This window comes from Coffea eugenioides, chromosome 6 (genome assembly GCF_003713205.1).
Source record: "Coffea eugenioides isolate CCC68of chromosome 6, Ceug_1.0, whole genome shotgun sequence".
Lineage (NCBI taxonomy): Eukaryota > Viridiplantae > Streptophyta > Magnoliopsida > Gentianales > Rubiaceae > Coffea > Coffea eugenioides.
The window spans coordinates 29,145,911-29,217,999 of NC_040040.1; the positions used below are offsets into that span (position 1 = coordinate 29,145,911).

The following is a 72,089-nucleotide window of genomic DNA, read 5'->3' on the forward strand; positions in this document are numbered from 1 at the left end:
AAATTTTGGACAAAATTGATGCTAGACTTGGTGTGGACTTGCCAATTGAATTTCTTGGAGTTAAAACACTTACCAAATGTACCATGATTGTTCCTTAGGCTTTTCCTATACAAATGAACCATGTTTGAAGGATTTTCCCTGGTCAAATGTTTGGAATGGAAAACAAAAAGCTCAAGGCAGTTCTGCCTTAGGATTTTTCGAAACTTTGGATGTTTGGTTGACTACCTTCTTGAAGGTATTTTTCCATGAAATTTGGTAGAGGGACAACCCTTATATGGTGGTATTATACTCCTAATTTTGGTGTTATTCCGAGACCGTTTCATGGCTCAAATAAATTTCCAAAGTTCAAGACTTGATTTTGGAAAACCCTTGTTTAACAAGGAAATTTGGGTAAATTTGAGCTACCATATCTTAGTACTCAAAACTCCGTTTCTCGTTCCGCTTGTTTTTTTGTAAACTTGGATTACAACACTACTAGAGTTACAAATTTCAAAGGCTAGTTCCAATCAAGTGAATTTTGCCGAATTTTCAAAGTTGGCCAAAAACCAACTTAAATCTGCCTTATGAACCAAAACAGCGACTTTGAGCTCATTTTTGAATGTTTTCCATTTGGAATCTTAGAGAAGTGTATTCTAGGAACTTTTAGTACTTTGGAAGAGGTTTCCAACGGTACCAAGTTTTTCAATTTTGGACTTGTAAAGAATGAGATACGGTTTTTCAAAAATCTCGTACCAAAACTGAAATTTCCGAATCTTAAGGAAATGGAGATTTTTGAATTCTCCTTATTCCTTTGATGTTACTGGAATGTATTAAACTTGATTTCCAAGATGAAACCTCAATTGCTTTTGTGCTTTAAAATCCCATCTTTGAACCCCGATTTACGAGTGGTTGGGATTCGTTTTCTTTGGGATTTTCTTAGATTGTGCATTAAGTACAATCTTTGTAATAATTGGGGGTTTTGAGTGATAAATCCTTATTAATTGCTCAGGCACACAAGAGGAACTTCAAGAGGATCCCACGGTGGACGCTGGAATTTCGAGTGCCGTTTCTTGTTGTTTACTTGATGAATGTCAAGTGTGTGTTACTTGAACTACTGTGAACCAGATACATGTTTACTTGTTATTGATACTTGAGATTTTAAAATTTGAGACGGGGGTGTACTTTATCGCACCCGTTCTCGTTTGAAATAAATGACTCGCACTTGAAATACTCGAATGTCTTAATTGCTTGCACATGTTACTTGCTTGCTTAACTTGAAATAGTATGCTATGGCTGCATACGTTGTTGGAGTGAATCTCCTCGACACTCGAACATGCTTTGGGGGACGCCCACATCTCATTGGCGAACCTTGGACTCGAGCTAGCATGGGCCTGGTCGGGCTCCTTGGTAAACCATGGGAAAAATTGAAAAGCTTGATCTAGTAAGAGATCTTGCTTGGCATACTCGAGTAGTATTGCCTTAAACAAATGACAGGCAGGCCCGAAACAGGGGTATGTAAGGTGAAAGGGGACAGGTTAAGTGAAATTCTACGGACCAAACCTACCCAAGTGACGGAGTGTCAACTCGTGGAGGTTATTGATCGCGCAAGTGGAACATAGCTCCTGAGAGCTCCAGTATTCTTGAATTGTTTATGGTTACTTACCTCGTAAATTGTTAATCATTGGATATATTATTGCTCGACTTGTCAATCTGGGATTGTTACTTGAACAATGTGCTTGCATGTGTGTTCTTGGCCTCACGAGCGTTTTGCTCACCCTGTAGATTTGTTTTCTTTAACAGGTTTGGGCTTGAATGGGACTCGGAGGAAATTTCCATTTTGAGTATTTTTGTGGACTTTTGTAATAGGGTTCCAATTCTTTTGACTAGACATTTTGGCTATTGTATATTTTGGGATGTATTTGGAAACCCGTTATATGGATTTGGTAATTGTTAAATATTGTTAAGCTTGAACGCTTCCGCACTAATTGCATTTATATTATCTGGGTGTGATGTCTAGTACTATTATAAGTTTGAACGTAAATTGCTTGAGTCCTGACGAGAGTTGGGCAGGCGTCCCGCGGATACCCTTTGGTTCGCCTTAGGGAGAAGTGGGGGCGTCACACTAACAAAATGAGGACAAAGTCCGAATGGATTGATTGTTTTGGTTGGCACATGAAGAGATGTTAAAAATCAATTTAGCATGAAAGAACATATTTTTGAAAGGATTGTAATATCTCGACTAATTTCTTTAGTGGACAATAGATCGAAACTCTAAAAGAGAATAAACGGGTCAACTGGATCGTTTATTCAAAAATTGATGGTTTATTTAAAAATTAACTGGATTATTCTAAAAGTGAATAAACGGATCAAATGGATTGAATGAAATTGATGGTTTATTCAAAAATTGACTGGATTGTCCTAAAAGTGAATAAATGGATCAAATGGATTGAATGGAATTGACGGTTTACTCAAAAATCGACTGAATTGCCCATCTATTTGTAGTTTCAAATTTCACAAATTTCTATGCAATGCATTAGTCTATGAGCCTTCTAAAATCAAGATTTGGTCTCAATATATTTATTATCTCAACAATAAGGAATCATTTGTGAATTTCTTCAACTTAGCATCCTTTACACAAGGGATTTTATCAATTTTGACAAAATGACCAAAATGTGAATATTAGATACTCATATTCTACTATGCAAAAGCTGTTCCATCATTTTCGATGCCAATATCATGGAAAAGATCGGATCCTACCTTATTTCGTGTACTACCCCTTTGAATGAAATAAAAATATAAACATGCAAGTCTCCTTGGATCATATATCCAACACAAAAAAATAGTTTATTACTAATACTGGATTCCCTAAGTGGCATTTCCTCCCAAGTGAAAGCATGATGCCAGCTTATTAAAGTAAGTAAATATGCAATAATAGAAATTAAACACGACCTAAAGGGAACCACTTTTATATGCTTGTGGTAGGTCTAAAATGAAGTGCAATATTGAGATATTAAATGCAGTAAGTCCTAATTTAAACGTGTAATAACTTATCCAATTAGGTGAGCTCTTAAAAGAGTACTATGCCAGAACTCTCATTTTTAAAGTTTGTTAATGCCAAAGAAGAGAAAACAAAGAGAGATTAATCCAATAAATAACATATAACACGTTGGAGCAAGAAAATGATACAAAAAATGTGAAGAAAAGGGATAGAATCCTTCCCCTCGTGTCTAGTGTTCTTAATTGGGCAATGTTGACTCTATCCTAGGCAATTTATAATATGGATGCATGAGGTTAGACTTACTAATACATCTAGATTCGATAAGATTTCAGACTCCCAAACCTTCAGACTAAGAGGCTAAGGGTCATCAATTCCAAGGCCTTCAGTCGATGGTTCGAGTGATCCCTCAGATATTGCTACGCACATGTCGTGCCACGGCCACATGTCCACATGGATCGATCCTAATCCTAATAGGGAGGAGTTGTGTGACAACCACTAAAAAGAAAATAAGATAAAAGATTATAAAGAAATAGCATATGCACGTATAAAGTGCTCCTTTGAGGGAAGGGACTAATATTAAGCATGCGTGAAGACTCTAGGGTGACACTCCCCCACCCCAAATGCAAAGCGCAATCAAAATACATAAACATAAGTAAATGAAAGTAAATAAACAAATTGTTCATTGCATACACGGATGTCGAGAAACGATTACGTGTGCAAAATACAAAAAACCCTAAAAAGAATGAAAAAGAAAAAGAAAGATGCAACCTAAACATTCCAATATGATATATAAAAAGGTTAGAAAAAGAAAAGAATCAACTAAATCAAGTGTTTGGACTCTCTAAAAGTCCCCAGTGGAGTCGCCAGTTGTCGCGCTCCATTTTTAAAGAAAATTATTTAGGTGTTTAAAAATATATTTTTTGTTTTTATAAAATAAATAAATAAAGAGAAATGACCTAAAATGGGACTTAAAAAGTGTGACGATTTGGTTCCAAAATAATAATTTAAAAAGGATTTTAAAGGAAAAATAGGAGTTGCCACTTGATATCGAGTTTAGGTGTATCAGGTCACCTAAAAAAGTATTTTTAATAAAAAATAGATAAAACCCTTTTTAGATTATTATTTTGGACCTAAATCGTCGCACTTTTTAAGTCCCATTTTAGACCCTTTCTCTTTATTTATTTATTTTATAAAAATCAAAAAAATATTTTTTAACACCTAAATAATTTTCTTTAAAAAATGGGGCGCGACAATTAGAATACATGTTTTGTTCGTTTTACATATACGTACATTGATTATTTTGATAAAAGAATAATTTAGAATGCATTTTGAGAAATTGAGGTGAAGTGTGTAATTTTTGAAAGTTCACATTTCTGCAGAAAAATTGCAGAACAGAAAACACAGGCTTTGAAAGCATGGCTTAGTTCACGTTTTCATCAGATTACATTTTGTGTTTCGTAAAATTAACACAGAAAACGTGACCTTTTAAAATGTAGCTCAACTCACATTTTGTCTTCCGTAAAATTTACACAGAAAATGTAGGCTCGAAAACATGAGCTCATTTTCAGCTCATTTATTCATTTCTCTATTTAAAGACACAAAACGCAGACTGCATTTCACGTCCCCTTTCCTTCCCAAGCCTATGTTTTTTAGCCACACAAACACATACTTCACAAATCTTCTTTTATACACCATTTCCTTGCAAGAAATCATCAACCTAACATTATTAGATCTTCCTGAAACCTTTTTAATTGATTGAAATTCACATAAAACATCTCAAAATTCAGTTTTAAAGAAGATTGAGGCTAGGGTTTCTCATCTCTTATATCCAAGCAATTGGGGGTCAATTGGGATGATTTTCATAGGATTTTTTGCATCATTTGCATCACCAAACTGAGGTAAGTTATTAAACATGGCTTGGTAGATTGAAGTCTCATTTCTTGAATTACTTAAGAATTTTTAAATGAAAAATTGATGATGTTTGCTTATATTTCGAAGTTCCATTATGCTTATTTAACATCTCTAAACATGTTTATATGATCAAATATGGGAATATAACGATTTATGCAATGTTTTAGTTAATGCATATTCCTATTTTATGTTAATGTGATAATTGGTTTTGGAATGTTGTTAAGTATAATTAGAGGACTCGAATTGCCTAAATGTGACTTATTTATAATGCTTACATGTATCCATTCATTACATGGTGGCATTTTAGAAAATTTGAATTTGTAAGTTTTAGAGATTGGCTAGTTTATCTAGTTTTAAAAAATGAAGTATTTAAATGAAAGTTTATTGCTTAATCTTCATATAGAGCATGATTGGATGATGAATTTTGAATATGTGAAGAATTTAGCAATTTTTATGGAATTTTAGGAGTTGAAATTGCATATGTGCATAGTATATTATCCATGTTTTGACTTTGCTCCTAATGATTATGATATGGTGATCCTGTAAATATTTAGAGGAGGATGTATGCATTATAATTGAAAAGCAAGGTATTTAGACTAAAAGGACAAAAATGTGTGAAATGAAGTGTTTCATTGTACCTTGAGAAATTTCTTGTCAATTTTATATGGGTACATTACCAAGACAAAAGTGTACAGTTACGAATAGCCGTTTTATTTTTATTAATGCCTTTGTTATTACCTTTGCATTTTTTGAACCATAGCAGTTTGTTTCTCATTTTCATTTCTTAGATTTCTATTACTAATGGTTACAATTGGAACCCATGACGTTTCTTTTTTGTAGAATTGCGGCAAATAGATCATAAACTTCATGATGGATTGTGGAACTTCATATTTGCGTACTTCAATCACATCAATAGGGGAGTATTCTTTTGTTTATTTTGATTTTCCTTTTTACACATTGAGGACAATGTGTATCGTAAGTGTGGAGGGAAGGGAGAATTGAGATTATATGCATTGTATGTGATTGACTTGTTGGTTAAAAATATTGGACTTGTGTTTGGAAATGTTATTATGTTTAGAAAATTTTCAAACTTGAATTTGTTGGTAGGAGTTTCATCAATTTATAGGAGAAACGTTGTCACAAATTTTTCAACATCTTGTCCAAATTTGTAAAATTGACCCAAAATATTTTTAAATTTTCAATTTTATCCAAGAGCAACAGGTGTCATACTATTAATAATTCAAATTTCTTCTACTTTTGAGATAAATATATGTGACTTGAACTCATCATTTCTCATTTGACTTGGAAATAGCTCTTATGTGATTAGGATTTTAACCTATTTAGGAAAGTATATCGTGTAAAATGGAGAAAATTATTTCTAAAATTTTGTATGTTTGATGAAATTTTTTCTCTTTACTTGATTTTATATAATTAAGTGATAAATATGGTCAATAATTGCAATACTTTTCTCATGATTATTCTTTTGAGAGAAAGATTATTATCTTTTATTTAAAGAAAAAAAGGAAACAAAAAAGAAGAAAAATGTGGAAAACAACAAAAAAAAGAAAGAAGAAAAAAAGAAGAAGAAAAAAGAAAGAAAGAAAAAGAAGAGAACAAGAATTGTTCTACTCCAATGATTCTTGTGTAAGGACTCGCAAATTTTCTTATTTTAAATGCCTATTTCTAGCTCATTTAATTATTTATTTTTGCCATTTATCCCGAATATTTTATTTTAACTTTTATTACTTCAATTACATGGAATTATGGCTCAAGTGTATTTTTAAAATGACTTGATTTCAAAATTTATTTCTCGAGAGCTCGTTAAGTGAGAATAGTGAGTACGCGTTTGGAAACTGTAGCCGAACTGAGAGTACAATAACCTTAAAAAAATTGGAGACTTGTACATTAGTCTTAAAATAGGTATTTTAATGTTTAAGTGCTCAAGTATTAGTTAGTGATACTATCGTTATAAGAATTTCTTAAAGATTCCACTTTATTGCACACAATCGGTAATACGCGTTTTTACGCCCGCGATTAATTGAGGGATTTTAAATCATTATTTTTAGACCATTAAGAGTGAATAATAATAGTATGAGTGAAAGTGTACTAGAGTTTTAGTGTACTAGTGAAATAAACCCAAGAGGAATCGAGCACGAAGCGCGCGTACATTAGTTGACTTTTGGAGCATTTTGGGCCACACATTCTTAAGCTTTCATGAGAGCATCACACTAGATTAAAACCCTCAACACCTTTACCTCAATTGACGTCTCATAGCTCCATTTCCAGCGTGCAACTCCAAGGCCAAAACAACCAAGAGCTCTTCATTTTCCTTCATCAAATCTTCACTAATCCTCCACCAAATCACCTCAAATTTTACACAGAACTTGCTAATCACTTGGTGAACAACCTAAGCTAGGAAAGAGGCTTGATTCTCATGGTTTTCCCAGCTTTTAGAGGCCGAAAATTTCTGCTTAAGTCATCATCAAAGGTAATTAACGATCAACTACCTAAATCTTGATTTATGGAAGTTCTAGTGCACATTTAAGCTCTTACATGCATGTGGGTAGCTTGTTTATGATGGAAAAATTGTTGAGTGGGCTCTATGAACTCCCACCTTGGATGGATGAACTGATTTGTGATGTTTTAATGGTATTAATGTTGGTTTATTGCTTAAACTAGTGGATTAATGTCGTATAGTTGGTAGAAACTCAAAGGGAAGTGAAGATGAAAAATTTTCGATTCTGCCCTTATGTTGTCCGTGACCTTTAGGGTGATTTTTCATGGTTTTAATGGCTTATTTATGATGTATATATGTTTCTGGGATTGTGTAAAAAGTTTTATGGAAAAATAACATTATTTGGTTGGTCAAATGTGTTGATTTCCAAAGTTTAGTAAAACTGGAAAATTTTCCCGGATTTCCCAGGCAGTCATTTTGTATCGGCTATATCTCTTTACTCCGATGTCGAAATCGAGTGCCGTTTGTGGCACTGGAACTCGACATTCCCGGTTTTACATTGGCATAAAATTCACATTCTGGTTCCACGTGGGTGAGCCAAACCATTCGTTTGAAATTTGCTGTCCTGTTTCGTTGGTTTACCTGAGGGCAGAACATGAACTACGATTTGATGCTCCAATGTGAGCTAGTTGTGGACGGATTTTGAAAATGGTTTCTTCTGAGAAATTCTAGCTTTATGAAATTATTTTCCAACGCCACTAACCACGGTCAATTCTGAGTTGAATTGAGTGAGTTACGGCCAAAGTTTGGGACTGACTTAGTGATGGAATTCTTCATTTTGGACTAATCCTTAACAAATCTTGGTTTGGGGACTTGTACTCGAAATTTTTGGTGCAAATCACCTATCAAATATGCCTTGAGCCCTTACTAGATTTGATCATCATAAATGGAACATGTTTTAGGCATTTTCCTTGGTCAAAAGTTTAGAAAAGGAAATTTCCATGCACAAGGCAGCTTTGCCTTGAAATCTTGGGAAATTGAGTGATTTAGTTAAGTGACTTCCTGTACTTATTTCTCCATGAAATTTGGTAGATGAATAGCCCTTATATGGTACTATATTCATACCAAATTTGGTGCTATTCCGAAGCCGTTTCAATGCTCAACTGAACTTCCAAATTTCATGATTTAAGTTTTGAAAACCCTTGTTTAACAAGAAAATTTTGGCAACTTTGAGCTATCATATCTTGGTGCTCAAAACTCCGATTCTTGTTCCATTTGTTTTGTGTTAAACCTGGATTGCAACTCTGATAGAGTTCCAAATTTTAGAGGTTAGTTCAAATCAAGTGAATTTTGCCGAATTTTCAAAGTTGGCCAAAAACCAACTTAAACCTGTCTTGAGTGCCCAAAACAGTAAATTTGAGCCAATTTTTGAATACCTTCGGTTTGGAATCATGGAAAAGTGTCTTCTAAAAACTTTTAGTAATTTCAAAGAGATTTCCAACGGTATCAAATTTTTCATTTTTGGACTTTCTGGACTACCGGACCGATTTTTCAAATTTCCACGCGTAAAACTGAAATTTTTCCGATTTGAACCTACTTGCTCTTTTAAGAGCTTAGGTCACGCTTTTGAGACTCTTGGGATATTCCAAACTTATTTTTATGGTGAAAAGGTTCTCACTTATAATTTGGAACTTTATTTTGAATGTTGGTTTCGATAAACCGAAACACTTGGAAATTTGGCCTTGAGCATTTTAACTAGAGAAATTCTTGAGGAATTTCACTAAATTTCCTATTTGAAAGTTAGAACTTTAACTTCTATATTTATTATAAAAAAAAGGGTGATTGTAAGGAGACTTTGGCTTCGTAAGTTTAGAAAACATGATTTTTCACTTATATTCTTGCACTTGGGCTTTTATTGAAGATTTTATAGTACGAACACATTTTTCTCCTTTCTCGATTTCTGTGCCAAATTTAAGCATTTTACTCTTCTTTTGGAATTGATAGTCCTTGCCACGATTTAACTCGGAAATGGGACTTTAAATTCCTTTTAGTTATTATTCCAATGATTAAGTGAAAACTTCCTATTTCGATTTGTTTGAGCTTGAGGCTCTTGAGTGTGTGTATCTAAGAGGTTTTCTTTTATTCGCCTTGATCGAGCATCTAGGTAATTCGTGATTGTGATTAATCTCAGGTGATCTAGAGGACACCGAGAAGCTCTTTTAATTTCCTGCTGTTGCTCTTGCTTTGCTCCGGATTACGGTGAGGGATTCCAAACTGTTTTGCACAAAAAAAAAATTGCTTCTCGAACTTTTATAACCACTGTTTGTATAATTGCATATATATATATATACATGATGTGACTTGATAAGTTCTTCTTACATGCCTAAGTGGTCAAATACTTGATGAATCTTGTTCACTTGAATGATAAATAATTATTCCTAGGCGAATGTGTACTTTATCGCACTCGACCTAACTGTTGCTGTATCACTTAACTGTTCAATATTTCATTGTTTATGTGTTACTTGTGTATGCTGTAGGCCATGTGTACTTTATCACATCGGCTGAACAAGGCCTTTCCCCCTTCGTTATCACTATTCGAGCCAGAAGCGAACTCAGTCGGATAGATTGATAACCCTGGGCACTGTATTTTGGTATACTCGAGTATTACCGCTAGAGGGATAAGGTGATGGCCAGTCAACCAAAGGAGCTACCGATGGAAGTTATAAGGACAGGAAGTGGAAGGACAGGAAGTGGACCGAGTACTGTATCCTTTTGTGTTTGCTTTACTATTGCTACTGTTATTGCTCTCCTAGTTGACATTTCTTGGGTAAGACTCCTCATGAGCATTAAGCTCTGAGACGAAGCAATCCTTGTAATGTTCTTCTAGTCGGACGAGCCGCTATTTGTATGACTATAAAAATTCATGAAAATACATTTACATGGTCATTCATTCCAAATATACATTAGTGATTTTAAATGATTTATGAGCTGTACTCATAGTAAAGTTACTAGCAAAAGTCCTATTTGTCCACCTGATTTTAAAATAGCAATTACGCACTGATTTATAAATACTTGATTTTCCCTTTTGAAACCTCATTGAGTTTTAGCTCACCCCAAAAACATTTTAGTTCTATGCAGGGCTCGAGAAGGATAGTTACTCAAGCACAAGGCTTTCGAGTACCGTGGATTATCCTTTATCTGGGTTGTGATTGATTTTCTCTATGGAATGTAATGGTTATTTTGAAAGATTTGTGAACTTTATGGTATGATGTACTTGTGGTTGAAGTGAATGTAAACCTCATGATATTTTGGGGATTATACTTTTGTAAGAACGATTTGAATTGCAAACATAAGGATTGTACTTAAGTTATTATTATTATGAAAATTTAGATGAAGTATTGGACTTGTACTTTGGTATGTTGGATTGGTGGATATAATATACTCCGTTTGAGCTTTTAAGAACGATCGATTATATTTATGCTTGAGTTTTGTAGTGAGTCCTGGCGAGAGCTAGGCAGGCGTTCCGTTGATACCCTTGGGTTCGCCCTTGGGAGAAGTGGGGGCGTCACAGTTGGTATCAGAGCTTAAGCTCTAGATCTTTGTAGTGTATCCTAGGCTTTAAGCATAGGATGCCGGCCTGTGGAGTTTGATTGTTTAGTAAGTGGAATGTGATCTTAATACTTGATGATTGATTGAGTACTATTGAAGTGTTTGTTTTTAAGTGGGTTTGCACACTAGGGTTTCTTATATTGTAAGAAACTGAAGAGAATTGTGTGAGAATTGATTTGAAAAATGATAGTTGAGTTTCTTGAACATTGGTACTAGTTACTATCTATAAGATCGAATTTGACTGGGTAAATCGTAAGATTCGAGGTATCCTCTAGGCTTGTAATCTTCGTAAGTATATGTATGAAATTGAATGTGAATCTTGGATCGATTGCTTGAGTGAGGCCTTTTGTGAAATTTTCTTTGAGGAATAGTGGGGATTGAGTTGATTTGCATCTGGAGATGGCCAATCCTAGTGCAAATTGACTTGGTTCCCACTTGACGCTTAAGTGAGCCAGTTGTACATATTCTCTGAGTTTGAACATGGGACTTGAGGGTTTAACTAGAACTCCCAAGGTTGGTTATTCTTGGAGATGAATGTACTTTAGTTATTGGCTGGCTTGCTAAAGATTTTTAAACTTTGGATAAATGACCTTTGATTTCAACTTGTATTATGACTTGATTAGCTCTAATTTTGTAATGACATGCAACTTAATTGAGACTAGTTTAAATTCTATGTTAACTGTTAATGTGCTATTTGTGAAAATGTTATCTGTTGATATAGTTTTATGCTCATTTTAAAAATTGTTAAATATACGTGTGCATAGATAATTTTTAGTTTAGTGAGCCATTTACACATACTTGTATAGATTAGTTGTGAGAATGAAAGCTGGGAGACGACGACGTGGACGTCAACCCAGATGACCTCGAAATCAAGGAGGAGATAGAGAATCTACCGCCGACCGAAATGCTGAACCTAGGGTTGGGGTAGAAAACCAAATTGGGTTAGTTTTGACTCGCATGACAGACATATTAGAGCGATTGGTACCCTAACAAGGCCAGAAAATTGGACAAATGAACCAACTTGGAAACCGAGAAATAGGGGAGGATAGGGCTTTAGAGAGATTTCAAAAGTTTTTCCCTCCTAAATTTTCTGGGGGTCCAAACCCCGATATAGCTGAGAATTGGTTGGAGAATATAAGAAATATATTTGATGCACTAGATTATTCCAAGAAGAGAGAAGTAAATTTTGCTGTGTTCCAACTTGAAGGACCGGCTCGAGCATGGTGGAATGTTATAAGAAATAAGTGGGAAAGGGAACAAACTCCGAGAACTTGGATGAACTTTGTCCTAGAATTTAATGAAAAATTCCTTCCACTACTAGTCCAAGAAAAGAGAGAGGATGATTTTATAAAGCTTCGCCAAGGAACTTCAAGTGTGGTGGAATATGAAACTGAGTTCACGAAACTGTCTAGGTTTGCCCCGGAATTGGTAATTACAGAGCGAAAGAGAATAAGGCGGTTTATTCAGGGACTCAATCTAGAAATTCAAGATGGCCTCGCAGCGGCCCAAATCGAAACGTTTAGTGATGCCCTTGAGAAAGCCCAAAGGGTTGAGATTTCAAAAGCCAAATTGAGAGTTTTTCAAGTACGGAAAAGAGATGCACCTAGTAGTAGTAACCTTGAGGCATCTAGAAACACTGTACCACCACCTAAAGTTGGAAAAAGAGCTAGTGGGGTGAGACTACCACTTCCATCTTCTTGTCAAATGCAGCAACTAGAAGGAACTTCGTCACAAGGAACTTAGATTAAAAGGGGTCAATCAAGGGTGACGCCACAGGGAAGTCAAGCCACGAGTTTTCAACCAATCTGTGGATACTGTGGAAAGAAAACCACACCGAAAATAACTGCTGGGTGAAGGAGCGAAAGTGCTTGCATTGTGGGAGTGCAAACCATCAAGTTAGCAACTGCCCAAGAAAGCAACCATGAGAGAGTAATAATCGAAAAGGATATGGCACTACTTCTGAATGAGCTACTGAAGGAGGGAACCGACCACAAGTGCCAATTGGGACATATGCCTCTATTGGTCGACAGACTCTGCGGTCGACCGAGGTAGTTGAAGGTATGAATTTCGGGGACGAAATTCTCTTAAGGGGGAGAGGATGTAAGGACTCGCAAATTTTCTTATTTTAAATGCCTATTTCTAGCTCATTTAATTATTTATTTTTGCCATTTATCCCGAATATTTTATTTTGACTTTTATTACTTCAATTACATGGAATTATGGCTCAAGTGTATTTTTAAAATGACTTGATTTCAAAATTTATTTCTCGAGAGCTCGTTAAGTGAGAATAGTGAGTACGCGTTTGGAAACTGTAGCCGAACTGAGAGTACAATAACCTTAAAAAAATTGGAGACTTGTACATTAGTCTTAAAATAGGTATTTGAATGTTTAAGTGCTCAAGTATTAGTTAGTGATACTATTGTTATAAGAATTTCTTAGAGATTCCACTTTAACGCGCACAATCGGTAATACTCGTTTTTACGCGCGTGATTAATTGAGGGATTTTAAATCATTATTTTTAGACCATTAAGAGTGAATAATAATAGTATGAGTGAAAGTGTTAGAGGTTTAGTGTATTAGTGAAATAAACCCAAGAGGAATCGAGCACGAAGCGCGCGTACATTAGTTGACTTTTGGAGCATTTTGGGCCACACATTCTTAAGCTTTCATGAGAGCATCACACTAGATTAAAACCCTCCACACCTTTACCTCAATTGACGTCTCATAGCTCCATTTCCAGCGTGCAACTCCAAGGCAAAAACAACCAAGAGCTCTTCATTTTCCTTCATCAAATCTTCACTAATCCTCCACCAAATCACCTCAAATTTTACATGCAACTTGCTAATCACTTGGTAAACAACCTAAGTTAGGAAAGAGGCTTGATTCTCACGGTTTTTCTCAGCTTTTAGAGGCCGAAAATTTCTGCTTAAGTCATCATCAAAGGTAATTAACGATCAACTACCTAAATCTTGATTTATGGAAGTTCTAGTGCACATTTAAGCTCTTACATGCAAGTGGGTAGCTTGTTTATGATGGAAAAATTGTTGAGTGGGCTCTATGAACTCCCACCTTGGATGGATGAACTGATTTGTCATGTTTTAATGGTATTAATGTTGGTTTATTGCTTAAACTAGTGGATTAATGTCGTATAGTTGGTAGAAACTCAAAGGGAAGTGAAGATGAAAAATTTCAGATTCTGCCCTTATGTTGTCCGTGACATTTAGGGTAATTTTCATGGTTTTAATGGCTTATTTATGATGTATATATATTTTTGCGATTGTGTAAAAAGTTTTATGGAAAAATAACATGATTTGGTTGGTCAAATGTGTTGATTTCCAAAGTTTAGTAAAACTGGAAAATTTTCCCGGATTTCCCAGGCAGTCATTTTGTATCGGCTATATCTCTTTACTCCGATGTCGAAATCGAGTGCCGTTTATGGCACTGGAAACTAGACATTCCCAGTTTTCCATTGGTATAAAATTCACATTCTGGTTCCACGTGGGTGAGCCAAACCATTCATTTGAAATTTTCTGTCCTCTTTCGTTGGTTTACCAGAGGGCAGAACATGAACTACGATTTGATGCTCCAATGTGAGCTAGTTGTGGACAGATTTTGAAAATGGTTTCTTCTGAGAAATTCTAGCTTTATGAAATTATTTTCCAACGCCACTAACCATGCTCAATTCTAAGTTGAATTGAGTGAGTTGCGGCCAAAGTTTGGGACTGACTTAGTGATGGACTAATCCTTAACAAGACTAATCCTTAACAAATCTTGGTTTGGGGACTTGTACTCGAAATTTTTGGTGTAAATCACCTATCAAATATGCCTTGAACCCTTACTAGATTTGATCATCATAAATGGGACATGTTTTAGGCATTTTCCTTGGTCAAAAGTTTAGAAAAGGAAATTTCCATGCACAAGGCAGCTTTGCCTTGAAATCTTGGGAAATTGAGTGATTTAGTTAAGTGACTTCCTGTACTTATTTCTCCATGAAATTTGGTAGATGAATAGACCTTATATGGTACTATAATCATACCAAATTTGGTACTATTCCGAAGCCGTTTCAATGCTCAACTGAACTTCCAAATTTCATGATTTAAGTTTTGAAAACCCTTGTTTAACAAGAAACTTTTGGCAACTTTGAGCTATCATATCTTGGTGCTCAAAACTCTGATTCTTGTTCCGTTTATTTTGTGTTAAACCTGGATTGCAACTCTGATAGAGTTCCAAATTTTAGAGGTTAGTTCAAATCAAGTGAATTTTGCCGAATTTTCAAAGTTGGCCAAAAATCAACTTAAACCTGTCTTGAGTGCCCAAAACAGTAAATTTGAGCCAATTTTTGAATACCTTCGGTTTGGAATCATGGAAAAGTGTCTTCTAAGAACTTTTAGTAATTTCAAAGAGGTTTCCAACAGTATCAAGTTTTCCATTTTTGGACTTTCTGGACTTCCGGACTGATTTTTCAAATTTCCACGCGTAAAACTGAAATTTTTCCGATTTGAACCTACTTGCTCTTTTAAGAGCTTAGGTAACGCTTTTGAGACTCTTGGGATATTCCAAATTTATTTTTATGGTGAAAAGGTTCTCACTTATAATTTGGAACTTTATTTTGAATGTTGGTTTCGATAAACCGAAACACTTGAAAATTTGGCCTTGAGCATTTTAACTAGAGAAATCCTTGAGGAATTTCACTAAATTTCCAATTTGAAAGTTAGAACTTTAACTTCCATATTTATTATAAAAAAAAGGGTGATTGTAAGAAGACTTTGGCTTCGTAAGTTTAGAAAACATGATTTTTCACTTATATTCTTACACTTGGGCTTTTATTGAAGATTTTCTAGTACGAACACATTTTTCTCCTTTCTCGATTTTCGTGCCAAATTTAAGCATTTTACTCTTCTTTTGGAATTGATAGTCCTTGCCACGATTTAACTCGAAAATGGGACTTTAAATTCCTTTTAGTTATTATTCCAATGATTAAGTGAAAACTTCCTATTTCGATTTGTTTGAGCTTGAGGCTCTTGAGTGTGTGTATCTAAGAGGTTTTCTTTTATTCACCTTGATCGAACATCTAGGTAATTCGTGATTGTGATTAATCTCAGGTGATCTAGAGGACACCGAGAAGCTCTTTTAATTTCCTGCTGTTGCTCTTGCTTTGCTCCGGATTACGGTGAGGGATTCCAAACTGTTTTGCACAAAAAAAAAATTGCTTCTCGAACTTTTATAACCACTGTTTGTATAATTGCATATATATATATATATATACGTGATGTGACTTGATAAGTTCTTCTTACATGCCTAAGTGGTCAAATACTTGATGAATCTTGTTCACTTGAATGATAAATAATTATTCCTAGGCGAGTGTGTACTTTATCGCACTCGACCTAACTGTTGCTGTATCACTTAACTGTTCAATATTTCATTGTTTATGTGTTACTTGTGTATGCTGTAGGCCATGTGTACTTTATCACATCGGCAGAACAAGGACTTCCCCCCTTCGTTATCACCTATTCGAGCCAGAAGCGGACTCGGTCGGATAGGTTGATAACCCTGGGCACTGTATTTTGGTATACTTGAGTATTACCGCTGGAGGGATAAGGTGATGGCCAGTCAACCAAAGGAACTACCGATGGGAGTTATAAGGACGGGAAGTGGACCGAGTACTGTATCCTTTTGTGTTTGCTTTACTATTGCTACTGTTATTGCTCTCCTAGTTGACATTTGTCGGGTAAGACTCCTCATGAACATTAAGCTCTGAGACGAAGCAATCCTTGTAATGTTCTTCTAGTCGGACGAGCCGCTATTTGTTTGACTATAAAAATTCATGAAAATACATTTACATGGTCATTCATTCCAAATATACATTAGTAATTTTAAATGATTTATGAGCTGTACTCATAGTAAAGTTGCTAGCAAAAGTCCTATTTGTCCATGTGATTTTAAAATAGCAATTACGCACTGATTTATAAATACTTGATTTTCCCTTTTGAAACCTCATTGAGCTTTAGCTCACCCCAAAAATATTTTAGTTTTAGGCAGGGCTCGAGAATGATAGTTACTCAAGCACAAGGCTTTCGAGTACCGTGGATTATCCTTTATCTGGGTTGTGATTGATTTTCTCTGTGGAATGTAATGGTTATTTTGAAAGATTTGTGAACTTTATGGTATGATGTACTTGTGGTTAAAGTGAATGTAAACCTCATGATATTTTGGGAATTATACTTTTGTAAGAATGATTTGAATTGCAAACATAAGGATTGTATTTAAGTTATTATTATTATGAAAATTTAGATGAAGTATTGGACTTGTACTTTGGTATGTTGGATTGGTGGATATAATATACTCCGTTTGAGCTTTTAAGAACGATCGATTATATTTATGCTTGAGTTTTGTAGTGAGTCCTGGCGAGAGTTAGGCAGGCGTTCTGTTGATACCCTTGGGTTCGCCCTTGGGAGAAGTGGGGGCGTCACATCTTGTACTTAGTAACCGGGAGTTTTCATCTAGAAATGTTGACTTTTGCATAAAATAGTAGTTGAATTAAGAGTATGCAAAGCAACTTGAGAGTGTGAAATATTGACTAACCGGTGATTTTCATCTAAAAATATCAATTTTCACGTCAAAAGACACTTTCACAACTTAAGTAACTATTTAGATATGTTATACGAATAAATCCCTCTTGGAAAAAAGATTATCATGGGTTTAGAAAGCATTTTTATTGACCATAAAAATTACTTGCTTGGGCAATTGAGAAAGGATGAGGAATTGAATTGAACTAGTTAAAATTATGGTATAATTGCCTCTTCTTTCCTTGATATTATGAGTACTTGAAACTTCATTGAGTGATTGCATAATAGTTATTTACCTTATTTTTGAGGAAATGAATTTGACTTGCACATATATGATTAATTTCAAGGTTTTGGATCATTGTTGGTTTGTAGTTTTTAAATGCTCGAGAACGAGCAATGATTCAAGTATGGAGAAATTTGATAAGTGTGCATTTTTAAGTAATTTAAATGTGTTTTATTATTTAGTTTTGATGTGTTTTATTCACTTTTATAGCTAATTAACTAGGATTCTAGTGAAGTTCACATTTTGTGGTTCAGTGTAACAAATTGCATTTCTATGGATTAAATTGGTTAAAACTTCATGTTTTTGTGGGTTTCAATGATTCAATCATCAATTGGCGTGACTAGAGAAGATAATTGGATGACTGTTGATGATTTAAAATGATTTAAAGAGAATATGAAGTGCAAAATACTCAAAAGATGAAATGCAACTTAGTATAAAAGAAAGGGAATTTGATAGCTTCGACACCTGTTGGTATTTCAGCTATATCTTGAGATACAAGCATCGGATTGAGGTGATTCTTGAGTTATTTTGAAGCTAACACAGAGTATACAATTCTTATGGGGACATTGAAATCTATTTTATGAGGTTTCCTTGTCAAAATGTCGAAACGCTGTCAGCCATTTTTGTTGTCAAAAACTGAGAAAGAAGATTGACAGTCAAGGGTAGTTTGGTCATTTATTAGTCTCCAGAGCTTCAAATTTGGTTATTTTTGAAGCCTTGGAAAGCTAATTCAAAGGGTTACAACTTTCATGTTTTATACAATAGTTAGTTCAGCCTCCATCATCAATAAAATATTAGTTGAAATTGATGCAAAAATAGAGCAAGATTAAAAACTGGCCAGAATTAAGAAAACCTGCAAAAAAGGAAAACGTGGGGTAACACATGACCTCGTACCCGCATTTTCTATGGTCAAGTTTTCTTCAATTGTGGCTGTAACTTGTTCTGCAACTTGTATTATATTCACACAAGCTTTTTGATCAATTTTTCTACAGGAATTTTGACTAGATATAAGCAAGCAAGCATAGAGACTTCAAGAAGCAACCTTTGGTGATTTTAAGAGGTAAATTTGCCAATTAGAAACAACTCATTTTTAGTTTGAATTCTCTATAAATAGGGGCCTTTGGAGAGCTTATTTGATAACTTTGGAAGGCTAGAGACACTACCAAAAATGTAATCTCACTAGTTTTTGTTAGTTCATTAGTTTAATTTATTAGTATAGTATAGTTAGTGTAGTTTTTCCATCTTGTACTCGTAATTAGATTTGGATGAAGAATTAAGGAGCAAAGATAGAGAGTTGGAGCTCATGTGATAAGAGTGGCTTCTCTTGTATCATTTTCTCTTTTGTATTTGAGTTCATGTTTAATTATAATACAAGTATGGTCTTTTCTTTCATTCTTTTCATGTTTTACTAAAGTTTATGCCTAGAGTTATGGATGAACTTTCTATATTTTGCTTGTGATATTTACTTGGTTATTTGGTGATATTATTTTGATCAAGTTATTTATCACTTTTGCTTATCTAATCATAATTAATTGACCATTAATTATGATAATATTAAGGTGTTAAGTTTGCAATGAGAATTGAAATTTAACACTAGTTTAAGGAAGTGTTAAACCTAGGGAGTACACTCACGAGAGTAAATGTACACCTTTGTGACTTTAGTGACTTTTCATAGAAGAAATGAGCTTGTAGTTAATTTTATAACCATGAGAGTGGATATAACGTAGTTACAAGTATAGTTGATTCATTACGAGAGTATGTTTCACATACATTAAAAAATTATGCCATAATTAGCCAAGATAATAATGTTCAATTAACCGATAATTTCAATTGCAAGAGTAGTAAGAAATTCCATAGTTCTAGGATTTTTCTATTGTTATTTTATTACTTTTATCTTGTTTATAGTGTAGATTTAATTTTTTGCAGTTTGATAGTTTAAATAATAAATAAGTTCGAAAACTATCAGTAATTGACAATATTTCTTGTGGGATCTACTTCTAATTTCCCTGTACTCGATAAATGATCTGTATACTTGTAGAAAATGGGGTGTTTAGGTTTTATTAAAATTTGGTGCATGGTAGGACCTCATCACTAACACCTTGAGATTATCACAATTAATGGTCAGTTAATGATTATGAGAGTAATAGTGCTAAATAACTTAATCAAGATAATAGCCCAAAATAACTAAGAAATCAAAACATAGCAAGCAGAGATAGTTCAACCAAATAACCAACACAAACCTTAAAAAACAACATCACAAACATAATATCCAAAACTTGCATTAATAAAACTTGAAATCCAATACAAAGATAATGATGTAGAGAGAAGTAGAGCCTTGTCACTAGAGTTTCTTGAACCTTTCCATCTTCATCTCTCTCGACCTCCTTGTTAATCCAACACAAGAATGGATGAACAACTACATTATCCTACACTATTCTACACTAAACACGAAAAAGAATGAGAAGAGAGCTGCATTTGTTGAGAGTTTGTGTCTTGCACTCTGTGTCTTGCATCGATGGGTAAGACACAGCCTCTTTGTCTTCCTTCTTTGCTCCAAAGCTCTTTTCTCTCTCTAAATTAACTAGAACTAAAAGCTTCAACTAAACTAAAAGGCCCCTCCCTATTTATGGTCTTCAAATCTCTTGAATCTTCCACAAGAATCTTCTTTTGGCCTTGAAGAGACAAAAATTGAAATGGAATGGCATAAACTTGACAAAAAGGTGACAAAAGTTGATGTTTCGAACCCAAAAAGTGGTTGTCAGAACATCATAGTCACTGTAGAAAAGAAGGATGAAAAGTAGGCTGCAAGTTATGCAACTTGCAAAAGTTTCTTACTCAAGTATCTGACTTGGTATTCAACACGAATTTCACTATCCGGCATCATATATTATTGCTATGCACTTTCTTCTAAACTTTTTGGCAAGTATCTAGTGCAGTATCTAGCTTGATTCCCTCTATCAGGCACCATATACCTTGCCTTCCTGTCAAAAAAAAAATTAGCAAATAAATGTGCTCACTTTCACACAATTTTCCACACTTTACTTACTACATCAACTAATTATCCCCTAATCAACAAAATAGTCATTCTCATCATCATTTTAAACCCAATTCCACCACAATCCATCCAAAATATATACAAAATATTAGGCAAAATATATATTTGTTAGTAGACTTTTACATTTTGGTGTGATTTATATTTTATGTTTTATGTAAGTTTAAGTCTTTATGTCATATGAATATTGCTTAAAACAGTTGGAATGATTGGAATTGATGATAGAAATGTGGTTGTGGTTGGAAATGTTGAATTTTTGCAATTATTAGCAGCGAGTTTAGTCAATTTACAAGGGGAGAGCCTGCCAAATTTTTCTAGAATCTTGTCTAAGATTTTGATTTAGCCCAAATGTTTATTAAATCTTTCAATTTAATCCTTAGGGTAAAATTTTCAACCATTTATTTTGACTGAATGAGCCCTAAATGATTAAGTTAAATGCATGCACCTTGGTAGTTCATTTTTAATAGACATGAAAATTGCTATTATGTGATTAAGATTTTACACTTTAGGAAAGTATATCTTGTAAAATGGAGGGAAATATGTTGAAAAACTACATGTTTAATTCATTTCTTCTTTTTACTTGATTTTGCTAAGTTAAGTGATGAGGTTGGTCAATAATTGTAGTAATTGTCCTATGATTGTCAAGTCATGAATGTAATTAAGAGGAGAAATGTAACAAAAAAATTTTTTGTTAGATTCTACTCCAATGATTCTTGTACTGAATAACCGGAGATTGACATCTACAAATGTCAACATTCACATTAAAAAGTACTGAAATTATGATTATGCAAAGCAGCTTGAGTATGTGAAGTGTTGAGTAACCGGGGATTTGCAACTACAACTATAAATCTTCGTGTCAAAAGACATTTCCTAATGAATAAATTCCACTTTGAGATTGAAAAAAAGATAATCATGGGATTAAGAAGCTATTTATTGATTAAATGAGCCATTTGCCTACGAAGTTGAGTTAAGAGGGAAGTAAGCTTAATAAAATGGAAATGGTATGATGAACTCTCCTTTACTTGATCTTATGTGTACTTTTTGGTGAATGAATGATTGCATAATAATGATTTGTCTAAGTTTAGTGAGAGTAACCTTACCTAATAATGTTGCACGTGTTTCTTTTAAATTCATTGGATCATTGATGATTTGTATTTCTTTTTGTTTGAGGATAAACAATGATTCAAGTGTAGGAGAATTTGACAAATATTTGTTTTACATAAATTAGTAGGTCAATATGTACTTGTTTTTGTGTGATTTTGGATTATTTATAAGTGTTTCAACTAGGGTTTTGTGTATATTCATGAAACTAGGGTTTGTATTTACATTATTGCAAACTTTGCAAATTTATTGGCCAAATTATTCATGCATTATAGGGACTTGAAGCCTAAAGATCATTTGCAAGGAGAAGTTGAGGATACTTTCAAAGACTTTGAAATGTAAACAAAGGGAATCAGGTCCAAGTGCCAACAAAGTTAAATGATGCGAAAAAGAAACCAAGAAAGAAGGTTAGGGTCGACTTTATTTGTGCATGGCCTGTTGGAATTTAGTCATGGCCGGTTGGAGGATCGGCTAAGCTGCAAAGTAATTAAGCAAAAGCAGAGGAACCAAGGCTGGCTGCAACTCAACACTGTCAACTAGAATTAGGTCACCACTAATTCTAAGGCCTATTATGATGTCAACTGAATTTTGGATTGAAATTCCTAGGATTTCTTAATACCAAAGAAAGCTTTATTTTGTTTGCCTCCAACATTATCTGTACATACTCAATAATTCAGAACTTGGAAGACAACTTTGAGAGAAGAAAAAGAGAGGAAAACCTTAGCTTTTGTTTTAGTAAAACCCCAGTCGTCTAGCCTTGTTTTCAAGATGGCTGAGAGATCTCAAGAGGCAAGAGTTGAAGGTTGATTGAAGCTAAAATGGGTGGATCTACACAACCAATAAGCTTGTCATCCTTTGTGAAGAGCTCTTATCTTTGTCACTTGTAGAAACTTTCATGGAAACTCTTATTTGTAATGCTATTTTTGTTTGGTTGAATGTGATGCAAGGCTAAACTCTTGAATCTTAGGGTCATGTATGAATTTGTTATTGAGATTATGAATTGATTATGATATGTATATTAAATCTACTACTTGTTAGTTCGCCAATTTGATTTCATACTTGAATTTGTTTTTACTACAAATTACAAGACAAATTAGTTATTGTTGGTGATGAAAGTTAACTATCAATTAGCAGATCTGGATTCTTAAAACTTAGATATGAAAGCCACAAAAGTAGGTGATGTATCTAGGGGAATAATAGAATAATTTCATAGATTTTCATAAACATGTTCTAGTCCTTTAACCATGCAAATAGGAAAAGGCTAGAAAATGAATTTTGTTCATATATGAAAGCAATGTTCAAAACATAAGAAGATTAATCCTTAGCAGTAGTAGAAATTTAAATACTATATCCGGTTAATTCTTATCTTAATAGCAAGGGATTATTTCAACCCTAAGATCCTTAATTTCTCGACTTTTTTCATAAATCAAATCAATAATTGTATTTCAAATTTTTCTTTTTGATATTAATTTGTCTTCAATTGTTTTGCTAGTTGATCTATTCTTTTTTTGGCTAACCCGATACGCGGGGAGGGACGCCACCCCCTTTATTATTAAAAACCACAAAACAAAGTTACAAAGACATTTATTTGCGAACAACTCTAGTGCGTGTAACGGGGGTCCCTGATCTATCTAAACCCATGGCTCCCCTAGTGGGTCTTGGTAATTCCGACTATGAGGTATAAATGACAATAGCCGAAGAATGTGCCCTAACCTTGGACAAAACATCCGTCACCTGGTTCGCCTTGCAAAAACAATGCCCCACTGTCCATTCCAAACCATGTATTGCCTTTAGTGCATCTACCTCAGACCGAATCAACCACGGGCACCTCGAATTGTCTAGGAGGATGTTTACTAGCATTAGAGAATCCACCTCCACCTGTATCCGTGAGAAACCCCGTAAAAGGCAATGCTGCACCCCAAAAAGTAGTGACTTGGTCTTAGCTTGAATACATGTCAGCTCCTCAAATGGAATGGAGAACCCAGACAACAAAGCACCAGATGAATCCCTTACCACACCACCCCCACCACTAACTCCCGGGTTGCTTAGTGAACAGCCATCCGTGTTTAATTTGCAAAGCCCCTGGACTGGCAACTCCCAACAAACCACCTTATGGGAATACCGAGGCCTCTATCCATAAATACTGGAGAAGAATGTATGCCAGGACACAAACCCATCGGGCTTCCCCGCAACTTTCCCACGGACTACCCCAACTACATCCACCAGGATACGATCACAAATGGTCTGCCTATGCACGTACTGTCCTTCAAAGGTTGCTAGATTCCATGCCAACCAATGTGCCAGCAGATTATGCTGGGCAACACTGTATTTAGCGACTGCATATGAGAATGACATTTTGGTTGACACCACCAACCAGCGAGCAGAGAGCGAACACCTACCTCTCTGTATACCACACCCGCAGCATTCCCAAAAAATGCCCAAAGGAATTGACCTAGGCTTCTTTTTGAGAAAATATGCTCCAACGATTCGGATTGCGAGTCTGTACAACAAAAGCATTTTGATGGGCCATGAACATTCAACCTTCCTAATGATGACGCTAAAGGCAACCGATCTAGCAACATACGCACCATGAAAAGGATATTTTGACAGGTAGCAAAGGATGCCAAACCCTGTCAAACATGAACGAAGAAGGTGTCTGCCCACTAGATAACAGGCAAGACGAGGCAATTCAAAAATCCCCTGACTCCGTCAACCACCATACCGCACAATCTTGCCCGTTCCCCGTTGGGACTGACTTACTTACTATCTCTGCAACAATATAATTCGAGACCCATTGTCTCAGCAATTGTTGATTCCACCGTCCATTCGACACAAAATCCAATACCAAATGATCCGAGACACTTTGCAAGTGCTGGCACAATGGGCCGGACCCAAGCCAGTTATCAAACCAGAAGTTACATTGTCCTGACCGTACCAACCACCAAAGGTTTTGTTCCGCCACCTCATGTACTTGAAGCATTCGTTGCCAAACATATGAGCTGCCCTTTGTCACCCCCACCATGCATGGATGACTATGTCAACAATACTTGGCACGTATAAACATAGACCATAAACAATCACTCGTTTGAAACCACCACTATAATTTGAACGAGAACGCTGTATAAACCTCCAACAATGAATGAACACCTACTCCCCCATGTGACGTGTTGGCACATAAATCTTGCCACTTGATCCAATGATGGCTGAGGCCATTCTCCTACTCCCCCCAAAGGAAATTTGCCATGGCCCGTTTAGCCAAGGCAAGGACTCCCTTTGGAGGACTCGAGGCCTTAAGCAGGTGGGTCAATATCGCTGACAGGACATGTTTAATGAGAATGATACATCCCCCAATGGAAAGACATCTGGATCTCCAAGATAACATCTTATTAATGACTGACTACGCTAAATCCATGAAATACATACTTTTTCGTGGTCCATTAAATAGCGGGCAACCTAAGTATCGCACAGGGAATGACTTTGGAACAAAACCTGTAACGTGCCGCACCCTTGCCACACAATGGCTAGGAATTTTATCATGCACCAAGAAACCGCTCTTTTGTACATTAATCTGCTGGCCCGACACTGCCTCGTACCATCCAATCGTCTGCATGAGACAACATAGTGAGGTGGAACATGGACTTGAAAAAATAAGGACATCATTTGCATAGCTGAGGTGAGTGATCCTAGGATAGCCCCTTGGCACCGAAAAACACTTGAAATCCCGATTCTCCAGCATGAGACAACACCTCCGCACCAATAATGAATAAACCTGGAGACAACGGATCCCCTTGACGAACGCGTGGATTTAAAGAAACCCACACTTGCCCCATTAACCAAGATTGAAAACCAGACATTTGATACCAGTCTCCAAGTCATGTCAATCCATTGCTCACCAAATCCAAATCTTCTCAAAACCATAGTCAAAAACATCCATGAGACACAGTCATACTCTTTTGACATATCCAGCTTTAGAGCGACATTGGCATTCCTGGATGGCCTACCCATACTAGACAGAAGCTCTCGGACAAGCAAGAAATTGTCCGATATAAGACGCCCCCGCACAAATCCACTCTGCTGTGGAGAGATGATATTTGGAAGAACTTTAGCCAATCGATCAGCCAATATTCGCGAAAAAACTTTGTTAACAAAATTGCACAGGCTGATTGGCCTAAATTGTGAGAAATCCTAGGGGTGTGCTATCTTAGGTATGAGCACAATGGAAGTCGCCGGATTGCCCTTGGCAATTTAGATCCGCAAGAGAAATTACACACTGCCCTAACCACGTCATCTCCTATAATTGACCATGCAACCGTAAAAAATTTACTCGTGTAGTCATCCAGATCCAGCGCGCTCTCCCCATCCATCTCAAACACAACACGACGAATCTCCTCCTTGGAAGGGATTTTGTCCAGTAAAACATTATCCTCGTCTGTCAAGAGTTTTGGGATATGTTGGAGCAAACCAGGAGATGAAGTAGGCTGATGAGCCGTAAACAACTTTTCAAAAAATCGTACCGCCTCTTCCCCTATCTCCTCCTCAGATTCAACCCATTCCTCTCGTTCATTTTTTATCTTGTGAATAACCGATTGCACCCTCCGTTGTTTCACCACAGAGTGAAAAAACTTTGTATTTCGGTCTCCCTCTTGTAACTACTTAACACGAGTCTTCTGCTTCCAAAAGAGCTTCTCCACCCGCAAGGCAGCACGCAACTGGGCTTGAGCAAGATGTAAATTCGCCTGAGCTCCCTCTTACTCATCATTCTCCATACGGACCTCAGCAAGCCGCACCTCCTCTTCCTTCTGCTTAACTGCCTGAAAAATATTTCCAAACACTTCCTTAGTCCAAGCCTGGATAGCTCCCCTAAGCATTTTCAACTCGTGACAAAGGATTTGCATAGGGGGACCGAGACAAGGCTGCCCCCAAGACTCTCTAACGACTGGCAAGAAATCATCACGCACCATCCAAACATTTAGAAATCTAAATGGCTGTGACTTATTATCCAATAGTCGAGACAGAAATGAGGAGCTGAGCATGATCAGACGGCTCTCAGGCTAAGTGTGAAACCGACAATGATAGCCCCGAATCATAGCACCGCTCATTCACCAGGACTCGATTTAACCTTTTCCAAATCCTTGCCCCACCGTGTCTATTATTACACCATGTAAACCTTGCACCAGAGAAACCTATACTTGTGAGATTCGCTTCACTAATAAATTGCCCAAATTCCGTTGCTTTAGCAGGATTGAAAGGTTGTTCCTCTCTTTTTTCATCGGCATCCAAAATTACATTGAAATCACCACCAACAAGCCATGCATCAGGGGCTGGGTTATCCCTCAATAAACTAGCCTAAAGCTCATTTCTCTCGATAGAAGTACACCAAGCATGCACAAAAGATACAATGAATTGAGCCCTTGGTATGTGGTCGTGGGACAATCGAACAAACACATGTTGGGGGCTTTCTCCAATAACAATACCAGAAAAATTTTCTTGGAAGAAAAACCAGACAGAGCCCACAGAATTATGCACCAAACCATGAAAATTTAATTTACAGTGATAACGTTCAGCTCTTCCAACCTCCAGTCGAGGCTCGCATATAGCAAGGAATTGAATTCTATGCATTTGAATCAGTTTTTTAAGCTTTCTAACAGTCGAAACTTTAGAAATGCCCCAAACATTCTAGAACATACCCTTAATCATTAATAACACTTGGAAAGCATTCTGCGAATTAATTAATTTGGATCGCAACTGTCTATCATATGGGAATTTTGCATGAATACCTTTTTGTTTGGTGCCGTGGACTGCCACTGAGATATCAAGATCTCCAGCCGCTGAAGAAATCTGCTCGTCCTGTATGCGAGCCAGCCTCCTAGCATGTCGAGGAGAAAGGTTTCCTGCTGCAGTGTGGACATTCACTACCTGAAAATCCTCATTGCTAGACTCTGATTGCTGTTCATCCTCCCTCTGATGCACCATGCCACCAGCTGTCTTGACAACTGCCGCTTGCTCAACTGAAGGCCGTAGCACACAAGCATCAGCTGGAGCACCCCCCCAAGTCCCTCCATGTTTCCAGACCGGCTCGTCGTTACCTCCTACAGCCTCAGCGCCATCCTTCGCGGAAGAAATCTCCAACTCACCTCCTGAGCCAGCTGCACTACCGTGAGTCCCTTTCTCCACCTTTTCTTTTGTCCCCTTTTGTCCTACATCCTGAAGTTCCAACCCCCCCTGAGAGACTGCACTATCACCTCTCCCACAGCCCACGCCATGTGTAACCATCCCCACCCAGCCCTCTTGATGGGCACCACCCATGCCAAATGCACTCCCCTGATTAACCACCTCCACTTTTTCCTGTGTTCTCGTTTGTCTTGGTTCCTGAACATCCAAACCCCCCTGAGTGTCTGCACTCACGCTTTCTCCACCCCCCCGGCCAAGATCACCCACCTCCACAGAACCAACTTGTGGCACATACACTGTCTTCATAGCTTTGACGAGCCTCCTGTCTGCCGTCAATCCGTCCGTAACAACAGCTGGACACTCCTTACCCAACTGTTTCAGCTTGAATGCATGATCATCAGCTTTATAGTCCTCCTTCGCATGTCCCATGTGCCAGCAGTTGATACAGTATTGCGGTAGGTGTTCAGCCATGAGCCTTTCCAACCATTCCTACCCAAACACGTTGCGGAAGAGGGTGCAGGAGATCAACCTCTACACACACACGAGCCACACTAGGTCAAATCAACGAGGAAGTAGCCGCATCAACATATAGAGGCCGACCAACCACACCTGCAATTGAGAGCAGGCTATGTTTATCAAAGAAGTGAATTGGTAAACATGACAGCGCAATCCACACTAGAGCTAGAGAAGATTCCCAATGAACATGGAAGTCTGGCATCTAGTGAAACACCTGCATCGAAAACCTCACAATCTGCCAAAGCTCCCGAGTCCAAATATGCAAAAAATCTGATTCCTGGACGAAACGTAGCAGAACGTGATGGGCATCTAAGTGTCCAATTGTGACAGAATTTTTTAAGTCTAAAGTGGAGAAGACTCTGCGAATCTCTTCCAGTTTCAGCCTACCAGGAGAAAATTTACCAACTAAAGCGAATTTATATGGAGCAGCAAGTTTATCAATGTCCTCGCATGAGAAACAAACCGCAGGCTCCCCTTTGTGCATCGCCGACTGCTTGATATCAATCGGAGATGGGGATTCGTTGGAAAAGAGAGACGCGAAGGACTTTGTCGATGGCGAGGAGGGTGCCCTCTAGCCCTAGGCTGAAGGGCGTCCATGTTGGAGCGCTCTCATCCGTGCAAACATGCTGCCAAAGGCTGCTAGATCAACACCCTAGAGAGAAACCCCAGCAAAACCCTAGCAAAACCGCTTAGCAAAGAGATCTAATATTGACCATTTGTTTTCGCTAGTTGAACTATTTGTGATTTGTTTAGATAATAAAGCAAATAAGTAGCCTTGGTATTTGTAAACACTCCTTATGGGATCGATTCTAATTTAGTTTATATTGCTAATTGACCTGTATACTTGCAGTCAAATGGAGCAATCTTGAACCTGTAGAAATATGACATACCTCTAAAAGTAATCCACATGCACCTCCTTAGTTAGAATCTCCTAGGTTGAATTAGTTTAAACTAAATTAGTGCTAACTATTATCAAGCACCTTACACAATTTGGTTGAGAAAAATCTTAAGTTTTCACCATAAAAAACTTGCTCCAATGAGAGAAATAAGAGATATGATTTTTTCCTTATTTTCTTGGACAAATTCTTGGATATTTTATTCTCAAGATTTTTCTCAAAAATTTCACAAGATAAATTGTGTGTCGATTATCTTGTGAGTTGATTAGTCTTGCTAGCAAAAGTTTAGTGAGTATTTATAGGCAAATAAGTTGTCCATATCTTTATGGAAATGTGAAACTAGTTTCCAACAGGATTTTGCTTCCTCATTCTAATACAACTCTTGTATTTAGAAGACTTAAACTTATTTGTACCATAAGTCTCTCTCACAAATTAAACTATAAATTATAAAAAACTTATCTTTCAAGTTCCTTTATGAAATTCTTTTAATCCAACTAAAGAAGTTCTTAATGTGTGTGACCCATTAGATTATCATATACATTAGCAATAAATATAAGTTATAATTCTTAATAAATCAGAGTTAGATAAATTAAAAGGAATTTTAATTTATCATTGATTCCAATAATCAATCAACCCATTTTTATAGATTAATATTGGCATCTAGTAATGCATCATGATCACCCAAGTAATGAGAAAAGTGGATGACTTCACCTTTAATAAATGTTAACCATGTAATTAATATCCTTTTAGTAAACTTATCTCGCATTAATCTTGAAATAAGTTGTGCTTATTCTTTTTTATTTATTTAATGCATCAAATAAAAGAGCCAGAACTACAAAGTTTCCCCACCACGCCTTACTGTCACACTTGCCCTCTTATCCTCCTAACCGATGACATGCCCAACCTGCTTATTCTATTATGGGATTTCTTGTAACAAAATATAACTTCAATGAAGAAGTACTTAGAAACACTTTCTAAGACTTTTCCACTCAGTGCTACGAATACCGAATTATACTTTTACAAGTTGCCAAATATGAGATAACTCCCAAATATGAGATAACTCCTAAAAGATAGTAAATCCTTATAAGTTGTTCACCATCTTTCCATACTTTAAGTATATACCCATATACTAATGATGTGAGTGTTCCCTGTTACGATGCAATCATATATCAAATAAAATATAATTATTCATACTTAAGATACAATAATAATCTTAAGTCTAAGGATCAATTATACAAACATCATTTAGAGATTAATCCTTTGACACTTAAAGGATATCTCTATACTGATCAATCTAGTGAACTTGATCATCTTATTAAGTACTTATATACTAGTTTATGTATCTCACACACCATTGTAGATGAGATCTACTACTTCTTACCAAAAAGAAAAAAAACAACATAGTATATGCTAGTGTAACCATATTAATAATGCTCTATCTTGTTAATACTTTGACTAGATATATTTAAGAATAAACATTGTCTATAATTAAACGAATCTCGACATCATAATTCTTATAATTTCATCAATTAGATGTACTCTAAGGGATTTATCATACAAATATAAATATATTTGCAATTAATATGATAAAGATGTCTTTTGTAATAACATAAATAGTTTAGGTGCATATTAAACCTTAGAAATTGATTAACTTTGGGGTATACACACTTTCATTTACAACATCTATGGGGTGGCGGTAAGGATCTTTGCTTGAGAGAGCACAGATTTGTCATAGCAAATTGTTTTTAATCCTAAATCTATTAAATTTAGTTGTATCTGTGACCATGGTTCAAAGGAATGGTTGCAGTCCCAGTTGCGATTATAGCTGCTACTATCACCGTTCCATATCGATCATAGTAGAATTGCCACGATCTCAGTGAAATGCATAGTTTTTGTATAAATTATTCACTAAAAAGATATATAATTTATCTTAAAATTCATTATCTATCCTTCTTATAGAAATAATGTTATAACCTCACGATAAGTGGACCACCATTACCATGTGCAATTACCCACCTATTTTCTTTGTCTTCTCTCTGCTGTTAACATTCTTTCCACCATTCCTCTTCATAAGAGGGAGATCTTGGCCTCAAGTTAAGATCTCCCTTCCTTTTCATCTGTTTCTTTTTTAATTTTTAATAAAGTTTCCCCTAGGGTATTCTAGTGAGAGTTTTGTCCCTCCCAGTGTTTACTTGTAAAAGTTTTCTTCTCTCTTAAAGTATCCTAGTAGAAGTTTTGTTTAACTTTTTTTGTTATATTTTTCTCTAATCTAAAAGTTTTTTCACATCTATATGTTAGATTTGGAATTTCTAGGGTTGTCGTCAGATCTTAGTATTAGTTTTGAATTTGAATCAGTTAGATAGCAGATTTGAGAGAATAAATAGGCACAGATATTTATAGAGCAATTTGTACAATTGGTCAGATCTGTTGATTTGTGATTCACAGTGTAATCTTTATTATTTTGTAAATCTTCTAAATCTAAAGATTTTTCAAATGAGATATATCTGTGACATATTCTATGTATTTTCTACCATTATTGCAGCTTTCTTTATCCAGCAAATTGTACTAGATGATTTCTAGCTAGTTTATTAATAATATTAACTTCTGTTTTATCCAAAAAAAAACTCATGACAAAGTACATTTATATCACTGTAAGATTCTAAATTCAGAAAAAATAAAGATTCTTTGAAAAAAATGAGAAATTTGAGAAAATAATTCTATTCTTTAAATGTACATTTATGTACATTTATATCATTGTACATAATTTTATTCTTTAAAAAAATTGAGAAAATAATATGTGTTTGTATTTTTAAAAAATTTTCACCCTTATTGTTAACTGTAAAATTCTAAATTGATATTTCATTAATCATTATGTATTTCAAATCACAATAAACATTGATTATATATATTTTCAATGTGCTAATTATTCTTATGCATTTCTATTCAAAATTGTAAGAATCATATGTTGAAAAGCCTAACTGCATCATCCCGGCTATATCTCCTTGATATGAGCAGGAAGATCATCACTAGCTCGTGCCAAGATGTTTGAGAGCCTTTTCAACCCCAATCCATGATGTTCAAGATTCCATTGGAATATATGAAGTCGTGAAGAAGATGGAGTTAGAAGAAACTAAGTTTGTCAACGTTGTTTGGAGCTTGGAAGCAGATTCGTGTGGCAATCCGCTCATGGATCCCATCACGGATCCATCTCAGATCACTGTGGAGCAAAGTTTTCTTCTTGGTTTGTCTCTGCCTCGTATCTAGTTGCCAACCTGCATGCCAATCTGGCCACCTCCTCGCACATTCTTGTCTGACTAATCTTAGGGTTTCCGTCGGACTAATCTTAGGGTTTTTGATGTCTTTTGTTTTGCTTGATTTTTTTTTCTTTAATTGGTTAGTTAGTCATTATTGTGAATAAATATAGCCAGCTATGTGAACTATTTGAGCCATTTAAAAGTAGTTAGGGAAATAAATGACTAAATCCTTGTCCAAATTGGATTAGTCTTAGCAGTTTAGATTTTAGCTATAAATAAGTTTTTTTCTATTCCATTGTAAGACAATTTTGAGAGATGAATTAATAAAAGTAAGTTGTTCTTCTCTTATGGAGTTTCTTGATGGAATGTGGGTTCTTTTTTAACTGTATCAAATATTTAGTTTGGATACTTACGGTGTTCAAGACAAAATAGTCACATCATCTTGTTCTTTCAAACCAATAACCAATCTACTAGATTTCTATAGAGGGATTCTCTTTAGATTTAGCAAAGTAGTTATTGATTCATAATCTGATCAAAATAGATCATTTCATTGGCTGATCGACTTGGTTTTTTAAAATAGGTTTTTACTGGGTCGAGTTCGCACTCCTACCGATCAAGATAAAGCAACATAAGATGCTATAAACTTGCAAGAGAAATGGACATATCAGGTGAGCGGACATTTGGGGTGTTGATGAAGCTTGATTTGTTAGATAAAGGAACCGATGCATTGGATGTTAGTACTCTCTCCTACTTAACGCATGAATTAGAGCTAAAAAGACTTTGCAGTCATGAAACAGATTTTCTTATTCTAATTCAAAATTTGAAGATTGGAAAAAAAAAAGCCCATTGGTTGGATTTTAAAACATTTAAAAATCTAAAAAAATATATCTAAGAAGCTTTGGTTTTCAAAGTCAAATGATTAAAAATTAAGAAACATGGAATTACCTATGAAAATTTTAAATCTAGTCCAGAGAAACAATTCAAATTTTATATTAGAGATACAAAAAGAAAAAAAGTCTGACAAAGACTACTGGGGCAAGTCTAATGTTCATAATAACTATGACCACTTGGAAACTACAAGGGGTCGGACGAAGTCAAATTATCAAAGTCAGGTCCTGTAGGGTGCTTTACTTTCCCCTGCTTCCCCGGCTTCTCCCCTTCCCAGCCTTCTCTATTTTAGACTTTAAAGTTTTAAACAACCACATCCAATTTCATCTTCCCAAATCCAAATTTTGTTGGTATGTTTTCCCTCTCTCCTTCTCTCCTCCCTTGTTTATTTGTTACGCTAGTTCACACTTTTTTTTTTCTTTTTCTATTTTGTCCAATCGATTTTCACTGTTGTTTGATTCATCCTCTTATTTTTTTCATTTTTCATTATAATTGTCTGATGAGTCTTTTATTCTTTTTTCACTTTTTTAGTTGATTTTTGATCGGATCCGAATTGATCTGGGATGGATCAGATGACTTGTCCATTTTTGGACAACTCGGAGATGATTCAATTCAAGCCGACTGAGTTTGTCAGAGTTCTCGGCGAGTCTTCCGTCACCGTGGCAAAGTGTACTGGACACGGACCGGAGTCCTCCAATCTAGTGATGACTCGGTCAGATCTTTGAACCATGACTATGATATGTTTAATGTAATTTTTTCCATCAGTGCATATTTCATGGAATGAAATATTATATTTTATCAAAAAATAAATATTGATTTGTATTCACGTTTCATTCTATAGTTGTTCATGTTCTAAGTAGGGAGGACAAATAGTAGATTAAGTCATGTAATTGGATATATAGTTTGGTAGAGCCACACAAGAGGGCACGAAACAGGCACCCGAAACAAAGATAATTTGTAGCTCGTTATTATATACAGGACATGCAATTAGTGCAACTTAAGTTGATCCAAGGTGGGTTTCTGATTAAGTCGGGAACTTCGTTGCACTTGCACATATTCCATGTACTTCATTGGACCATAAGCGGCTGGAGTTTCACGCAGTAGCGGTGGAGCAGGGGTGACAATGGTGTCCGGTGATGGACCATTGGCCACCACCAAGGACATTCTTGTCTTTTTGTTATTCAAAACAGCTCTGTGCCAAACGCTCTTGTACTTTCCGTTGCTCATTATCTGGTAACGACAAATGAAATTCACAAGTAAAATATCAGTCTTTTCTTTCTGATTGATTCACGTGGTACTTAATTTTTTCCTTAAATATATGTCTACATGTTTAAACTATATCCATATATATAGTTCAAACTTACCTCGAGCTGGTCCGCAGTGTTGACAAAAATGGCGCCTGGAATGCCAGTAAGCTGAAACCACTTTCCCTTATTCTGAATCTCAAGGCCTTCTACTCCATTCTGAAGGAGAAAGGTCAAGAGGCCAGGATCTGTGTGGGGTGGAATGCCTATTGCTAATTCAGGCTGAGGACAGGGAGGATAGTAGTTTGCGGCAAAGATTTGAGTACTTGAGTCCAATTCCATGGCTTTCTCAATATAATCTTCTTCCAGGCCAAGGCTTTGTGATATCCCTCCAAGTAATTTCTTTGCCAAATCTCGGGTTCTCCGAGAATATTCCAGGACAATATCACTACAATAATAGTGGAGCCGAGGATTTTTTTTATTAGCAAAAAATTAGTGTAGTAATACGAGTGCAACGATACATTAGTCTATTGGCTAAAATTGAAACTCCACAATTTAGAGATTTTGAATTTGAATCTTATTTTCTCTATTCTCATTTCTTAAATCCCACACCCTCGCTAAAAAGAACTTAAGAAGAAAAAACTAGTGTAGTTGTACAAGTACTTGATATGGCTCACATTCACGGACACCCGGAAAATACTATATGCTTGATGAGCAAAGAGCCCAAAAAACTTTGTTAATCTAGCGGAGGTTGATCAAATGTTAGAAATGAATCGTTGAAGGATCATAATCTAGGAATGAAATTTACATTTCCATCTTCCATTCACCATCATCCCAAGCAACGGGAGGCTAAGTGTTCTGAAGTTGAACAAATTATCAAGTGCAGCCAGAAAACTGCTTTCTTGATGCATAATGAGCGTGTTTACATATATTATTAAGAGTAGAAAGAAGGAACATCTCTACCTCAACGCTTTGGGTTTAGTGGGACAGTGATACTCTGGATGCACGAAAAACCTCAAATAATCCCTCCATAACTTGACTTTCTGGTTGGAATCATTGCCATCAATGGTGCCAGATCTGACCATGACTGGATATAAAGGATGTTTGTTTTCGAACTGCAACTTCTCCTTCTCTGGCATATCGAAAAACTCATTACACACATTAAACAATGCGCTGATTAGGTTTTCCGGTATGCCATGATTTACCACCTGCATGGATGGATACTCATGCACGTCAACCAATACGTTGTAAAACCATAACTAGCATATGCAAAGAGCATTGGTACAAGAAGCACAACTCTCACAAGAAAGCATTCGTTTGGATATTAATTCTTAAGGAGCATGCATGCATGCATACATACACACATACATATAAAGCTAGATTCTCGATTAATGCTAATGAGTTCAATGGAGAAGAAAGTTGGTTGATTACCAAGAAGAAGCCCCATTCCTCGCAGGCTTTACCAAGGTCTAGGATGACTTTGGCACGTTCATCAGGATCTGTTGAGCTGAGCAGCGAAAAGTCAATGACGGGAACTGAAACTTCAGGTCCCGTTCGGATGGATTCTTGGGTATCCTTAAAATGAGCAAATTCAGAAGGGAGGGACTTGAGGTCTTGTGATTGAACAAGGGTTTTAATACTTGCCATTTTTCTGGATGGTAGCTATTGGCAAGAAAAGCTGGAATAATGGCAATTGAGATGGGGAGATTTGAGTGTGAGTGGCAGGCATGAATGGAGAATGTGTACCTATTTATACAGTGGCAGGCGCTCCAGCAATTTGACTGTCAAGCGTGCAGGATTTTGGAAAGTCCCTGAGACAAGAGAACATGATACCTGCCTAGTCAATAACGGAGCACAACACCTCCCTAGTCAGCAATTCCCGCTTTTCACTTTTCAGCTTTGAGCACTAAGGCTCATCTAGAATTCTAGACATTGATAATTATAGATGGCCGAGATGGAAGGTTACTTAACAAAGAAAAAACTGCTAAAAATTTTGTAGGGAATCAGAAACAATGAGCTCACTTGTATGATGTATCCTAGCAGCTGCGGGTCTTTTGGTAATAATGTTGTGATAGTTGATCAAACTCAAGAAAATATCATATCGATCATTTCCTTTAAGAGTTTTGTTTCTTTACCTTGTCACTATAAGGGCTTTTTTTTTTCCCCTGCCATCCTTCTCCATATTATTTCTACTTCCAACTGTCAAATCTAGGATACCTGGTAGGGAAGAGAGCTTTAGGAGTTTTTTTCTGACCGGTGGACCAATCCCGGTGGTTAGGAGGACTTTCTTGGTTTAGTGACAAGGATAGAATACTTCGGTCTCGCATTCTCCTTAGACGTGGCACTGTTGTCTACTGGCATTGCCGGGGTCATCAAGCTGGTAGAAGTAATTGTACTAGTCTCATCTACCTTAGACGTCACATTCTTTCTTTTGGTTGCATTGCCGGGGTCGTCAAGCTGGTAGAAGAAATTTTGTAAGGAACTGAGATTGTAGAGCAATTCTGGCCAACAAAGGCGTGCTTGAATATTGGGATTTTTCTCCAAGCAAGAAAAACCAAAAAATTGACAGCATGATCAGCAGCTTTCAAATCCTGTATCTATCACTCATGTGTTGAGGTTCAGAAACTTTTATGCTATCGAATTCCTTAAGAAATTAATATATTTAAACTCGTCTCAAATTTCCATGCCTCAAGATCTTCTCGTTTCTTTCTTCAGAATATAATATAACAAAAGTTTAAATGTAGTACAACTGAATTAGAATATAGTGTAATGAAAATTAAAATAAATATTTTGTCTCAAAATAGAATAAAATAAAACTTGTGAGACTCCTATCCGATCTGACTCTTCTGCATGCAAACTTCCAAAAGCCAATTAGGAATATTTGTTTATTAATAGGCATTAAGAGTCAAAATCGTTCTACCATATGCCTGCCACACCCCCACTGAGATCTTACCTATTATTTACTTCTTTTGTATACTCATGAATCTCGTTTTTAAAAAAATTTATATCGCAAACCAATTTTGTGGGTTGTCTCGCCCCTCTGTACAAGTTAAGAAATGGACTAGGCCAACTAAACACTAATGCAATCATATGAAGTTTGTAAAGAGCATACGTTTAACCATGCGTCTCTACATTTTCATTATTGCATATAATTGAATTAAATAAATACCAAATAAATTCAGCTGGTGGAATATGTACGATTACCGTAGGAGGCAATTACCCAAAAGAATTTTGAAATAGCTAAACTTCTTGTTAGAAAAATGACAATTTTCGAATACAGTAGATTGAAGTTCATATGTGAGTATTGAGAGTCGTTGCGGTTACGATTAATGTACAAGAATAAAATTTAGATATACAACAAAAAAAATATAAATATACACAAAATCATGTATAATATACAACAATCACATAATTGTATCCGATTTCCCCACTATATACGTCAAAGACTTAAAGTTGCTTTTCGTGCCTTCTAGAAGCAACCTAACTTTTTTTTTGAGTTCAGAAGCAACATAGCTCAATAGCAGTACCGGTAAAAATTCTACGATTTGGTGTCCTATTGCCAACTTTGATCAAAGTATGAACCCACCATGTCCACGTCAAGTACACTAGAAGACTATAGCTCCTCTGATGAAATCAATTTATTTGCTTTCACTTTCTAGGATCATACCGTCTTTGCTGGTGCATGAGTTGCCCACGTATACGGTACACCTTCAAATTAAAGAATATGATTGGCGAACATTTTCTAAACGCCTTCCATCACCGGGCACTGACTGCAGTCCCTCAAACACAAAGGCCTTAAGATCTAAAGTCTCTATTTTCGGAGAAAATTATAAATTCTCAAAATAAAAAAAAAAATCAAGAGAAGATCTAGTACACTTGTACCATATAAATGAAGTAATAAACTTTGCTCCTTGTATTAGATTTCCATTTTTGTTTTCTAGCACCTACCGTTGTAGGTTTATCAATTTTTGTTTTAAAAATCATTCTAGCCCAGAAAAGTCATCAAGTCTTTTTCTTTTTCCTTTTTGGTAAATCTTTTTCTTTCTAAATGTCATGAAGTCGTTATAGTCTTCAAGACTATTATATATGCTCCATGGAAACGGAAAGGCATAAAAATCTAAGATGTAAAGGACAAAAGGTTGGCGACATATTGGATAGTGTCGATGAAAGTAATGGCATATGAAACAAAAAAGAAAAACACTAGCAAAGGCACATGTTATAAGAATTAGACAAAAAACATACAAAGTTGAACATGAAAACGGTGATGAATACATTCATCCTAGATCCTTCTGCATGAAGAGAACACCATCAACTTCTTCTAAGATGTCCCATCCACTTAATCTGACTTACTCAGATTACCTCTACATAATAGCCTCAAAATAAAAGCAAAATGAGGTACACATCTTTCCGGAACAAGTTTCATCGAATGCCTTGAAAGCAATATTGATGTGGAAGACATTGGTAGGACATTTCAGGACAAAATGGATCGAGCAAAGGGAGGAAACAAGCATGTCACGTGCAGCTGACTTCATCACCGGCGCCAGACTTCGTGTGTCTGACGATAATTGGTCTCAAAACCAGCGCCATATCCAACGCCGGCCATTGTCCGTTTCAATTTTTATTTTTAATTTCTTTTCCATTTTGATTGTAATTTCATATCCTTTTTCAATTAGACTTTGTTCCTTATACATAGGGATGTATTAAGGCTTTGTTTATTAGACTTTTATCAACTTTAATCAAATTATCTTGGTTTTTGCCAATTTCTCTCAAGTTCCTTCAAGATTTAAGATTCTTGTGAATTTTCTCAAGAGTTGATCATGAATCGCTCCTTTGTTTCCTTCGGGAATCATTTGTGAAATAATTTCTACCCGCTTTTGCATCAGTTGGTACCATAGCAGGTTTCTCCTATTCCTAAATTATATCAATGGCTGTTAACAAATCCAGTTATGGATCTTCTGTCTCTAAAACTGAAGTGCAGATTCAAAATGAACATTTGGATCATTTGGAGTGTGTTTGCAACAATTTCTGAAGTCATTTCAATGACTTTGAAACTCATTTTACTTGTGTGCAAGGAGACCTTGACATGCTGATTCAACACTTGAGTTTGCCAGACAACTGGGGACAAAATCAGCAAGGTGATCGAGATGGGAGAGTGCCTCTTGACCAGACCTCGTCAATGTGAAACAACCAAATCCATGTAGAGATCAGACCAATGATAATCCTCATAGAGACAAGGAATATAAGGGTGACTCGTCTGAGAACGGGATAGTTCTTGCTTTTGGCTGCGAGAACTGCAATCGAAGAGGTTTTCAACGTTGATTGCTGGAACTAAAGGAATTCAAGTTAAAGGTCAATGTCCCATGTTTCAATGGTAACTTGGGCATAGAGAACTGATAAGGTTGCATTTTGAGTGATTTAAATGTATTTTATTATTTAGTTTTGGTCTGCTTTAGTCATTTTTATAGCTAATTAACTAGGTTTCTAGTGAAGTTTACATTTTGTGATTCAAAGTGTGAAAATTTGCATTTCTATGAATTAAAATAATAAAAACTTCATATTTTGTAGGTTTCAATCACTCAATTATCAAACGGAATTAATTGAAAAGATATTTGGATGTATGTTGATGATTTAAAGAGAATATGAATTGCAAAATGATCATAAGATGAGATGCAATCAAGTATAAAAGAAAGGGAGTTTGACAGTTTTAACATCTGTTGGTATTTCGACTATATCTCGAGCTATAAGTATCAGATTGAGGTGATTCTTGAGACATTTTGAAACTAACACGTATCTCTATAATTATTGTGAGATATCAAAATCGAGTTCATGAATTTCCTAGTCAAAATGTTAGAATACAGTTGGTCATTTCTATTGTCAAAAACTAAAACAAGATTTTGACTAGTCAAAGGTATTTTGGTAATTTCTTAGTATACGGAGCTCCAAATTGGATTATTCTTAAAGCGTTGGAAAGCTAACTCAAAGGTTACAACTTTCATGTTTTGCACAAGAGCTAGTTCAGCTTCTATCATCAAGAAAATATCAGTGGAATTTGGTGCAAAAACGGAGCAAAGTTGAAGACTGATTAGAAATGAGAAAACCTGCACGAGAGGACAATTCGTGACCCAATACGCGACCTTAGCCCGTGTTTTGAGGGTGCATATTCGTATTTTTGCTGCTTTACGGTTGGAATTAGTTGCACTTCAACTTGCGGTTCTTTCCCACTACTTTTGAACCAATTTTCTGAATGGATTTTAGCTGGAAAGTGCAAGAGGCATTTTGAAATTTTGGAGAAACAACTTTTGGGAATCTCAAGACACAACTAGCACTAACTTTAACAACTCATTTGTTGCTTGAATTTCTCTATAAATAGGTGTCTTAGAGAACATTTTTCATAACTTTGGAAGGCTAAAGACACTACCAAAAATGCAGTCTTCACTAGTTTTTCTTAGTTCATTAGTATAGTATAATTAGTGTAGCTAGATTTGGATGAAGATTAAGGAACAAGATGGAGAATTGAAACTCATGTGACAAAGGTGACTTCTCTCCTATCACTTTCTTTTTTGTATTTGAGTTCATGTTTAACTATAATACAAGTATGGTCTTTTCTTTCATTCTCTTCATGTTTTACTAAAGTTTATGGCTAGAGTTATGGATGAACTTTCTATAATTTGTTAGTGTTGTTTAATTGGTTATTTGATGATATTATTTTGAACAAGTTATTTAACACTTTTGCTTATCTAATCATGATTAACTGGCCATTAATTGTGAAAATCTTAAGGTGTTAAGTTTGCAATGAGAGTTAAAATTTAACACTAGTTCAAGAAAGTGTTAAACCTAGGAAGTACACTCACAAGAGTAGAGGTGTACTTATGTGATTTTAGTGACTTGTTTCAAGTAATTTTATAGAAGAAATGAATTTGTAATTAATTTCATAACCATGAGAGTAGGTATGACTTAGTTATAAGTATAGGTGATTCACTATGAGAGTAGGTTTCATATGTATTAGGAAATTACATCGTAACGACCCAAGATAATAACATTCAATTAACCGATGATTTCACTTGCAAGAGTAGTGAGACATTCCATAGCTCTAGGAGCTTTCTATTATTACTTTTATTACTTTTGTTTCATGTTTATAGTGTAGATTTAATTTTTGCACTTGTAATAGTCTAAATAATAAAGGAGTTCGAAAACCATCGGTAATTGACAATCTTCCCTGTGGATTCCACCCTTAATATCCTATACTCAATCACGACCTATATACTCGTAGAAAATCGCATGTGGGGTATTTAAAATTTTAGAAATGTAAAGCTTGACTGTAAAATGAGTTTAATTATTATATGCATACGCCCGCTCGTCACTATTAAACAAGTACAAGGTCTTTAGTTTGCTCTACTATCTAGACTAATATCAAATTAAAAGCAATAAAAAGCATTTAACTCACTACTTAATATTCTAAATTAACTTGTATAGAAAAATAAATGGAGAAAATGCACCAAAAACTAAAGTTTAAGGGTGTAGAATCCATTGTAATGGTCTAAAAATACAAGTGAATAAATTTACCTCTTTTTACTACTCTTTACTAACTAGGGATTTATTTCCAACAGTAATCAAAACTCATTCTCATGATGTATGATATTAACTAGCCTAGTCTTCCTTAGTCTCATGGTAAAGATGTAAATCTAGTTCATTTAATACATGAAATGTTCAAACAAATTAACTTAAGTGTACTTCTATGGATAGGGTGTAAATTGTAGTGTGTTTATAGGTAAAAGTTGCTAGGTAACCATGTTATTTGAGCTTTATTTTGTATAGAAATTACTTAATTTTGCTTGTATATTGTTCTAATTGGTGAAAAGCTCAATTGAAGTGAAAATGAATAAAAAACATGGTATGAAGAAGCAATGAAAGAGGAAAAAAGTCAAGAGGAATGGGTTTGGCAGGATTGACACGTTTCAGTATTTTGGTGATAACTTAAGCTACACAAATCCAATTGAGATGATTCTTGATTCAGTTCGAAGCTATGAGAATTCTATAGAATTTTTATGAGATATCAAAGTCCAATTCTCAAGTTTTCATAGTCACAAATCCAAATTACTGAAGTCTAGTTGTGTTGTGATGCTCTTGCAACCAAGTCTCAGTATTTTAGGCATATCTCAGTGCCCAGACTTTTAAATAACTTGATTCTTATGGTGTTGGAAAGTCTATTCAAAGAACTACAACTTTTGTATTTTTAGAAAGAATTGATTCAACCAATTTGATGGAGTTTTGAGCTTTCAAAAGTGATCCACGTGCTGACCGGTACGGATCCACTGGCAGATCCATGTTCGGCGCCGGTCTTCACAAATGACTTCACGCCGAACATCTCTAGACCCTTTTATGCTTTGTGCTTAGTCCAATGACCAGCACTAAACATTGGCCTGGCCTTCATTGAATAAATATGCGAAAATACGATTTTTTGAGTCCAATAGAGCCTATTCCTACCCTGTTTAGGATATATCTTCAAGAAACTATAAATAGGGGTTCTTTAGGTCATTTTTAGGGTAAAAAACATTAGTCTATCCTAGTTTAACATCTTTTTATAATTTATTCTTGAGAGATCAAGATCAAATGGAGGCGAATCAAGGAGCGCACAAGGAGAAGATTGGAGCAAGTAATTGAGAAGTTTTCTTACTCTTTCTCTTATCTTTGTAGCAACTTTTTGAATTCGTGGTTTTAACCTCTAAATCATGTTGAACTAAATTGTTCCTAGGGTTAGAATTTTTATGAAAGAATTTGATTAATTTTTCTAGTTTAATTTCTTGCCTTTTACTATGATTTATTTATCTTGTTCTTAATACGTGTTTATGCCTAATTACCATGAACATGAATGTTGGGTTTGTATCAAATTGAGAAAAGAAATACAACCGTGTACTAGACAGATAAACACACATAGACTAATCACGAGAATAAGTTGGGGTATGTGTGATGCACCTATATCACTGGGAATCTTAATGGGTTCAATTGAACTCTTATAACCATCGAGAGAGGCGTAGGATTTAATTAAACACACTTTAGATGCATCAAGAGGTGGTCTAAAATATAGTTGTGTGATGCATTCATAACTTGGTAAGAAATTAACTAGATAATTGATTCAAATTCTAGATTAAACCTGAAACCCTAGACTCACGTCTATTGTTTTCTCACCACTACTTTATTTAAATTGATTGTTTCTTTTATTGCTTAGAAAATACACTCCTTAAATTTGAATTTTGTTATTTTGTTAGAATAATTAAAGTAGAAAATTAACTCATCCATGTGGGTTCGACCTTGAAATACTCCAAGTAAATTATTACTACGATTGACCCTATGCATTTGCAGGAATTTGTCAATCAAGCTTTTAGCACAGTTGCCAGGGAACGACGCTTAATTTTTCTACTTTGGTTATTTTTTTTTATTTTTTATCTTATTTTACTTATAGTTCTTCACTTTTAGTTTTGATTTTTCTTGTTTAGGTGATTGGTGTATGACCCAATTTCAAAAAGGTGATTTGGATTTTGATCCAAAAATTGAAAAACCTGCAATGTATTTGAGGAAGCAAACTTGCTTGCAAAAACAAACTTTGCAACTATCTTTCACCAGGATTTCATATTACCTTAGAAATAGTTGAGTCAAGCAATTCTGACGACGAAGAAATGGCTGAGGAAAACAGAAATAATGGCAATAATCAACAATAGGTAGTGCAACCACCCGCAAGACTTTGCCTTTGGGACATCCAACATTTTGTAATCACGGCTTTTTCCCACTGCATCAAGCTAAGTGGCGAAACAAGGAATTATGAGTTCAAAACTGTACACTTCAACATGTTGCCTGCTTTCCATGGTTTAGCCAATGAAGACCTGCTCTCTTTCATAAGGAAATTTTATTTGGTTGTCCAAACTTTCCATTTGATTGGAGTCTCAGAAGATGACTTACGAATGAGGTGCTTCCCTTATTGTCTCAAGGATCGTGCAAAGTCTTGGTTATTTCATCTACCTGAAAGATCTTTGAGGACATGGGAAGATATTTATAACATCTTTATGACCAAGTACTACTCACCTCAGAAGACCATCGATTTAAGAAACAAGATTGGCATATTTTCTCAAATAGAAGGAAAGCCAATACATGAAGTATGGGAGCACTTTATGCTACTAGTTTCTCAAAGTCCTCAATACCAATATTCATTACCGTTGCAAGTGTAATTTTTTATAATGGTTGACCTTAACAACCCAAAATATGGTGGATATTGCAACAGGAGGGTATATTGGTGACAAAATTCCGAAGGAATTAGTTAGTCTCTATGAATTGTTTGCTAGCAATTCTCAATAAAAAGCAATTCGAGATAAGAGAGTAGGAGTGCATGAGGTGAATGTGCCATAGTATTTGGGTTCACAGGTAGCTAAGTTGAGTCATCAAATGCAACAGTTCTTAAATCGAGTAGCTCAATCTCAAGAATCATGTGCTTATTGTCACATGTATGGCCATTCTGCTGCTAGTTACTATAATAGAGATCCTCCCACCATGGTAGAAAATGTTAATTTCACTGAAGCATATGGTGGGCAGAATTGTAGTTAAGGAATGATCCTTTTTCCACCACATATAATGAAGGATGGAGAAACCATCTTAACTTTTCATGGAAGGATCAAGAGGTTAGACCTATGGGACTACCTGGGTTTCAAAATTTGTAACAACCTTCTCAATATCCTCCTCAACCTACTCAGGAGAAGAAGTCCAATGTTGAAGAAATGATGTTGTAGTACATGCAAAAGGTAGACCAAAAGATGAACCAGCTTGATAAACTTGCTCAATCTCAACAAACCTCCATTCAAATGAAAGGCAAGTTGGTCAGCTGGTAAAGGCAGTAACTAAAAGGGTACTAGGAAAATTGCCTAACAACACTAAGGTGAACCCAAAAGAAACTACTATGGCTGTGACTCTTCGTTCAGGCAAAGTATTGGATGATCCTATCATTAAACACAAGACTAAACCAAGTGAAAAGCAAGATAGGAGCAAAATTGCTATTGAAAGTGAAGGAATTGGAGATTCGGAGAATGGCTCACGCAAAAAGACTCAAGATGAAGATAATCAATGTATGAAGATGCTTAAGGTGAAAACTTATGTGTCGCCCATCCTTTTCCCCCAAAGATTTAAGAAAAAGCAACTGATGAGCAATATCAAAAGTTTGTAGAGTTACTCAAGAAACTTCTAGTAAACATGCCTTGTTCTAAAGTTCTTGCTAATATACCTGCTTATGCAAAGTTCTTGAAGGAGATAGTGTCTAATACAAAGAAGTTAGAAGACTTTGTAGAGATGTCTCTTATTGAGGAATACAGTGCAGTGCTAAAAAATCATCTTCCTATCAAGATGAAAGATCTAGGGAGTTTTACTGTGCCTTGTCAATTTGAACATATTCTTGTTGATAAATGTCTATGTGACCTTGGATCTAGTGTTAATTTGATGGCTCTACCATTTTTCAAGAAATTAAACTTTGCCAATTTGGGGCCTACTCAAGCGATTCTACAACTGACTGATCGTTCAATGCACTATCCTATTGGTATTATAGAAGATCTATTAGTTAAATTCGATAAATTTTATTTTTCTGCTGATTTTCTTGTTCATGACATGGAGGAGGATATTTCTATGCAAATTATCCTTGATAGAGGATTTTTAGCTACTGGATGGGCCAAAATAGACTTACTTGAAGGAAAATTGACTTTAAGGGTTGGTAAAGAGAAAGAAGAATTTAATGTTTTTGAACCCTTAAAATACCCTTCGTATGAGGAGTCTTGTTCCTATATTACTATTTCTAACGATTTGTATGGTGAAAAATATGTATTACAGCAAGATGTAGAGGTCACCCCCTTGCAAAATCATCGTGCATATTTTTCTTCAACAGTTCAAAAGCACAATGGAGATGTGAAAAATTATGCAAAATCGCAGGCACATGCTAAGGAAATTGTGAAATCATCCAAACCATTTCATCCACCATAATATTTGTGACCCTATCTGGTTGAAAATGTTAAACATAGCGCTTCTCGAGAGGCAACCCAATTTTCTTTTTAATTTCATTTAATAATTTTATTTTGTTTAGGATAATGGTGGTGTTTATTTGCTTACAATTTTATTGCTTTCTAGTTTGGGTTATTTGGTGGTGTATTTAACTCCTATTTATAGTGTTTTCTTGTCTTTTCATAGGTTGGTAGGATGGCTTCCTGAACTTGACTATTAAATGGTAATTAGCAACTTCTCGCACCCCACTTGATCTTTGGCATTTCATTTGTTATCAGGGGAGCTTCACTTTCATCTCTTTTCTTGTTATTATTTCCTTATTTTATCCCCAACATTGAGGACAACGTTGTCTTAAGTGTGGAGGAGGAGTAAATGGGTGAAGTAAAATTTTTGAAATTTTGGGCTAAAATTTTTCAAATTTTTATTGTTGAATCCCTGATAGGCAATGGCTTATATTTTGAGTATTATTGTTAAAGCGATATGTGTATGAATCTATTAAGTCTTAAATGATATTGATTTGAAGTGCTTCTTTGGTGAATATTTGGTATTTTGAGACATTTAAAATTTGGCTAACTTTTCTAGACATTGTAAATATTTTTCAAGTATTTTTCTTGTGAATCTAGCCTAATTATTAATTTTAGTTCTCCATATTATTGGGATATGAAATAGGCTTTATATTCTTATTTGTGCTTATATGCTTATCTTGCTTAGTTGAACTATACTCCACTAGTTGTCGTTGCTCAGTAACCAGAGGTCTTCAACTAGAAGTGTCAACTTTCGCATCAAAAAATGGCAATAGCTATGAATATGTGATTTTTAGCAGTGAAAAGCTTAGTAACCGGGCTCTTTCATTAAGGAGATGTTGGAGTTCGCATCAAAAGGTTTAAACGGCTAAGAATTAAGTGTATTACCCTAGTTAAAATGTGAAAAAAATTCAAGTGTGGGGGAATTTGAAGAAAAATATGAAAAAAGAAACAAAATTATGTGGATATAATAATGGTCTATTGATCCATATAGTTATATGTTTGAGATTTTGTTTAATAGTTGGGCCATTTGTAAGGAAATGCTTGTTAAATATTTTATATTCCTAATTTAGTTAACCAGAGTTGAAAGCGTCGATAATGTTTAAAGCTAATCGAAGAACTATAACTTTGATTTTCACTATTAGCACTTGACACTTGTTTAGAATGGTTGATTTAATAATGATAGTCTTGAATATAGCCTTTGTTTGGATTTAATAGATTTTATTCTTGTACTTGAGGACAAGCATGGACTAAGTGTGGAGGAGTTTGATAGGGTGTAAATTGTAGTGTGTTTATAGGTAAAAGTTGCTAGTAACCATGTTATTTGAGATTTATTTTGAGCATAAACCACTTAATTTTACTCGTATATTGTTCTAATAGGTGAAAAGCTCAATTCGAGGGAAAATGAACCAAAAACATGGCATGAAGAAGCAATGAAAGAGGAAAAAGTCAAGAGGAACGGGTTTGGTAGGATTGACATGTTTCAGTATTTTGGTGATAACTTGACCTACACAAACCCGATTGAGATGACTCTTGATTCAATTTGAAGCTACAAGAATTCTCCACAACTTTTATGAAGACATCAAAGTCCAGTTCTCAAGTTTTCATAGTCAAAAATTCAAATTATTGAAGTACAGTTGTGCAGCGATGCTCTTACGACCAGGTCTCAGTATTTTAGGCATATTTCAGTGCCCAGACTTCGAAATGACTTGAGCACTTGCTCTTCTCATCTTTTCTTTGCAGGATTTCTAGGTCAGAGTAATTATCTTCTTTTTTTAGTTAAATTACTTAACAATAATATATAAACTGAAAAATTGATATACATGTGTTCCACTTGATAATTTGCTTTTGGGTATGATTTTGGATGTCAACCCATTTTAGGCTTTACTTAGGGTTTAGAAAATTGGTTCAATTAGAGGCTAGTTCCTTCTATTCCTTCGATATGTGAGCATATCTCAAGGACTAGCTTTTGTTATCCTTGATTCTCATATTTTGATAACAATACTGGTGTCTAAAGTGATTATATCTTGATGAATAAAATTCCAACTTTTCATTTTCTTTTTAGTCATACATTTTCAATGGCTGTTTTGTTTGTGTTTAACTCCTATTGTCTACTTTGTGTGCTTCTCGATGAAACAGGTGTTTGTGTATTTGGACAGCTGATTCTTAGCGTCAATGATTCTAATAATTTGATCGTTAATAGTTCTAATATTTAAATTGTATGCAAACTTGGTGTACTTAAGAGTTTGATTTGAGGGGGTCAAAGGGGACTTTTCTGACACCATTAATGGTGGTTCTAGCTAATGGGTTTATTCTGGAGTGGTGGATCTGAGGTGAACTTAGCTAATGGTGGTGGTTTGTGCTCTCCCAGAGGTGCTAATGGGGTTGTCAAGAGTATTGGCATTGGTGAAGTTGAGAGTAGAAGTCAGCAAAATTATGTGGGTTCTAGGGTTGGAAAAGAAATAGTTTCTCAGTCACCTGAGCTAGCTCAGGAAAAGAAGCCCCAAGTTTCTGTTGCAAATGGTCATGTTGCAGCCCTACTGCTAAGTAAATTTTTCGCCTTTCCTCTATTGCTTAACATAATAAGAAATAAATAAACTCATAAATTGTTGTTGTTTCCAGTTCATTATTTATTATTGGAGTAACAAAACAAAAGGTTTATGTATTGTTGATAACAAGAGCGTGAGAAGCAAATTTGCTAAAATCATAATTAGGACCACTATTGTCCAATTAATGTGTTTAATTTTCTTATTTCATTATTTAAGGGATAGTCCATGTGACGTCCCCACTTCTCCCTAGGGCGAACCCTAGGGTATCCGCAGAACGCCTGCCCAACTCTCGCCGGAACTCACTACAATCTATAATTCAAATCTAGAAATTCTTCGAATAATTTCAATATACATTTAAAATACTCCAGAACACAACTAGTTAACCTTCAAGTTTAAATACAATCCAAAAAAATATGTACTACAGTCGTCGTCTACTATAATACAATTTAAGATCTTCAAAAGAAAATAATTTAGTACTATTCGCGAGCACTCTCGGTCTTGAACCCTGTTACGGAAAACAAAAACGTAGAATAAGCTAAACAGTCCAGTGAAGTTCCAAGACACTCTAGCAGTTCTAATAACTCATGTAAGTTAAGCATAATACATATACAGTTCAAGATTTTACATTGGCACATTTACATGAAACAGTTATCATCATACAGAAATAAACACATATTGAAGGATACGGTATTCCAGTAGAACCATTTCGGTCAACTTCACCTTATAACTTCAGATCCCTCGGTTTGTCTGACCATCACCTTATTCCTCCAGTGGTAATACTCGAGTATACCGAAACGGTGTCCCAGGGTTCCAACCTACTCGATCGAGCCCAATCCTGGCTGGAGCAGGTTAGTAACCAAGGGCAGGGCCCAATTCATCTTAGAGCTTACAACATGCACAAGTAATCAAGTAAATCGGTAAACGGTAAACGGTAATAGTTCTCGGTTAACGGTAAAAATCTGTCATTTTAGTAGGTCGAGTGAGATAAAGTACACACTTGCCTTAAAACGGTGGGCAATTTCATATGAGCAATTATCAGTAACACTTTAACACTTAAACACGTAAACAATATGCAGTAATTTCATATGAACATGTAATTTACAATAATCAAGTAATCAAGTAGTCAAGTAATCAAGTAAGCAGGTAATCAAGTAAATCGGTAAACAGTAAGTAATCACGGTTAATGGTAAACAGTAAACGGTAAACGGTAATCGATAAATGGTAGTAGTTCACGGTTAATCGATAGACATTTACCATTTTAGTAGGTCAAGTGCGATAAAGTACACACTCGCTTTAATATGGTGAAAAAGTTCATAGGAGCAATTATCGATAGCACTTAATAGTTAAACACATAATGACCACGGAGTAAACATGTCATAAAACTATTCAAGTCACGTACTCCTATATGGAACATTCACCAATCAAAATAAGTGAGTAAAGAAAGTCGTCAATGATCCACTTCGGGATTCTCTTCGAGATCTTCTTGATCGCCTGAAGAAATGTGACCAATAATCACCCTCCCAATTTCACAAATTCCTTATCAACCAAGAAAGAATGCACACTTGCTTTAGAATTCAAGTCAATGTCTTTATAAGGGTTTCATTTTATCGAAAGTTAAAATTCAAAAGTATGGATTTTAAAGTTACTGATGAAACTCATATCCTCCATGAAATCAGGTTCAAAACGATAGATTAATATCATGATGAGAAGTCAAGTTTCCAAAATTTTATTTTCTAAGAAATCGGCAAATTTCAGCTTTGTGCATCAAGCCTAGAAAAATCATATCTTGCACTCAGTAAGTCCAAAATTAGAAAACTTTGTACCGTTGGAAACTAGTTCCAAAGTACAAAAATTTGATAGAAGACACTTTCCTAAGATTCCAAATGGAAGATACTCAAATTTCGGTTTAAAGGGGCTGACTTGGACTCCCATGACAGTTTCAGCCTTAGTTTTCGGTAAACTTTGGAAATTTGAAAAAATTACAGAAAGTGAACTAGCCTCTGAAATTTGTACCTCAATTATAATTTCAATCAAAGTTTAAAACACAACAAGCGAAATAAAATCGGAGTTTCGAGCATCAAGATATAGTAGCTCAAAGTTAGCTAAAAACAAGGATAGATTGAACATTTTCCAGATTTGAAAGGCTATCTTTGAAATATTATTTGACCATCGATTTGGCATTGGAACTACATCAAACTTGGTATGCTAAAACTTCCATGTATGAACAACATTCCTACCAAGTTTCATGCAAAAACTCCCACGGAAAGACAGTCATTAAAACAACTAAAGTTCAAGAAATATTCCAAGGCTAGACTGTCTTCTCACGTCTCCTTCCTTTTTAAAAGCTTTGTTCCATACAATCAACTTCAATTAATTCAAATATTGAAACCAATGTTCCATAAACATCCAATAAGAAATTTAGAAGTAATTGACATCAAGGTTTTTGAAATATAACTTTTCAAATCAGATTTGACCATTCGGCCAAGAGAAAAGGAAAAGTTTTCCAGATTTGAAGAGCAACTTTGGGACATCATTTGTATATCGAAATGGTCTTAGATTGATACGAAAATTGGTACAACTCAACTTCCATATGAGGACTACTACTCTACCAAATTTCATTTGAAAATTCACACGGGGAGGTAGTGAACCAAACTACCAAAATTCAAGAAAATCCCAAGACCAATCTGTCTTTTGCTTTCTTCTTCCTTTTCAAATATTTTTCCCAATGAAAACGACTCAAATCTGGCTCATTTATGGGACAAAAGTCTGAGAAACATCCAACATACATTTGGTAGGTGATTGACATCAAAATTTGCAAAACAACAAGTCCCAAGTCAAGTTAGGCCGTTCGGCTAGCCAAAACTAGGGTTTTCTATCACTGGTGCAGTTCGGTAATTTGACCACATCTCACTCAATTCAACTTGAAATTGAACATAGTTGGTGGCGTTGGAAACTACAATCAACAGGCTACAATTCATCAGAAGTAATCATTATAAAATTCAGTTCATAACTAGCTCAAATTCAAGCAACAATCCTCAGCTCATCACTGAACCTCTAGCAAACCAATAAAACAAAACAGGTAAGTTTGGTGAACTAGTATGACTCCCTCAACTCAAATCAGGGGATGACTTTTATACCGTTAGAAAATTGGAAGTGTCTAGTTTCAAATGCCTCAAACGGCACTTGATTTTGACGTCTGACCAAAGAGTTATGATCGTTCAAAATTTATTGCCAGAGACACTTGTTACGCGATTTCCAGTTTGGTTCTTGTCCAAAACTCATATTTTACTCAACCAAATCACATGAGTTTTGGTGGAAACTTTCCACACATCCTATACAATACATCTATATCAGATACAAGGTCATTTGATCACCAAAAATTCGAGTTAAAGCTTCAGCAAAAACAAGGCAGAATTGGTCATCAACCAACCGAAATTTTCCTCAACTTTCCTTTCAATTTTCCAACTAATCTCACCTTGTTTACCACTTAATTAACACAAACCACACTTATAATCACCATATCAGTCCAATATATCCATTGTGAGATTTCATAGAGCCCACTCCAACATTTAAACTCAAACCACAACAATAACCATGAAGCTACAAGCTTCCTAGCAAAGATTAACCCATTAAAGCTAAGTTTAAGTGATCGGATGATTACCTTCTATTTCTTTGAAATAAACCAGAAATTTTGCACTTCTAAAACCTCAAGACAAACCATGAGTTGATGCTTCCTTCCTAGTCCAAATAAATCTCCAAGTGAAGTGGAAGTTGGTTGCAAGATTTGAGATGAAATGGAGCAAGGATTGAAGCAAAAATGGAGAAGCTTTTCTTCCTCTTCTCCTTGAAGAGTTTCGGCCAGGCTATGAGTGAGGAGAGAGAGAGAAATCTGATGACTAAAGCTTTCCTTGGAAGCTTGGAAACTTGGGGCCAAAGTTTGGGAAAAAATCAACTACCAAAAGTGTCGCACGTGCGCGTTTCGTGTCCGTTTTCTCTCGGATTTGTTTCACTTGTGCACTAAACCTCAATTGTACTTCCTTTAACACTATAATTATTCACTTTTAATAGTCTAAAATAAATTTCTAAAGTCCATCAATTAGTCGTGCGCATGAAAACGCGAACTTCCGACTCATGCGCGATAAAACGCAATTTCAAAGAAATTCTTGTAACGATGATATAATTAATTAATATTAGGGTAAATAATCATGAAAATAACTATTTTAGAAATAAAAACATAAGTCCTCACATGAATCTAGTATTAATTTCTCAAATCTCCAATTAATTTGTACTAGCACGTCTTTCGGAAAACTTTCGACGCGCGCACGGTATAAGCTTAATTTTAACTTACTCACATCTAATCTCTCAATTAAATTTTCTTAATCTACTATTGATCATTCTTAATTTTTCAAGACTAATGTACTCTCGGATCGAATATAGCCTCGAAAAATGTGTACTCCTTATTTCTCGGATCCCTAGAAAAATTAATTTTACTAACGAGACGTGTTAAAAATATAATTGAGACATTATTCCATGTAAATAAGTTTAAAATGATTGAAATAAATTATTCAAAGAAAACGGGTGAGTAAATAATTAATTAAGTCAGAAAAATAAAATAAAAATAAGCAAAATTTCGGGTCCTCACAACCTTCCCTCCTTAAAAAGAAATTCGTTCTCGAAATTCATGCCTTCCATAAACTCAGATAACCCTGAACCTTGTTGTGTGATCATTTCATATGTTCTGACAGATGCCACTGGTCGATTTCCTCCTCCATTAACTTGTCGAGAGATAGTTCTATTCCCTTGTTGAGTAGTAGTTTCTCGTGGATATCGCTTTGGACAGTCGTGAACTTTATGGTTGGTGCTCCCACATACTATACACTTTCGCCCCTTTAGCTAGTAGTTTTTTTTCGATATGATTTGTCCTTCCACAATATCCACAGGTCGGACAAGGCGTTGTGACTTGACTTGCTTGCGAGATTTTCTTTGATTGTATCTGTCCTACTGGAGCTCTTCGTGACGTAGTCCCTTCTGGTTCCTTTATCATGAGTGGTGAAGGAAGTGATAGTCTTACTCCATCAATTCCTTTTCTAACTTTGGGTGGTGGTTCAATTTCTCTTAGTCTACTATCGGATGCTTCTCTTTTCCTCTCTTGAAAGACTCTCAGTTGGGATTATGTGCTTTCCACCCTTTGCGTTTTCTCGAGAGCGTCACTAAATGTTTCAATCTGTACTGCGGCAAGGGCATCTTGGATTTCTAAATTTAATCCTTGGATAAACCGTCTTATTCTCTTCCGTTCCTAGCCACCAATTCTGGAGCATATGTAGATAATTTCGTGAATCGTGTTTCGTACTCAGCCACACTCAAAGTTTCTTGATGAAACTTTATAAAATCGTCTTCTCTCTTTTCTAGAACAAGTGGAGGAAGAAATTTCTCATTAAACTCTCGTACAAAGTTTATCCAAATCCTTAGAGTTCAATCTCTTTCCCACTTGTTTCTTATTACATTCCACCAGGCTCGGACTGCTCCTTCAAGTTGAAATACAGTAAAAGTGACTTGTCTTTCCTCTGTGTAGTCCAAGGCATCGAATATATTTCTTATATTTTCTAACCAATTCTCAGCCACTTCTGAGTCAGGTCCTCCAGAAAATTTGGGCGGGAAGAATTTCTGAAACCACTCCAAAGCTCGATCCTCCCCTATCTCTTGGTTTCCAGGTTGGTTTTCTTGTCCAACCCCCTGACCCTATTGAGCTACTAAGAGCTCTAGTACATCCGTCATGCAAGTTACAACTAATCCCATCTGGTCATCTCCTCCTCCAGCCCTTGGCTCGGCGTTTTGATCAATATCAGACCCATTATCTACTCTTTGGTTGCGGGGTTGTCTAGGTTGACGTCCCTTTCGTTGTCCTCTAGTTTCCATGTTCACAGCTAATCTATACGCATATGCATAAATCTCACACTAAGCCATAATTGAACTACACACACATACCAGTAACAACTTTAAAAAAAAAAAAATCACTTGCACAAATAACATTATCACCATACAAGTAAACACAAACTAGAGGTCATTAAATCATAACACAAGTTATAGTCAAGTAAAGTTCATACCAAGTCAAAGTCAGTAAACAAAAGTAATCAGGTGATTATCAAAAGTACATTCATCTCCAAGGCACAAACTCTTAACTTCTACTCCCATCGTCCCACTACAAAAGATCACAAGTAGTGCTTCACTAGATTAATAGGAACTAGATGATTCCCGTTCCCTAACACGTTCAACTTCAATCTCAATACCAGGATCTTCTGGGCTACGATTTTCTCCACCTCCCGTTCTTAATTATTGTGCCATCTTAGCCAAATGATTATTGGTTTCCTGTAACTATTCACGTAAATATCGATTCGTTCTTATTCCCCACAAATGGAGATCTCAAATTCTTAGAATTGCTCTCAACTCTTAAGTACTCGGGTACAAGAATCCGAAACAAGGTAATTCACAACTTGAGCCAGCCGGTCCCAAGAGTAAATCACCACATTTGAGATTCCTACCCAACAAACATATCTAATTTTTTTTCAAATATCAAGATAAAGGGTTTATACCTATCACATTCATGATTCATAGGTTCACTCTAGAAAAGCACTTAAGTCTTTACTCATCCACATAGTAAGAACCATAACACTACTCGGTCCAAGCTCACCCTGCGCAGAGACCACACGAAATGGCTCTGATTTTCATCCCTACAAATAATCACTTAATTTTCAAACCAATCCCACAGCCCGACATCCTAAACTTATAAGTCTAGAATACACTACAAAGATTTGAAACCTAAGTTCTGATACCAATTGTAATGCCCCAACTTCTCCCTAGGGCGAACCCTAGGGTATCCGCGGAACGCCTGCCCAACTCTCGCCGGGACTCACTACAATCTATAATTCAAATCTAGAAATTCTTCGAATAATTTCAATATACATTTAAAATACTCCAGAACACAACTAGTTAACCTTCAAATTTAAATACAATCCAAAAAAATATGTACTACAGTCGTCTACTATAATACAATTTAAGGTCTTTAAAAGAAAACAACTTAATACTATTTGCGAGCACTCTCGGTCTTGAACCCTGTTAAGGAAAAAAAAACATGGAATGAACTAAACAACCCAGTGAGGTTCCAAGGCACTCTAGCAGTTCTAATAACTCATGTAAGTTAAGCATGATACATATACGGTTCAAGATTTTACATTGGCACATTTACATGAAACAGTTATCATGATACAGAAATAAACACATATTGAAGGATACGGTGTTCCAGTGGAACCATTTCGGTCAACTTCATCTTATAACTTCAGATCCCCTCGATTTGTCTGGCTATCACCTTATCCCTTCAGTGATAATACTCGAGTATACCGAAACGGTGTCCCAGGGTTCCAACCTACCCGACAGAGCCCAGTCCTAGCTCGAGCAGGTTAGTAACCAAGGGCAGGGCCCAGTTCAGCTTAGAGTTTACAACATGCACAAGTAATCAAGTAAATCGGTAAATGGTAAACGGTAATAGTTCTCGGTTAACGGTAAAAATCTGTCATTTTAGTAGGTCGAGTGAGATAAAGTACACACTCGCCTTAAAACGGTGGGCAATTTCATATGAGCAATTATCAGTAACACTTAACACTTAAACATGTAAGCAATATGCGGTAATTTCATATGAACATGTAATTTACGATAATCAAGAAATCAAGTAAGCAGGTAATCAAGTAAATCGGTAAATGGTAAGTAATCACGGTTAACGGTAAACGGTAATCGGTAAACGGTAGTAGTTCACGGTTAATCGATAGACATTTATCATTTTAGTAGTCGAGTGTGATAAAGTACACACTCGCTTTAAAATGGTGGAAAAGTTCATAGGAGCAATTATCGGTAGCACTTAACAGTTAAACACATAATGACCATGGAGTAAACATGTCATAAAACTATTCAAGTCACGTACTCCTATATGGAACACGCACCAATCAAAATAAGTGAGTAAAGAAAGTCGTCAATGATCCATTTCGAGATTCTCTTCGAGACCTTCTTGATCGCCTGAAGAAAAGTGACCAATAATCACCCTCACAATTTCACAAATTCCTTATCAACCAAGAAAGAATGCACACTTGCTTTAGAATTCAAGTCAATGTCTTTATAAGGGTTTCATTTTATCGAAAGTTAAGATTCAAAAGTGTGAATTTTAAAGTTACTGATGAAACTCATATCCTCCACGAAATCGGGTTCAAAACGATAGATTAATATCATGATGAGAAGTCAAGTTTCTAAACTTTCATTTTTTAAGAAATCGGTAAATTTCAGTTTTGTGCGTCAAGTCTAGAAAAATCATATCTTGCACTCAATAGGTCCAAAATTGAAAAAATTTGTACCGTTGAAAACTAGTTCCAAAGTACTAAAATTTCCTAGAAGACACTTTCCTAAGATTCCAAATGGAAGATATTCAAATTTCGGCTTAAAAGGGTTGACTTGGACTCCCAAGATAGTTTCAGCTTTAGTTTTCGGTAAACTTTGGAAATTCGGAAAAATTCACAGAAAGTGAACTAGCATCTGAAATTTATACCCCAATTAGAATTTCAATCAAGGTTTAAAACACAATAAGCAAAACTAAAATCAGAGTTTCTAGCATCAAGATAGAGTAACTCAAAGTTAGCTAAAAACAAAGACAGATTAAACATTTTCCAGATTTGAAAGGCTATCTTTGAAATATCATTTGACCATCGATTTGGCATTGGAACTACATCAAACTTGGTATGCTAAAACTTCCATGTATGAATAACATTTCTACCAAATTTCATGCAAAAACTCCCATGGAAAGGCAGTCATTAAAATAACTAAAGTTCAAGAAATATTCCAAGGCTGGACTGCCTTCTCACGTCTCCTTCTTTTTTAAAAGGTTTGTTCCACACAATCAACTTCAATTAATTCAAATATTGAAACCAATGTTCCATAAACATCCAATAAGTAATTTAGAAGTAATTGACATCAAGGTTTTCGAAATATAACTTCCCAAATCAGATTTGACCATTCGGTCAAGAGAAAAGGAAAAGTTTTTCAGATTCGAAGAGCAACTTTGGGACATCATTTGTATATCGAAATGGTCTTAGATTGACACCAAAATTGGTAAAACTCAACTTCCATATGAGGACTGCTTCTCTACCAAATTTCATTTGAAAATTCACACAGGGAGGTAGTGAACCAAACTACCAAAGTTCAAGAAAATCCCAAGACCAATCTGTCTTTTGCTTTCTTCTTCCTTTTCAAACATTTTTCCCAATGAAAACGACTTAAATCTGGTTCATTTATCGAACAAAAGTCTAAGAAACATCCAATATACATTTGGTAGGTGATTGACATCAAAATTTGCAAAACAACAAGTCCCAAGTCAAGTTAGGCCATTCGGCTAGCCAAAACTAGGATTTTCTATCACTGGTGCAGTTCGGTAATTTGACCACATCTTACTCAATTCAACTTAAAATTGAACATAGTTGGTGGCTTTGGAAACTACATTCAATAGGATACAATTCATCAGAAGCAATTGTTATAAAATTCAGTTCATAACTAGCTCAAATTCAAGCAACAATTCTCAGCTCATCACTGACCCTCTAGCAAACCAATAAAACAAAACAGGTAAGTTTGGTGAACTAGTACGGCTCACTCAAGTCGAATCAGGGGATGCATTTTACACCGTTAGAAAATTGGAAGTGTCTAGTTTCAAATGCCTTTCAAATGCCTCAAACGGCACTTGATTTTGACATCTGAGCAAAGAGTTATGATCGTTCAAAGTTTATTACCAGAGACCCCTGTTACGCGATTTCCAGTTTGGTTCTTGTCCAAAACTCACATTTTACTCAACCAAATCACATGATTTTTGGTGGAAACTTTCTAACATCCTATACAGTACATCTACATCAGATACAAGGTCATTTGATCGCCAAAAATTCGAGTTAAAGCTTCGGCAAAAACAGGGCAGAATTGGTCATCAACCAACCAAAATTTTCCTCAACTTTCCTTTCAATTTTCCAACTAATCTCACCTTGTTTACCACTTAATTAATACAAACCACACTTATAATCACCATATCAGTCCAATATATCCATATCAGTCCACTCCAACATTTAAACTCAAACTACAACAATAACCATGAAGCTACAAGCTTCCGAGCAAAGATTAACCCATTAAAGCTAAGTTTAAGTGATCGGATGATTACCTTCTATTTCTTTGAGATAAACCAGAAATTTTGCACCTTTAAAACCTCAAGACAAACCGTGAGTTGATGCTTCCTTCCTAGTCCAAGTGAATCTCCAAGTGAAGTGGAAGTTGGTTGCAAGATTTGAGATGAAATGGCGCAAGGATTGAAGCAAAAATGGAGAGGCTTTTCTTCCTCTTCTCCTTGAAGAGTTTCGGCCAGGCTATGAGTGAGGAGAGAGAGAGAAATCTAATGACTAAAGCTTCCCTTGGAAGCTTGGAAACTTGGGGCCAAAGTTTGGAAAAAAGTCAACTACCAAAAGTGTCGCACGCGCGCGTTTCGTATCCGTTTTCTCTCGGGTTTGTTTCATTTATGTACTAAACCTCAATTGTACTTCCTTTAACACTATAATTATTCACTCTTAGTAGTCTAAAATAAATTTCTAAAGTCCATCAATTAGTCGCGCGCGTGAAAACGCAAACTTCTGACTCGTGTGCAATAAAACGCAATTTCAAAGAAATTCTTGTAACGATCATATAACTAACTAATACTAGGGTAAATAATCATGAAAATAACTATTTTATAAATAAAACATAAGTCCTCACATGAGTCTAGTATTAATTTCTCAAATCTCCAATTAATTTGTACTAGCACGTCTTTCGGAAAACTTTCGACGCGCACACGGTATAAGTTTACTTTTAACTTACTCACATCTAATCTCTCAATTAACTTTTCTTAATCTACTATTGATCATTCTTAATTCTCCAAGACTAATGTACTCTCGGATCGAACATAGTCTCGAAAAACGTGTACTCTTTATTTCTCGGATCCCTAGAAAAATTAATTTTACTAACGAGACGTGTTAAAAATATAATTGAGACATTATTCCATGTAAATAAGTTTAAAATGATTGAAATAAATTATTCAAAGAAAACGGGTGAGTAAATAATTAATTAAGCCAAAAAAATAAAATAAAAATAAGAAAATTTCGGGTTCTCACAGTCCCTACAAACTCATTATGATTCAAATTGAAATTTATATTCTTATGGTGAAGGTTTGAACTTAATAGTGCCCTGATATAGCACCCATTGCCTTTAAAGACATAGAACTTGCATACTTAGCAATGGCTTTGGTACATGTTGACTTAAGACTTCTGAGTTTCAATTTAGTTGTGCTAAAAATATCAATTTTTGGCTGATTTTTTCTCAAAAACTTTTGTCTTAAGATCCAAAAATCTATTAATCCACGCTGAGATAGAATGTACTATTAGATGCCCCAACATGCAAGAAGAAACTTGAGTTGAAGCAAGCTAAATGTTGTTATTTACTTTTCTAATGCTAAAATTAGTAAATCATTTACAACAGTATTGACGAAGTTCTACCATACAACAAATTTTAATAAAATCTAAATATCTTATTTTTTGCAAGTATGCAGATCATTTATCGAGTAGAAGAGAATTAGGTGTCGATTCCACAAAAAAGGTTGTCAACTACTGTGAGGACTCGCAAAATTCTTCTTATTTTCTTAAAATTTCCTTTAATTTGGAATTTATTACTTTACAATAACTTTACTACTCATTCACTTCCCCAATAGTTAGAATTAATCATAGAACCAAGGTTTCCCCTTTACTTTCATCGTTAAGGTAAATTAGAATTTTTACGTCTTTTCGTAGTGTGAGTAATCAGTACGGAGTGTATACTAAATTTGGTGATTAAGAGTGAGTTTTAGATAAGAAAAAGTGTGTGATTAGAAGTAGTAAGCATAAGTTAGTGAATGGTAAATGAAAACCCTAGTACGTGCGAATTAAGGAAACGGTGTGAACCGACGTGTACCGTTCACTACCGATTGAACACACCACTTGACCACCACTTTATTAACTTAATATATCATTGTTATTAGTGCATAAATATCAACCCTTAATCAGCTCAAGAGGGCCGAAATTATTGACTAATAAAAACCAAGGAAAAGAAAAATTTTGAGAGTTGATCTTGTGGTGACACTTGGAAGTCATCCAACCATCTTTGACCCAAGACAAGTCTTAGCTTCTTATCCTTTCTTGGAGCTCCATTTCTGCCTCATTAGCTTCATTGTGGCCGAGACTTAAGGGAGAAAAAAAAGAGAGAAAAACCACTTCATTTCAATCTTGATTTCTAGCTTAGTTTAAGTGAAAATCGAAAATCTAAACCGATTAACCTCTTATTTGGAAATTTGGGAAGCTTGGTGTGCTAAAGGTTTGGAAGGAAAGGTTGAGGTTTCTCTTGCAAGCATCTTTGGCAAGGTATTAAGGCTGTCTTTCCCATTTCTCTCCCTTAATCTTGTTTAAGTTTGGCTAGCAACTCATACACTTGGCTAATGATAGTTATTTAAGTAGTTTTGATGGATATGGTGGATTTTTGAGTTAGGGTTTGAGTTGTTCAGTTGTGTTTCTTGTTGATTATGTAGCATATGATGTTAATAAGCTTAGATAAGGAGTTGGAGTAGTGGTTCAAGACATGAATGAGAATTTTATACCTTGACTTCATCAAATTTTCAGCTTTAAGATTGAACTGCCCTGCTTCTGACCAGCTTCATTCGTCCATGTTAGAGGCCGAATTAGGCTTAGATCAAAACATGAAAATTGTAGGAAATGGTGTTATATAGTTGGCTATAAAATTTCAGCTCAATTGGAGCACTGTAGAATATGAAATGACTAAAATACCCTGACTGCCAAATGTTCTTTTCCGCGGGCAGTTTTGAGATTTCACATTTTTGGCTTCGTTTTTCACTTTGATCCGTATCAAATCAGCATTTGGCCAAAACACAAAAATTTTATCCCTACATTTCAGCTTTCCAACGCATCTAAAAACGCCTCAATCAGAATTTTGTAGTTTGAGTTACTGCCATTTAAATCCAGTGCTGATAACCAGACTGACAATGAAATTCTGGTTCTGTAATCTACAAATTCGACCTAGATTAACTATGAACTGGGTTGAGTTGTTTTCATGAAAGTTTCAATTCTTTGGCTTAGCTTCGAAACGGTATAAAGTACACCCCAATCCGATAAGTGTAGCTTTGGTTGTGACCGAAACGCTAAGAGACATCAAACCTGTTATTTTGTTATTTGTCTTAAACATTAGTTCCGATCAATTTGCTAGCATTGTTTTGTAATTGAATGACATTGAGCCTATTGAAAGGCTATTATGGTAAGATTATTTGTGTGAGGTTTTGGGGCTGAATTGAGAAAAATAATAAAGCCATAAATGGCTGAATAGCGAAATACAAAGGGCATACTGCCCAAATTTCTATTAGTTGCTCTTATGAATATTAGTAAGATGTAAGGTTTGATTTTAGGGTTAGTTGGATCTTAAATTACATTTACTCACTTCAATTTGGGATTGGTTATTCTTAGGGTTTGTCGATGATCAAGGGCATAATCCGAAAGGAAACTTTTGACATTATTTTGGCTTAGACTGGTGAGTGTTCTCTGTGTGTTTGTACAATAAGTGACTATGTGACTATTTGTGAATGTTTGCTTGAATATTAAATGCTTTCTAAGGATTGCTAAATAAATTTTCGATGGGCGAGTGTGTACTTTATCGTACTCGACCCATGTCAAAGTGAATTTCAATGATTGAATGCTACTTATGCATGAATATAAGTCTTTTGGCTGAATTGGGTCATTGCCCTTCGTTGCCAGTCGACTCGAGCCAGAAGCAGACTCGATCGGACGGTTGGTGACCCTGGGACAGTGTTTTGGTATACTCGAGTATGACCACAAAGTCTGGTGGAGAACTGGCCAGTGAATTGGCTAGTGGTGGGAAATGAAATCAATGAATAAATGTCAAGAACTGGAGGAGTTTTCACTTGCAAATATTTTTCTAATGTCGGAAGGATAAGGAAAATGATTGGCGAATGAATGAATGAATGGCTCCAAGTGAGCACGTATCCTTCTAATGATTGAGTGTTTATTTCTTGAATGACTGGAAATTACTGTGCAAAATGTGCAAATTGTTAAATGTAACGTTTCCCTGATTTCTATACCTAATTACTTGTTTGGGAACCTTACTGGGCTTTTAACTCATTCCTTTAGTTTTGTTTTCCTTACAGGGGATACGAGCGAAGGCGTGAGACTGGTACGGGCTAGCATAGTCTAGTTTTGAACGTTTGCGATTGTACTCTCGCTAGTTACTCGATTAGGGTTGAATGTATTGAGAACTTACATCTTTTGATATATTTTGGATTGTATGGATGTTTGAGATAGAAATGAATGTATTTGTACGTTCCGAACTTGGGACCTGTTATTTCCTTCATTATTGAGGTTGCACCCTATTTTCTTGACATGAGTGAGTGAGTCCTGGCGAGAGTTGGGCAGGTGGTACGCTAAACTCTAGGGTACGCCCTAGGGAGAGGTGGGGTCGTCACAACTACCGATGATTTTCGAACTCCTTTATTATTTAAACTATCACATGTGCAAGAAGTTAATCTACACTATAAATATGAAATAAAAGCAATAATAATAGAAATCTCCTAGGGCTATAGAATTCCTCACTACTCTTGCAAGTGAAATTACCAGTTAATTGAATGTTATTATCTTGACTAGTTATGGCAAAATTTCCTAATGTATGCAACAAAAGTAATAAAAATGACAAACAAGAGATTCTTAGAATCATGGAATTTCTAACTACTCTTACAAGTGAAAATTACTAGTTAATTGAGTTTATCATCTTGGCTAAGTCATGGCTAATTTCTTAATATGCATGATGCCCGCTTTCGCCAGTGCACCAATCATACTTATAACTATCCCTCACCTACATTTCATAATGAAGAAACTAACTTTTTAAAATTCATTAAATTCTAAGAAATTACAAAGTTAAAACCACAAAGGTGTGACAACCCTACCTCTCCCTAGGGCGTACCCCAGGGTTTTAGCGGACCGCCTGCCCAACTCTCGTCAGGACTCACTCACTCATTTCAATAAAACAAGTTATAACTTCAAAAGGAAATAAAACAACAGTTCCAAAGTTAGAATGTACATTTATACTCAAGTCTATCTCAAATGTTCATACATTCCCAAATACAACAAAACATTTAAGTTCCAGATAACTTTCAACCCTAACCGAGCACTAGCGCGAATACAATCACAGAAGTCAAAAACTAGACGACGCCAGCCAGTACCAACCTCACGCCCACGCTCATACCCCCCGTAAGAAAAACAAAAATAATAAGGTGAGCCAAAACTCCGTGAGATTCCAAAACTTCATGCAAACCCAAGTAGCGAATTGACCATTGTATAAAACTTGAAATATCAAAGTAGCGAGCATAAGAGTTCATAAAAATGAGCAATAACACTTCAAATAACAAATCATTAGATATCCAACATTTCCAAGTAAAAGGATACAATAGCTCTTGCGAGTTAACTCTGCTATAGCTTCACCAAGTAGTAGTTGACACTGTCAACTTTCAAATAGAGTAACCAGTCCAGTAGTGCACCACTTAACTCCAATCTTCACATCATTCAAACCCCCTATCGGGTCCGAACTCCAATATAACAATTGTGGTAATACTCGAGATTACCAATTAGTTGAGGAGATAACACTCCACTCGACAAAGCAGTAGACCCAGGGTTCGTTATCTTATCGATCAGTCCCTTGCCAACTCAACTCGATTAACTAGCCACAGGGTTTTTGGAATTCCAGAGAATATCCAAGTCATACACATAGATATATCAAGCCAATTGTAACCAGTGCACAGTAATAAGTCACATTAGGGCAAGTGTGATATAGTACACCCTTGCCCTATCAAACAAGTTAAGTACTGTCCAATTATATTAACAAAGCAATTCATTCAAGTAATAAGTTCAAACATGCACTTGGAAACACTCACCAATGATTTATTGCTTTCCCAAATCAAGATCAGGTTCAACTCCCTGGCTGGAATACAAATCTGCGATAAAATACCGTTTAAAAGTTTGCAATCAATTAGGGTTTCAAAATAAAGGAGTTTTGCTTAAAGAAAACCAAGTAAATAGAACTCATTTTACTTATCAAACTCTAGAAAATTCATGCTCGCTCTTTTGGTTTCGATAAAGAAGCATTTAAAACTTTTAAGTTTGCAACTTGGTATAAGAAACTAGGAAATCGTGTTTAAAGTGGTCGTTACTTTCTCCTTATAAAATATTTAGGTTTTGGCAAAACTTTCAACTTATGCATCCATACTAAGGGAAACTCAAATACCCTAAACAATCCTAAGTTCAATTCAACCAAGAATCACCGCTCAAGTTCCGATTTCACTCGCTTGAACTTCAAGAAATAAAACGGACAGCGCTTCCTTTGTATTTCCCTAATTTTTCAGCCATTTTCAAGGCCACATTTCCATCTCAAATCAGCCCAAATCAACACCACAAGTTATAAGATAAATTTGGTTCTCATACTAGCCATAAAACCATCCAATTAAAGCTCACTTCTAGCATATACATATCACAATAGCAAAGCTGGAAAATCTCTAATAAAGCTGAAATTTCGTATTTTAAAGCTAAAAAGTCACAATAAAGCTACCAATCACTTCACAAGTCTATAGCCATACTCAATACCAACATATTATGGATAAATAACACAAATCAAGGGTGAAAAATCATAACCCTAGGATGAAATTTCACCAATCTTTGCCAAATCTAGATTATCATCCATAAAATTCCAAGTTTCAAGTCATCTTCACCATAACTTGCAAGAATAAGAAAGAGAAAGAAAGTTGTCCATCTTATACCTTCAACCCCTTGAAGAAAGTGAAGAACCAAGGCTTCCTTTCCAAAAACTCTCCGCTACAAACTGCCTTGCTTTCTTAGTGCTAGTTTGTTCGGTTTAGTTTTGTGATTCTAACTTAAACAAGGCAAGAATCAAGGTGGAAATGAAAGTTTTTCTCCTCTCTTTTCCTCTCCAATGGTTCAGCCAAGACAAGAAAGAAATGAAGCAAAATCTGTCCAAAAGGTAGATAAGAAGGAAGAAAGTTGTCTTGGTCAAACTTGTCTTGGATCATTGACACTTGGCAAGGCCAAGTTTTTCCTTTTTTTTTTCTTTCCTTTTCTTGGTCAATAATTTCGGCTAGGTTTAGGGTTAATTTAGGGAGCATTAAATGAAATAAAATCAAGGAGATTAGGGTAAGAAAATATTGGTCAAATGGTATACTCAATCGGTAATAAACGGTGCACGTCAGTTCAAGCCTACTTTCTTAACTCTCTTGTACTTTTATTTTAACTTATGATTCACTAACTTATTCTTAGTACTTCTAATCAGACACTTTCTTTACTTAATACTCGCTCTTATCCACCAATTTTAGTACACACACCTCACCAACTGATCACACTACCAAAATGCACAAAAACCCTAGTTTATTCTAACTATAAAAGTAAAAGTAAAACTTTCGATTATATTATTTATTATAACTATTGAGGAAGTAAATTAGCAGTAAAAGGAATTATAAATTAACTTATTCAAAATAAAAGTGAATTATAAGAAAATATAAGCAAACTTTCAAGTCCTCACAAAGGTAATTCCCTACTTTTGTGAGAATACTCCCTAGGTTCAACACTTCTATCAATTAGTGTTAAATCACAATTTTCATTGATGGCACAACACCTTTAGATAATCATAATTAGTGATCAATTAATTATGATTGAAATAGCAAAAGTACTAAATAACTTACTCAAGAAATAATTCAAATAATTATAAAAAGATCACATAACAATCATAGCAAGTTCATCCATACCTCTAAGTAATCAAATACTAGCAAGACATAAATGAACCACAAACAAGAACCACACTTGTATATTCACTAAACATGAGAATCAATACAAGAAATAAAGTAATAGAATAGATGTCACCCATGTCATTTGAGTTCCAAGCTCTTTATCTTTATTCTCAACTTTATCTTTGTTCAGCCACAACACAAGATGGATAAACTACACTAACCTATACAAAACTAATGAACTAAGGAGAATTAGTGAAAGTTACATTTTTTGGTAGTTCCTAACCTTACAAAATTATGAAAATATGTCTTCAAGCCCCTATTTATAGCTGAATTCAAACTCCAAGTAGATGTAAGGTCACGTATTACACCAACATATTGTCTTTCCTGCATTTTGTTTATCCTTTTCTACTCCAGCTAAAACAATGAGGTAAAATATGGGTTCCTCAACGATTTAGGTCACGTTTTTTGCTTAGAGAACTAGACTTGTTCATTTTGTCATTTTCAATTCATCCTCAAAACACATCTAATGCTATTCAATGAATTCTTTTTGATTTGAAGTGATCATTAATCTTCAAATCTTACAAATGCAATAAGTTTTGCACATTAAATAGTTCAAATGCAAGTTTTGTTTTTAAAATAGAGCGTATGAAATAGTAGGTTAAAAGAGATAATTTCATCCATAAAAACATTTCAAAACTAAGTAAATAAAGACACTAAAAATCATACAAAATAAACGCTTATCAAATTTTCTCACACTTGAATCATTGCTTGTCCTCAAATAATAGGAAATACAAACCATAACAATGATTCAAAAGTTGAAATAACAAATGTGCACCTTTGCATTCAATTTTTCAAAACAAGGTAAATGACTATTATATAATTATTTATTTCTACCTCAAGTACCCATAATATCACGTAAAAGAAAGAGAATTATATAATAATTTCAACTAGTTCAATTTAATGTCTCACCTCAACCCAACCTTACAAACAAATTAATCATATAGTCAATAAGTAACTCTCTAACGAGGTTCTATCATATATTAAATTTTAATAAAACATAAATACCCCATTTTCTGTAAGTACACAGATCGTTTGTCAAACAAAGGGGATATTAGGTGTCAATCCCATGGGTTATGGAATTCCTAACTACTCTTCCAAATGAAATTACCGGTTAATTAAATGTTATTATCTTGGTTAGTTATGGTGTAATTTCCTAATGTATGTGAAACATGCTCTTGCAGTGAATCAACTCTACATGTAACTAAGTCATATCTACTCTCGTGGTTATGAAATTTATTACAAACTCATTTCTTCTATAAAATTACATAAAACAATTCACTAAGACCACAAAGGTGCACCTCTACTCTTGTGAGTGTACTCCCTAAGTTTACCACTTTTTTGAATTAGTGTCAAATCCTAATTCTCATTCCAAACTTAACACTTTAAGATTATCACAATTAATGGCCGGTTAATCATGATTAGAAAAGCAAAAGTGATAAATAACTTATTTAAAATAATATCATCAAATAACCAAGTAATTGTCACAAACAAAATATAGAAAGTTCATCCATAACTCTAGGAATAAATTTTAGCAACACATGAAAGACATGAAAACAAGATCCAAACTTGTATTATAACCAAACATTAGAATTAGTACGAGAAATAAAGTTATAAGAGAAATGTCACCCTTGTCACATGAGGTTCATGCTCTCCATTTTCATCCTCAACTTTATCCAAATTTAGCTACTACAAGAGTGGATGGAAACTATACTACTCTATACTAAACTAATGAACTAAATTAATAAACTAAGAAAAACTAGTGAAAACTACATCTTGGTAGTGTCTCTAGCCTTCCAAAGTTATGAAACAAGCTCAACAAAGGACCTATTTATAGAGAATTAAAGCTCAAAGTGAGTTGCTTTTAGTTAGCAATTTTGTCTCTTACAATTACCAAAATTTGTTTCTTAAAGTCTATACACTTTTCTTTACAGCTACAACTGAAATTCTAATTTAGGGAATAACTAGAAAAGCTGTGTGAATGCAGAACAAGTTGATGAGCAAGTTGCAGCTAAGTCTTCAACTTTGCTCTGTTTTTGCACCAATTTCAACTAATAGTTTCTCAATGATGGAGGCAAAACTAACTCTTTTACAAAACATGAAAATTGTAAAGTCATACTTCAAGAACCATTCAATTTGAAGCTCTGTAGACCAATAAATGACCAATATACCCTTGACTAGTCAAAACTCTATTTTAATTTTTGACAACAAAAATGGCCAACTATATTTTTGACATTTTGACTAAGAAAAAGCATGAACTAGATTCGATTCATATAAAAATTGTAGAGCTATGTGTTAGCTTCATAATGGATCAAAAATCACCTCAATCTGATACTTGTAGCTCCAGATATAGTCGATATACCAACTGATGTCAAAACTGCCAAACATTTCTTCTTTTATACTTGATTGCATTTCCTCTTATGAACATTTTTCACTTCATACTCTTTTTAAATCATTTCAAATCATCAAAAATCATCCAATTATCTTCTCAATTCACTCCATTTGATGATTAAATCATTAAACCTACAAAAACATGAAATTTTCACCAATTTAACACATATAAATGCAATTTTTTACACTTAAACCATAAAATGTAAACTTCACTGGAAATCTAGTTAATTAGTTATAAAAGTAAATAAAACATACCAAAACTAAGTAGTAAAATACACTTAAAACACTCAAAATACACACTTATCAAATTTTTTCACACTTGAACTATTGCTTATCCTCAAGTAATTAAGAATTACAAACCAATAATGATCCAAATTTTTGAAATTAAACATATGTGCACAATTCAAATTCATTTCCTCGAAACAAGGTAAATAACCATTATGCAATCATTCAATTAAGTTCAAATACTCATAATATCAAGTAAATGTGAGCCAATTATGCCATAATTTTAACTAAATCAATTCAATTTCTCATCCTCGCCCAATTTCACAAGCAAGTAATTCTCATGGTCAATAAAAATGCTTCCTAAACCCATGATCATCTTCTTTTTTCAAGTTTAAAGAGGGATTTATTCATATAGCATATTTAAATACTTACTCAAGTAATGAAAGTGCCTTTTGACACGAGGATCAACATTTTTAAATGAAAAGCACCGGTTACTCAACACTTCACAATCTCGAGTTGCTATACATACTCTTAATTCTAGTACCTTTTTACGTGAAAGTCGATATTTGTAGATGAAAACTCCCAGTTATTAAGTACAAGAACTATTGGAGTAAAACAACTCTTATTCTCTTTTCTTTTTTTTTGTTATTTTTTAAAGTAAAGATAATAATCATTCCCTTAAAGAATAATCATGAGAAAAGTATTGCAATTATTGACCATATTTATTACTTAACTATGTAAAATCAAGTAAAGAGAAGAAATTTCATCAAACATGCAAAATTTAGGCATAATTTTTCACTTTTCAAGATATACTTTCCTATAAAAGTAAAAATTCTAATCGCATAATAACTATTTTCAAGTCAAATGAGAAATGAAGTTTCAGAGTCACATATATTTATCTCAAAGTAGAAAGAATTTGAGTTACTAATGGCATGAAACTTATTGCCCTTGGATAAAATTGAAAAAATTTGAAACATTTTGGGGCAATTTTGTAATTTTGAACAGAATTTTGAAAAAATTTTGGTAGAGTTTTCCCTTATAAATGGACAAAACTCCCTGCCAACAAACCCAATATTGAAAATTTTCTAAGCACAATAACATTTTCAAGCACAAGTCCAATATTTTCAATCAACAAGTCAATCACATACAGTACATATAATCTCAATTCTCCCCCTCCCCCCAACCCACACTTAAAATACATATTGTACTCAATGTGTAACAATGGAATCCAAGGTAAAGAAAGGAATACTCCCATATTAATGTAATTGAAGTGCGCAAATATGAAATTTCACAATCCATCATGAAATTTATGATCCATTTGCTGTAAGTTTACAAAAAGGAAACTTCATGAGTTCCATTTTTAAACATTAATAATAGAAACCTAAGAAGTGAAAATGAGAAACAAACTACTGTAGTTTAAGAAATGCAAAGGTAATAACAAAAGTATTAATAAACATAAAACAATGATCCGTAACTCTACGCCTTTATCTTGGTGATGTGCTCATATAAATTTGACAAGAAACTTCTCAAGATACAATGAAACACTTCACTTCACACATTCTGTTCTTTCTCCCTAAATACCTTACTTTTCAATTATAATGCATACATCCTCCTTTAAGTATTTACAGGATCACCATATCATAATCATTAGGAGCAAAGTCAAAACATGGATAATATACTGTGTACATATGCAACTTCCACTCCTAAAAGTCTACACAAATTGCTAAATTCTTTACATATTCAAAATTCATCCTCCAATCATGCTTTACATGAAGATTAAGTAATAAACTTCCATTTAAATGCCTCATTTTTTTAACTAGATAAATTAGCCATTCTCTAAAGGTTACAAATTTAAATTTTCTAAAATGTCACCATATAATGAATGTATACATGGATGCATTATAAACAAGTCACATTTTGGCAATTTGAGCCCTCCAATTATGCTTAACAACATCCCAA

At 35.2% G+C, this 72,089-nt stretch overlaps 2 protein-coding genes and 1 long non-coding RNA gene across 3 annotated transcripts; 2 read left to right on the top strand and 1 right to left on the bottom strand.

Moving 5' to 3' along the window:
- The first annotated feature begins 33,890 nt into the window (after positions 1-33,890).
- Positions 33,891-34,512, top strand: LOC113772927. The gene is made up of 2 exons (XR_003468724.1): positions 33,891-34,029; positions 34,211-34,512. It is a non-coding gene; the product is annotated as an uncharacterized LOC113772927 (long non-coding RNA).
- A 37-nt stretch (positions 34,513-34,549) lies between these two features.
- Positions 34,550-36,743, bottom strand: LOC113772926 (protein DOWNY MILDEW RESISTANCE 6-like). The gene is made up of 4 exons (XM_027317422.1): positions 36,355-36,743; positions 35,887-36,131; positions 35,044-35,371; positions 34,550-34,909 (listed from the first exon to the last, which is right to left on the bottom strand). Exons 1-4 carry the CDS (start codon positions 36,568-36,570, stop codon positions 34,667-34,669), a joined length of 1,032 nt encoding a protein of 343 aa, XP_027173223.1. The 5' UTR covers positions 36,571-36,743; the 3' UTR covers positions 34,550-34,666.
- A 9,412-nt stretch (positions 36,744-46,155) lies between these two features.
- LOC113774020 lies at positions 46,156-46,932 on the top strand. Its single transcript, XM_027318601.1, has one exon. The coding sequence runs from the start codon at positions 46,156-46,158 to the stop codon at positions 46,930-46,932; it is 777 nt and encodes a 258-aa protein (XP_027174402.1).
- The last annotated feature ends 25,157 nt before the right edge of the window (positions 46,933-72,089 follow it).

Bases quoted from the DNA above. Each gene is read 5' to 3' on its own strand.
- LOC113772926 (XM_027317422.1), bottom strand. From the start codon at position 36,570: ATGGCAAGTATTAAAACCCTTGTTCAATCACAAGACCTCAAGTCCCTC. The intron at 36,132-36,354 runs GTAATCAACCAA...CCATCCATGCAG, and splicing joins AGGAATGGGGCTTCTTCTTG to GTGGTAAATCATGGCATACC. The intron at 34,910-35,043 runs GTAAGTTTGAAC...TGTCGTTACCAG, and splicing joins ACACTGCGGACCAGCTCGAG to ATAATGAGCAACGGAAAGTA.
- LOC113774020 (XM_027318601.1), top strand. From the start codon at position 46,156: ATGCCTTGTTCTAAAGTTCTTGCTAATATACCTGCTTATGCAAAGTTC.